This window comes from Gigantopelta aegis, chromosome 1 (assembly GCF_016097555.1).
Source record: "Gigantopelta aegis isolate Gae_Host chromosome 1, Gae_host_genome, whole genome shotgun sequence".
NCBI classification, from domain to species: Eukaryota; Metazoa; Mollusca; class Gastropoda; order Neomphalida; family Peltospiridae; genus Gigantopelta; species Gigantopelta aegis.
In genome coordinates, this window is record NC_054699.1 from 8,477,140 (window position 1) to 8,549,228 (window position 72,089).

The 72,089-nt window shown below is 40.4% G+C and overlaps 2 protein-coding genes across 2 annotated transcripts in view; both read left to right on the forward strand.

The window, feature by feature from the left end:
• Positions 1–5,641, forward strand: part of LOC121370289 (monocarboxylate transporter 5-like) — a 15,754-nt gene extending 10,113 nt beyond the window's left edge. The window contains exons 6-7 of the mRNA XM_041495430.1: positions 3,489–4,402; positions 5,160–5,641. Of these exons, the coding sequence (XP_041351364.1) occupies positions 3,489–4,402; positions 5,160–5,278 (1,033 nt within the window). The 3' untranslated portion in view covers positions 5,279–5,641. The remainder of the gene's footprint in view (positions 1–3,488; positions 4,403–5,159) is intronic.
• A 21,897-nt stretch (positions 5,642–27,538) lies between these two features.
• LOC121370280 (monocarboxylate transporter 12-like) lies at positions 27,539–44,428 on the forward strand. Its single transcript, XM_041495420.1, has 6 exons — positions 27,539–27,716; positions 33,393–33,513; positions 36,445–36,588; positions 38,065–38,211; positions 38,780–40,240; positions 43,986–44,428. The coding sequence occupies exons 2-6, from the start codon at positions 33,393–33,395 to the stop codon at positions 44,135–44,137; spliced, it is 2,025 nt and encodes a 674-aa protein (XP_041351354.1). The 5' UTR covers positions 27,539–27,716; the 3' UTR covers positions 44,138–44,428.
• The last annotated feature ends 27,661 nt before the right edge of the window (positions 44,429–72,089 follow it).

A 72,089-nucleotide genomic window follows, 5' to 3' on the forward strand; every position in this document is an offset into this window, starting at 1 on the left:
TGTGTTATCCTGTCTGTGGGATGGTGCATATAATAGATCCCTTGCTACTATGGAAACAATATAGCGGGTTTTCTCTCTAAGACTACCTGTCAAATAACCAAATGTTTGACATTCAATAGCCGATGATTAATAAATCAATGTGCTCTAGTGGTGTCGTTAAACGAAAGAAACTTTGTTTGTCATATGTAATTCACGAAGTTCTTTTTTAATTACTTGTATTATTATTAATTTTATTAATGTTTTAAAATGACTGATTCCTATATGTTTAAAAAAAATAATGGTGTATTATTTTTCAGAAGTACAATATATTTGATTTCTTTTAGCATTTTTTTGGTGTCCGTTGGCATAGATTATCTTTATATTAAAAAAATATTTGTGCTTTAAACATTTTGTATATTTCTGTCAAATCCTTGTTTGGAATATTATTTTATTCAAATAACTGCACGAAAACACAGTGTCATTAGGGAGCCTTATAAATGAGTTGGAACTTTCTTGCGTGGTGAAAACCAGCTCTCCTATAGAATATCTTGTCTCCACAAGACAGGGTTTTTGAAGTATGATACAATTGGCTAAAAATGTAACATTAGTCACCGTAGAATTTCCGAAACTATCATCCTAAATAACGTACTGTACACTTTGACATTGTGGAATAATCCTACCTATTATAAAATAAATTGACGAATTTAGCTAATATATTTAATCCTGTTTTTCTCAGGTAACATTCGGACGAATTTGGCTAATAAATTGAATCTTGTTTTTCTCAGATATGTTTTAGAATAATTTGGCTAATAATTTAATCTTTATTTTTTTTTCAGATATGTTTTAGACTAGTTTGGCTAATAAATTGAATTCTGTTTTTCTCAGATATGTTTTAGAATAATTTGGCTAATAAATTGAATCTTGTTTTTTTGAGATATGTTTTAGACTAATTTGGCTAATAAATTGAATCTTGTTTTTTTTCAGATCTGTTTTAGACTAATTTGGCTAATAAATGGAATCTTGTTTTTTTTCAGATCTGTTTTAGACTAATTTGGCTAATAAATTGAATCTTGTTTTTTTTCAGATCTGTTTTAAACTAATTTGGCTAATAAATGGAATCTTGTTTTTTCTCAGATATGTTTTAGACTAATTTGGCTAATAAATTGAATTCCATCTTTCTCAGGGATTCTGTCTAATAACCTAAATCTGAGGTATTTTGTTTACACAAATTTAACTAATTTAACTAGTTACTTGAATCCTGTTTTCCTCAGGGATCTATTAGACGAATTTGGCTAATGAACTGAACCATGTTTTCCTCAGGTATCTTTTAGACGAATTTGGCTAATGAACTGTACCATGTTTTCCTCCAGTATCTTTTAGACGAATTTGGCTAATGAACTGTACCATGTTTTCCTCACGTATCTTTTAGACGAATTTGGCTAATGAACTGTACCATGTTTTCCTCAGGTATCTTTTAGACGAATTTGGCTAATGAACTGAACCATGTTTTCCTCAGGTATCTTTTAGACGAATTTGGCTAATGAACTGTACCATGTTTTCCTCACGTATCTTTTAGACGAATTTGGCTAATGAACTGAACCATGTTTTCCTCAGGTATCTTTTAGACGAATTTGGCTAATGAACTGAACCATGTTTTCCTCACGTATCTTTTAGACGAATTTGGCTAATGAACTGAACCATGTTTTCCTCCGGTATCTTTTAGACGAATTTGGCTTGTGAATTGTATCATGTTTTCCTCCGGTATCTTTTAGACGAATTTGCCTAATGAACTGTACCATGTTTTCCTCGGGTATCTTTTAGACGAATTTGCCTAATGAACTGTACCATGTTTTCCTCCGGTATCTTTTAGACGAATTTGGCTAATGAATTGAAACATGTTTTCCTCAGGTATCTTTTAGACGAATTTGGCTAATGAATTTAACCATGTTTTCCTCAGTTATCTTTTAGACGAATTTGGCTAATGAACTGAACCATGTTTTCCTCACGTATCTTTTAGACGAATTTGTCTTGTGAATTGAATCTTGTTTTCTTTCAGATCTGTTTTAAACTAATTTGGCTAATAAATGGAATCTTGTTTTTTCTCAGATATGTTTTAGACTAATTTGGCTAATAAATTGAATTCCATCTTTCTCAGGGATTCTGTCTAATAACCTAAATCTGAGGTATTTTGTTTACACAAATTTAACTAATTTAACTAGTGACTTGAATCCTGTTTTCCTCAGGGATCTATTAGACGAATTTGGCTAATGAACTGAACCATGTTTTCCTCAGGTATCTTTTAGACGAATTTGGCTAATGAACTGTACCATGTTTTCCTCCGGTATCTTTTAGACGAATTTGGCTAATGAACTGTACCATGTTTTCCTCACGTATCTTTTAGACGAATTTGGCTAATGAACTGTACCATGTTTTCCTCAGGTATCTTTTAGACGAATTTGGCTAATGAACTGAACCATGTTTTCCTCAGGTATCTTTTAGACGAATTTGGCTAATGAAATGTACCATGTTTTCCTCACGTATCTTTTAGACGAATTTGTCTTGTGAATTGTATCATGTTTTCCTCCGGTATCTTTTAGACGAATTTGCCTAATGAACTGTACCATGTTTTCCTCACGTATCTTTTAGACGAATTTGGCTAATGAACTGTACCATGTTTTCCTCACGTATCTTTTAGACGAATTTGGCTAATGAACTGAACCATGTTTTCCACAGGTATCTTTTAGACGAATTTGGCTAATGAACTGAACCATGTTTTCCTCACGTATCTTTTAGACGAATTTGGCTAATGAACTGAACCATGTTTTCCTCAGGTATCTTTTAGACGAATTTGTCTTGTGAATTGTATCATGTTTTCCTCCGGTATCTTTTAGACGAATTTGCCTAATGAACTGTACCATGTTTTCCTCAGGTATCTTTTAGACGAATTTGGCTAATGAATTGAAACATGTTTTCCTCAGGTATCTTTTAGACGAATTTGGCTCATGAATTTAACCATGTTTTCCTCAGGTATCTTTTAGACGAATTTGGCTAATGAACTGAACCATGTTTTCCTCACGTATCTTTTAGACGAATTTGTCTTGTGAATTGAATCTTGGGTTTTTTCAGATCTGTTTTAAACTAATTTGGCTAATAAATGGAATCTTGTTTTTTCTCAGATATGTTTTAGACTAATTTGGCTAATAAATTGAATTCCATCTTTCTCAGGGATTCTGTCTAATAACCTAAATCTGAGGTATTTTGTTTACACAAATTTAACTAATTTAACTAGTGACTTGAATCCTGTTTTCCTCAGGGATCTATTAGACGAATTTGGCTAATGAACTGAACCATGTTTTCCTCAGGTATCTTTTAGACGAATTTGTCTTGTGAATTGTATCATGTTTTCCTCAGGTATCTTTTAGACGAATTTGCCTAATGAACTGTACCATGTTTTCCTCAGGTATCTTTTAGACGAATTTGGCTAATGAACTGTACCATGTTTTCCTCAGGTATCTTTTAGACGAATTTGGCTTCAGAGGAACATTCATAATAACGGGAGCTGTGATGCTGAACATCATGGTTTTTGGATTATTCCTGCGTCCATTTAATCTGGCGGACATACGGAGGACGGAGAACGCCAGGAAGAAATCTCTTATCAACGACTACCAAACTGGTGCAGCAGAGTGTATAGAGGATAGTCCTCTGGACACAGAGATAAAAGGAACATCCAAGTCCCCATCCATACAGCGAACCCACTCGCAATCTCCCAAGTCGAAACCTAGATCACCCATGCGTCAAAGCCTGCCAGACTTGCTAATTTATTCCTGTCCCGTTGTGTGGGACGACGACGACGAAGATAATGACGACGATGTCGACGACCAACCTTTTTTTGAAGGATCCAAGAAACCTGCATCAGAATCTGCGCTAAAACAGGCCTCCGGGAACTGTTTGAGCGTCTTCAATTTTGCCTTGTTCAAGAATCCTTTGTTCCTGATCGTGGTAGCGTGTGCAATATTCGGAATACATTCGGCCACCACCATGAACATCTACATCCCTGCCCTGGCAAAGGGGAAGGGCATACCGAAACTGAAAGCAGCCTTGCTGCTGTCTATCGTTGGCGCCACTGGAATTGTCGGCAGACTGTTCGTAGGAGTCATTGCCGATTTGAGCATCGTCAAGCGATCTCTGCTGATGGCATTCGCTCTTGCGGCGTCCGGTGTCTCGGCGCTCTGCGCCCCGTTATATGATGATTTCGAAACGATGATCATTTATTGCGTCGTGTACGGATTCTTTGGCGGGTTGTATTTCAGCCTGCTTCCCATAGTGCTGGTGGATTTTCTTGGCGAAAAACAACTATCGACATCGTTCGGCTTCCTCCAGCTGTTCAGTGGTGCTTCTATGGCAGCGGTTAACCCTATAGCAGGTAAGCTTATTATATACTGCAGAATACTAAATAAGTCTTGATGACGCAAAATACAGCTCTAACGTTTTCTCTCATGGGAGTTTCGTGAATCACATGTAATTGTGATTTAGAATTCGAATTAGATCTTCTGAAAATGTCATGTAGTAGACGACATTGTACCAAGTTAACGAATCGTGGGTTTTGAAAAAGCCACTCACATTCTCGTTATCTCTGGGTGATATCTTCAAATAGTTTGATAAGGAGTGGCAGTCCTCATGCAGACATCGCAAGAAGGATGTAACGGCCTGTAAAATATCTCAAGGGGAATCACTATCCTCCTATAGGCCAGGGTTCTATCCAGGGATTTGACAGGGCAGATGGCTAATCCTATAACGTGAAGGTGATATTGCTAAGCAAACATATTTATATGATTAACAATGCACCTACTAGCTATTCATGGAGGCAGTCTTGACTTTGCCCAGTGGTAAAACGTTCCCTTGATGCGCGGTCGGTTTGGGAACGATCCCCATCAGTGGCTCCATTGGGCTATTTCTCTCTCCAGCCAGTGTACGATGACTGGTACATCAAAGGCCGTGGTATGTGTTATCCTGTCTGTGCTGCTAATCGAAAAGAGTAGCCCATGAAGTGGCGACAGCGGGTTTCCTCTCTCAATATATGTGTGGTCCTTAACCATATGTCTGATGCCATATAACCGTAAATAGAATGTGTTGAGTACGTCGTTAAATAAAACATTTCCTTCCTTTCTTCCTGGTTCCAGGTTGGCTGCATGACCTAGAAGGGAACTATGATGTCCCGTATCAACTGTTTGGAAGTCTCTCCGTCATTGCTGGGGTCATTCTACTGCTGGAGACCTTCATCACGAGACGCAGGTCATAAGAGGCGGAAGATGAAAGAACCGGTGGTGTGGAGGAGTGGGGGCATCATGCATGTTCATTCACTTTTCAACGGGGAATCTTCTCACACCTTTTTCAAGCAGGAGGGAAAACTAAGTAGCTTTGATAGGTGGAGACATTATATGTTAATTCACTGGGGAGTGGGTAGACAATGCGTTATCTTCAACTAATTTGGGTGAAGCGCTTCCAACGCCTATGGAGACAGTAAGGAAACTAAAAGGCCTCGATTACCTATGCAGGCTGTGGAGGAAGACTAAATGGCAGAAGTGGTGTACGGATTGGAACCAAATGCTTCTCCACTTTACAAAAATGATAGCTCAGTGAAATAATAAAATATTAAAACATTTCCTGTTTATTTTCTGTTGAGAGAGAGAGAGAGAGAGAGAGAGAGAGAGAGAGAGAGAGAGAGAGAGAGAGAGAGAGAGAGAGAGAGAGAGAGAGAGAGAGAGAGAGAGAGAGAGAGAGAGATAGAGAGAGAGATTTGACATCCAATAGCCGATGATTAACAAATCAATGTGCTCTAGTGATGTCTTTAAATGAAACAACTAACTTTGATGATTTCAAGTAGGTTGATCTTTATAATACGTAAATCACCCATTTGTTTGAAGATACTTATTATTTTAGTATTAAATGATAGCACTGCAAGTGGTATGCTTCTACTTGTATAACAGGTGGTCAACCTATGTTGATTTTTACAAAGTAGTTGTCAAGGGAAAGTACTTTTCTAAAACCATCAGTCACGTAGCCCTGTCGTTATTATATTGTTTTCACAGAATATATTGAAATGCATACATATGCAAATGGTGGCGTGCAACCTTAAACTACGTCCATTTTGTGTCTGACGTGTCGTTATTTCCACACTTCAGGCGCGGATCCGTCCCCTTTTTTTTCTCCCAAGTTAATAAATAAACAAAATAAAATAAAATAAAAAAAGCTTGTACAAACACCTCTTACCATGTCTTGTGGCTCCCCACTCACCCATTTACCAACCCCTTGACCCGCGCCAGCACTGCTCTTATACAGCCTACTCCACCCAAAAAGCCTCATTGGGCTGTTTCTCGTTCCAGCCAGTGCTCCACAACTGGTGTAACAAAGGCCGTGGTATGTATTATCCTATCTGTGGGATGGTGCATATACATGGTCCCTTGCTGCTAATCAAAACGAGTAGGCCATTAAGTGGCGACAGCAAGTTTCCTCTCTCAATATCTGTGTGGTCCTTAACCATATGCCCAACGCCATATAACCGTAAATACAATGTGTTGAGTGCGTCGTTAAATAAAACATTTCCTTCCTTCCCGCCCTATATCAATATTTAAATGCAACATCTTTCAATAACAAATATCGTAGCTGACACAGAGATGTGTTCACTCCTTTAATTAAAAACATAAAGAGCTATTTTTTTTTTTTAATAAAGAATATGCGTTGTTTCTTCAGACAAGGCACGAAGAATAGCACCCCTGTTAAAAGCAAATATTTTAAAGTTAAGGTTTGTTTTATTTAAAGCCACCACTGATTTATTCATCAATGGCCGTAATTTACGGTTATATGGCGGCGGACATATGGTTAAGGACCACAAAAATATTGAGAGAGGAAACTCGCTGTCGCGTTTTCATGGGCTACTCTTTTTCGATTAGCAGCAAGGGATATTTTATATGCACCATCCCACAGACAGAATATTACATACCACGGCCTTTGTTACACCATTTGTGGAGCACTGGCTGGAACGGGAAATAGCCCAATGGGTCCACCGACGGGGTTCGATCCTAGATCGATCGTGAATCAGGCGAGCGATGTACTACTGAGCTATGTCCCGCCCCCGTGGCTATGGATGTCAATCATATCAATATGACAGTTCTGACATATATTCTTACAGAGAAAACCAGCTACATTTTTTTTTTCATTAGTAGCAAAGTATCTTTTTATATGCATTTTCCCATAAACAGGGGCTGGACGTAGCCCAGTGGTAAAGTGCGGTTGGTCTAGGATCGATCCCCGTCGGTGGGCCCATTGGGCTATTTCTCACTATGATTGGTATATTAAAGGCCGTGGTATGTGCTATCCTGTCTGTGGGATGGTGTATATAAAATATCCCTTGCTACCAATGGAAAAATGTAGCGAGTATACCAAAAGCCGTGGTATGCAATATCCTGCTTGTTGGATGGTACATATAAAAGATACCTTGCTACTATATGTCAAAATTACCAAACGTTTGACATTCAATAGCCAATGTTTAATAAATCAACGCGCTCTAGCGGTGTCGTTAAACAAAACAAACTTTTTGATATACCAGTCGTGGTGCACTTCTTGGGACCGGAAAGCCACCAATCAGAAAATGGATTCACTTTGGTGGTAAATTCGATCCACAGGCAAGCGCTCAACCGGTTGCGCTAGATCGCCCCCCCCCCCCCCCCCCCCCCCCCCTGTAATTTTAATGTCTAATAGAAAACGTACTTTTACGAAGGGCGGGATCTAGTTGGATCTGTAGAGCGCTCGTCTGATGCCTCACTAGGACGCATGCATCCATCAGTACTCGCATACACACACGCAGATACACACGCATGCATGCACATATTCATTCATCATACATCTTTTCCAATGAGCTCCAACTGGCTGCTGTTGGATCCACATGTAATAGTAGAGCTAATTTTAATTAGATTGACATCTTTTCTTTCTTTCTTTTACTTATTTTCGTGTTTATATCCAGTTAAGGTTCAAGCAAGCTGTACTGGGCACACATCTCAGCTACAATGGGTTAGTTGTTAATTGGTTAATGGGAGAGAAGAAAAAAGTAGTTTGTTTTATTTAACGACGCCACTAGAGCACATTGATTTTTTTTATCTTATCATCGGCTATTGAAAGTCAAACATGGTCATTCTGACACGGTTAATTAGAGGAAACCCGCTGTCGCCACATAGGCTACTCTTTTACGACAGGCAGCAAGGGTCTTTTATCTGCGCTTCCCACAGGCAGGATAGCACAAACCATGGCCTTTGTTGAACCAGTTACGGATCACTGGTCGGTGCAAGTGGTTTACACCTACCCATTGAGCCTTGCGGAGCACTCACTCAGGGTTTGGAGTCGGTATCTGGATTAAAAATCCCATGCCTCGACTGTGATCCGAACCCAGTACCTACCAGCCTGTAGACCGATGGCCTAACCACGACGCCACCGAGGCCGGTCTGGGAAAGAAGAGGGTGTAGTAGTCTTACACCTATCCACTGAGTCGTTAAAAATCGCTCTGGTTGGGAGCCGGTTCCGGGCTGCGAACCCTGTACCTACCAGCCTTATGTCCGGTGGCTTAACCATGACACCACCGAGGCCGGGTCTACATTTTTTTTATTATTCAGCTGCTAAGAGGAACTTTTAATCATGTAAACCTCGTGACATGATATTCGTCTCTGTCCGAATTTGGACGTGTAAAGACACGCAGTGTTGCCGTGAGTTTTAAAAATCCTAAACCCCAAGTTGTACAAGTCCTTGAACAAGAGCAGACCACTGTGGTACCTCCAGGGATCCGGGTCCCTGACGGGCGTCGGGTGCAGGAAGTGGATCTCAAAACAGAACTGCTTCACCTTGTCCAGCGCACCGCTCAGAACCATCTCCGGAAAGGACGACCATTCTGATTCGTCCACGTCAATTTTGAGCAAGTCTATGGTCGACTGAAAAGATGAGGACAGTTAAAAAAAAGTCTGAAAAACTATATGTGGGACAGACACAGAAACAAAGACAAACGAACAGGATAGTTTAACGACACCACTAGAGCACATTGCTTAATAATCATCGGTTATTGGATGTCAAACGTTTGGTAATTCTTACATAATCTTAGAGAGAAAACCCGCTACATTTTTCAATTAGTGGCAAGAGATTTACCATCCCACATATAGGATAGCACGTACTGTCTGTAACGACATCCATTGGGCTTTTCTCGTTCCATCCAGTGCAACACAACTGGTATATCAAAGGCTGTAGTATGTGTATATAAAAGACCCCTTGCTACTAATGGACAAATGCACTCGCCTGAGGTGCTCAAGTAGAAGGATCGAATCCCTTCTATTGACTCATGCCTAGGACGAATACAGGAGCCTTATCCAGTGTGTAAATGAGGACCCATCAAAAATACATACATACACAAATAAATAAATAAATAAATAAATAAATAAATAATTAAATAAACAAACAAACAAATAAAATACCCTCAAAAATCAGTTTTATGAAAGTAAATTGATGGCGGCCGTAAATGTTCTACAATGTTCATACTGTGATGGCGGAATTAAAGAAACAGAATAAGTAAATATGTAATACAAACACATTTTGAATGTTAAAACAATATAAATAAAATTAAAATACTGATACTATATGTCTGTCTGTATGTATGTATGCATGCCGGAATGTCTGTCTGTCTGTCCGTCCGTCCATCCATCTATCTGTCCGTCCATCCGTCCATCCATCCATCAATCCATCCATCCGTCTATCCATCCATCCATCCATCCACCCATACATCCACCCATACACCCATCCATCCATCCATCCATCCATCCATCCACCCACCCATACATTCATATACCTATCTATTCATCGGTCCGTCCGTCCATCCGTCCATCCATCCATCCATTCATCCACCCACCCACCCACCCACCCATACATTCATATACCTATCCATTCATCCATCCATCCATCCATCCAACCATCCATCCATCCGTCCATCCGTACATCCATCCATACACCCACCCATCCATCCATCCATCCATCCATCCATCCATTCATCCACCCATACATCCACCCATACACCCATCCATCCATCCATCCACCCACCCATACATTCATATACCTATCTATTCATCGGTCCGTCCATCCGTCCATCCGTCCATCCGTCCATCCATTCATCCACCCACCCACCCACCCACCCATACATTCATATACCTATCCATTCATCCATCCATCCATCCATCCATCCAACCATCCATCCATCCATCCGTCCATCCGTACATCCATCAATCCATCCATCCATCCATCCACCCACCCATCCATCCATCCATCCATCCATCCAACCATCCGTCCATCCATCCATCAATCCATCCATCCATCCAACCACCCACCCACCCACCCACCCACCCACCCATCCATCCATCCACCATCCACCCACCCATACATTCATATACCTACCTATCCATCCATCCATCCACCCACCCACCCACCCACCCACCCATCCATCCATCCATCCATCCATCCATCCATCCATCCATCCACCCACCCACCCATCCATCCATCCATACACCCACCCACCCACCCACCCATACATTCATATACCTACCTATCCATCCATCCATCCACCCATCCATCCATCCATCCACCCATCTAACCATCCATCCATCCACCCACTCACCCATACATTCATATATCTACCTATCCATCCATCCATCCACCCACCCACCCACCCATACATTCATATACCTACCCACCCACCCATCCATCCATCCATCCATATAGGACAACTAACCTAGGATCGAAGGCATGGACTTCACAACCAATACCCCTTGACACGGCATCATCAAAACTCCAGTCGAAGTTAATTCTGAAAGAACAACACGTTCGTAGCGTAGGCTGATTACGTCATCTATCTGATAATCTATAACGATACATGCCATTACTGTACTACTCTGTCTATTGGGTGGTACATACAAAACAAGTTGGTTTTGTTTAACGACACCACTAGAGCATATGGTCATTTTGACACAGTCATAAACAGGAAACCCGCTACTTTTTTTCATTGGGATTGGGAATGGGAAATTGTTCAACGTGCACATTCAGAGAAAGCTGTTGTAGCGCACGCCTGTCCTGGGCACAAGTACCGGCCTCAGCCGGTTCCTCCGTCAGGACAGGAAAGGGTTGGGGTGGGTGAAGGAGGGACCGCCTGCGCTGGCAGGTGCAAGGGAGCACCAACAGTCCAACCGTAGTCGGTAACAGAAGCAAGGGATCTTTTATAAGCAACATCCTACAGGCAGGATAGCACATACCACGGCATTTTATATACCAGTCGTGGTGCACTGCCTGGGACGAGAAATAGTCCAATGGACCCACAGACGGGGATCGATCCTAGGTACATATAAAAGGTCCTTTGCTGCTGATCGGAGAGAGCAGCCCAAGGAGAGACAGTACCGGGTTTCCTCCCTGGTCATGAAAAAGGAACCACGACTCTTACGCAACACTAATTCTGAATCAAATATATTATATATTGGTAGTAAATCTTAAGGCAGAGATGGATTTTACTTGTAGAATGCAGGAAATTGTATTTCAGGACATGTAGTTTTTTAAAATTGTACGGGGGAGCATACCTCTGAAACATCTACTGCAGGTCACTTGTGGTTTATTTATATACCTGGAGAAAAAAGAGAAAAACAATAAATAAAAATACAGTACACGCGTCCACTAGTTTGTTTTGTTTAACGACACCACTAGAGCACATTGATCGGCTATTGGATGTCAAACATTTAGTAATTGTAGTGTATGTGTGTATTAGTGGTTAGTATGTGAAATAAAAAAAAATATCAGCGAACTCGAAAATGATCAGTTTAAATGTATTTAACACACATTTATCACACATAGGACTAGTGGACCGGCTTCGGTGGTGTCGTGGTTAAGCCATCGGACGTAAGGCTGGTAGGTACAAGGCTCGCAGCTCGGTACCGGCTCCCACCCAGATCGAGGTTTAACGACTCAATGTGTAGGTGTAAGACCACTACACCACCTTCTCTCTCACTAACAACTAACCCACTGTCCAGGACAGACAGCCCAGATAGGTGAGGTGTGTGCCCAGGACAGCATGCTTGAACCTTAATTGGATATAAACACGAAAATAAGTTGAAATGAAATGAAATGATTATTGTTGTGTTAGAGCGGGAATCCTCGCCTTTTCGTTATATAGCTATATCTGGCTGAGAGAGCGATCAAAACCGTCCAATTGTCCGTGTGGCTCTCGAACGGCAGAGTACTCGAGCCAGTAAAACTGCTATAGCCACTAACGTTATATTGAAGGAAATGTTTTATTTAACGACGCACTCAACATATTTTATTTGTGGTTAGATGGCGTCGGACATATGGTTAAGTACCACACAGATATTAAGAGAAGAAACCCGCTGTTGCCAATTCATGAGCTACTATTTTCGATTAGCAGCAACGGATCTTTTATATGCACTATCCCATAGACAGGATAGCACATACCACGGCCGTTGATGTACCAGTCGTGGTGCACTGGCTGGAGCGACAAATAGCCCAACGGACCCACTGACGGGGATCGATCCCAAATCAACCGCGCATCAAGCGAGCGCTTTACCATTGGGCTATGTCTCGCCCCATCATTATACAGAAAGATACAGCGTAAATAAGTGTAGCGTGTATCCATCCATCCCTTGTTGCGTCTCAAACATTACTCACGTGTGGTATATCTTCGCCAACCCCACCGTTATACAGAAAGATACAGCGTAAATAAGTGTAGCGTGTATCCATCCATCCCTTGTTGCGTCTCAAACATTACTCACGTGTGGTATATCTTCGCCAACCCCACCGTTATACAGAAACATACAGCGTAAATAAGTGTAGCGTGTATCCATCCATCCCTTGTTGCGTCTCAAACATTACTCACGTGTGGTATATCTTCGCCAACCCCACCGTTATACAGAAACATACAGCGTAAATAAGTGTAGCGTGTATCCATCCATCCCTTGTTGCGTCTCAAACATTACTCACGTGTGGTATATCTTCGCCAACCCCACCGTTATACAGAAACATACAGCGTAAATAAGTGTAGCGTGTATCCATCCATCCCTTGTTGCGTCTCAAACATTACTCACGTGTGGTATATCTTCGCCAACCCCACCGTTATACAGAAACATACAGCGTAAATAAGTGTAGCGTGTATCCATCCATCCCTTGTTGCGTCTCAAACATTACTCACGTGTGGTATATCTTCGCCAACCCCACCGTTATACAGAAACATACAGCGTAAATAAGTGTAGCGTGTATCCATCCATCCCTTGTTGCGTCTCAAACATTACTCACGTGTGGTATATCTTCGCCAACCCCACCGTTATACAGAAACATACAGCGTAAATAAGTGTAGCGTGTATCCATCCATCCCTTGTTGCGTCTCAAACATTACTCACGTGTGGTATATCTTCGCCAACCCCACCGTTATACAGAAACATACAGCGTAAATAAGTGTAGCGTGTATCCATCCATCCCTTGTTGCGTCTCAAACATTACTCACGTGTGGTATATCTTCGCCAACCCCACCGTTATACAGAAACATACAGCGTAAATAAGTGTAGCGTGTATCCATCCATCCCTTGTTGCGTCTCAAACATTACTCACGTGTGGTATATCTTCGCCAACCCCACCGTTATACAGAAACATACAGCGTAAATAAGTGTAGCGTGTATCCATCCATCCCTTGTTGCGTCTCAAACATTACTCACGTGTGGTATATCTTCGCCAACCCCACCGTTATACAGCCCCCTCCTTGAATCCGCCTATGAAAATTTAGCAGTTAGCATGAAAATAGATTCAGAATTATGTGTACGGTCGTTGGGAAATGAAATGTAATATTTACCACGCAAGGACAAACCATCAACAAGAAAGAACAAAAAACATTTTCTATAATAACAAGTTTGTTTGTTTAACAACACCGCCAAATTGATTGTTTAATCATCAGCTATTGGATGTTAGACATTTGGTAATTCTGACACTTAGTCATCAGAGGAAACCGGCTATATTTTTCCTATTGCAGCAAGGGATCTTTTATATACACTTTTCCACAGACAGGTAAGGCCTTTGACGTGTTGTGGTGCACTGGTTGGAACGAGACAAAACCCAGTCAGTTGAATGGATCCACCGAGGTTGATTTTCTATCACTACCTAAACACGATACCGTAGTTGCCGTAATTACCGTTAAAATTTGTAGCATATGGCCCATCAACGCAGACAAAAAAACAACCCCAAACAACACCCCAACAAAACATATGAAAGAAAGAAAGAAATGTTTTATTTAACGACGCACTCAACACATTTTATTTACGGTTATATGGCGTCAGACATATGGTTAAGGACCACACAGATTTTGAGAGGAAACCCGCTGTCGCCACTACATGGGCTACTCTTTCCGATTAGCAGCAAGAGATCTTTTATTTGCGCTTCCCACAAGCAGGATAGCACAAACCATGGCCTTTGTTGAACCAGTTATGGATCACTGGTCGGTGCAAGTGGTTTACACCTACCCATTGAGCCTTGCGGAGCACTCACTCGGGGTTTGGAGTCGGTATCTGGATTAAAAATCCCATGCCTCGACTGGGATCCGAACTCATTACCTACCAGCCTGTAGACGGATGGCCTAACCACGACGCCACCGAGGCCGGTAACAAAACATATGAATAGAAAATTGTATTGAGGCTCATCTAGACTGGATGAGGATAAAAAGAAAATCGAAATACATTACTTTCACTGACAGCATCTAGACTGGATGCGTGCGATGCGTGCGTCTGTAAAACGCATGCGGCTAGCAGCAATGAAATAATCGTATATGGTGTATATGCCCAAAACGCAAGCCGCAGATACACCAGTCTGACCGCACGCACGCGCCGCATCCACTCTATATGAGCCTTAGGTCAGTCACATACCGTCTTGAATTGTATACCCTTAAAGGGACATACCCTAGTTTTTAAACACTAAGACATATGTTTGACTATTTTAGCAGTTTTTGATCACTGAAATCATATTTTTCTTTGATTTTATTGTTTAGATTATCCATTTCCGTACATTCGAAGTGTTTTTGGTCATCCTGGTGGTTTTAATAGCACAAAATGCATTTCTCATATTTTTAAAAACGCACGTGCGTCTGACAAGAAACAGTTAAGGAGTCGACTTTTAGTCCGTTTTTATAGGGTATTTCACCATTTAAGAGTCACAGACTCATGTTTCACTCAATTGTAACTTTATTCAACTGTGTTACGGGTTTGTAGATTAACTAACCTTAGTGTTAATTTTCACGGCTTGAAACTAGGAGTAGTAGGGGGGCCTGTCTGGGGTCATGACCTACTTTCCCGTGATCACGTGACCTTGGTAGGAGACAATGGCCTTTGTGTAGGAAACAATGGCCTTTGTATAGGTGAGTACAGGTGTCTGACCTTGGTAGGAAACAATGGCTTTTGTATAGGAAACAATGGCCTTTGTATAGGTGGGTGCAGGTGTCTGACCTTGGTAGGAAACTATGGCTTTTGTGTAGGAAACAATGACACAATGGTCTTTGTGTAGGAAACAATGAAACAATGGCCTTTGTGTAGGAAACAATGGCCTTTGTATAGGTGGGTGCAGGTGTATGGTCTTGGTAGGAAACAATGACCTTTGTGTAGGAGACAATGACACAATGACCTTTGTATAGGAGACAATGGCCATGGAGGAAACAATGGCCTTTATGTAGGAGACAATGACCTTGGTGCAGGTGTGCGATCGTGGTGTATTCAATTCAATGTATTGCATATTACCAAACAAACTGGTGTCAGCAAACAAATAAAAGCAAAGAAACAACAACAATTAATAATAACAATATGTACAGGCCAGGTGTAAGTCTGACGTTGGTTTTGTCTTCATTGTATAACGTCTACTGTGTTGTTGTATTTTTGTATTCAGAGTGGACATAGACGTGAATGTTTTTTCACAGTTTTTATTCTGGACACCCAAAATAATAGCCGTTAAAATATGTCTCGTGGGGAAGGACTGTAGCTGTCTGCTGACTGTTTGGTCTAAAGTGAGGCTTTCATGTCGCCAGACAAAATGCGTGTGTGATGATTTTCATTCATTTGTATTTATTTAGCACATTGTCGACGTTTTCTTTGTTGTCGTCATTCAGCCATTCATTCATTCGCTTTATAATAGAGGAGTACTTTATCAGACCTCATCATCAGCCCTCATACAAAGGCATTTTATTACGCCTCTCCGAGTGTTTATGAAACCAGGTGAACTGCAAGACATACCGACGCGTGCCCATCTTAAGTAGCAGAATAAATTTGTTATGGTATGCACACTGACCGTCAAAGTTTGTTTGTGTTTAGCGACATCACTAGAGGACATTGGTTTATGAATCATCGGTTATTGGATGAAAAACATAATTTTGACAGTTTTAGAGAGGAAACCCGCTACATTTTTTCCATGAGTAGCAAGGGATCTTTTATATATACAATCTCATACCCCTTATGGGGCCAGTATTTCATAATTAAATACAAACTTTTGCGTGTGTGTGTGTGTGTGCGTGTGCTGGTGTTGACTGAATGAGGTCAAACGCGAAGGTGATAACTAGTGTGTGTGTGTGTGTGAAACACTCCCAGCCCATTGCCATGGAGAAAGAACGCGTGACTGCAACTCAACGCTCCAACCTAACCTATACTCTTTTAACTGCATTTTAAACACGAGTATTTCCCAAGAGTACAAGCCTTTATAGACAACCAGTGTATTATGTCTGGTACATCAAAGGCCGTGGTATGTGCTGTCCTATACACATAACTCTTGCTACTATAAAGTAGCGGCAGAAATATTCAATCACAAATCTAGTTATAGAGTAGAATACACAAAAAAGAAACACAATGGTTGAGAGAGAGAGAGAGAGGGAGATGCCACACGTGATTAATCCATTAGTGTAAGTCGGCGACAAGCGCGCCGCCATGGGTTTAACAAGTAGTACGTGTTGACCAAAGGGAAATAACTGCATTTTTATACAGAGTACTAGTCTTCGTACAGGGCTTTTTAATTACCAAATGGGTAAATACAGTGATCGATCTAGGATCGATCCCCGTCGATGGCCAAATAGGTTATAGCCAACCAGTGCATTATGTCTGGTATATCAAAGGCCGTGGTATGTGCTGTCCTGTACACACAACTCTTGCTACTATAAAGTAGCAGTAGAAATATCCAATCACAAATCTAGTCATAGAGTAAAAAACACAAAAAACAAACGCAATTGTTTGGTTTAAAAATATATTTTTTTCTAAAGTACAATCACTATAGACAACTACATATGCAATGAATACACATTAGGTTACATCGAGAGGCCTTAAGGGCGACATGTGAATAATATGAGTGTTCATTTCTCTTCATCTTCGTGCTCATCATCAGTACCATCATCGTCGGTATCGTCGTCGTCTTGTTCATCCAAATATTCGCCGATCCAGGAACGATACTGATTTAATTTATAACGAATCTGTGGTCTGAGATCTCTGTCTGGATTCACAAACTGAAGAATTGTCCTGGTGTTGGGACCTTTGTCAAAGTAATGCATATAGGTCAGAAAGCGAGAGTACGTGTCTTTAAATAACTTCCATTGCAATGTCTTCATGTTTCGTTCGATGGCATCTTGGGACATGTTTTTATCTTCGTAGCGTTTCCTCTTGCTTTGGAGATAATCATGATTGATGTCGAATTCACGTTCCACCATGAGACGAATGCCTTCGTTTTCCAGATCGGACGACGGCTCTTCATTTCCCTCCTCGCACGTTTTCACGTGTCGCTGCAAGTCACTCCCGTCTTTAAAGACCAGACCACACGTATCGCAAGACTGCATCCTCTTGACCTTTTTCAGATAGGGCTCTACCTCATCATCTTCTTCGTCGTCACTTTCGTAGGCGGGTATGCCTGGTAGTTTTCTCTTGAATGCGTCCCTTTGTTTGATTTGCACGTAGAGCTCTTTTTTCGACGGTGGTTGAAACTCTTCTGAGACATTCGCCGTTACGCTCGTGCTTACATACCATCCGGACGGCCCCGTCTCTAAACCATTAGGTCGAAGGCGCCAGTGTTCGGGCGTGGTCGGTTTCAAGTCCACCAAGAGATGTCCGTAGGGCCTGTGGGTAGCTTCCTCAAACCGATGCATGAAGTGACGAGTGTTTTCCGGATACATCTGCCGTGACAACGTCAGAACTTGCTGCTTGTCGATGGGGTTATTGAACAGCGCTAGATAATGGCAGTTTCTTCTCTGTGTCGGATCCTTGCTGTGATACAGGTTCTGGTTGATGGCGATGACGGATAAGTTTCTGTGATGACTTCCTTCTGTGAACAGGTCGGTGATACGAGAGTCTTTTACAGCTGTAGACATCAGGTCGTCCAACACGATGAGATTTCTGACTCTGGGATCCAAATAACGATCCTTTTCCAAATTCTCGGGTATGCCTCGAACAAATTTCACTCGAGCAACCATTTTTATCGTATCATAGAGGGGTTGCCATCGTTTGTAGAGCCAGATGATGCGCTGAGGAGGCGGCTGCTGCTGTGGTGGTGGTGGTGGTGGTGGTGGTGGCTGCTGTGGTGGTGGTGGTATTGGTGGCGGCTGCTGTGGTGGTGGTGGTGGTGGTGGTGGCTGCTGTAGTGGTGGTGGTGGCTGCTGTGGTGGTGGTGGTGGTGGTGGTGGCTGCTGTGGTGGTGGTGGTAGACCTTTAGCATGTTTTTGTTAAAAATGTCTTAACATGGCGTCTCTGCGCGAGAATGTGAAACCACATTCTGAACATGTGCTCTGCATGACGACTCTAAATGAAATGACGATATCTGACCCACATAGTTCCTTTTATAGTTTATTTAGAAATGCTTCTTCAGTTTCGGGTCTTTCCAGCCCGTACCACTTTGTTGTTGTTGTTGTTTTTGTTTCCGTTTCAGATCGGCCTTGGCTTGCTCTACAACCTGCTGTGTTGGGGACACCATGACGACTTTGGGTGTCGGAGGCTTGTTCTGTTCCTCTTTTTCTTTTTTCCATGTAGGGTCATACAGTTCTTGACATCGATCTACACTGTACATCATCTGACTTTTCCCACCACGTTGCACTGGAAAATGAGTTTGAAGTTTACCATCTGCCTGCAGTTTATAGAAATGGGTCCACTTATCCACGTCGGGTACATATAACTTGTACTGGTCTGACATGTTGCTCCTCTGAAGGTTCTACCTCAAATGACGAGTTTTCCAAAACTATTTTACATATATACCTTATGACGCATAAAGATATGGTACAGGAATGTTTGAATGTGTGTGATACGTATGACCAGTGCCCCTCCTCCCAGGCACAAATCTCATCGTGCGAGCTCCCAAAAAACATCGTTACCAACATATTGCCCTTTACCAGTGTCACTACCATAGGGACACGTCCAGAGACACACTCATGGACGCAGGACATAACTAACAAAAGCTGAGTTGCAGTCATGCGTTCTTTCTCCATAGCAATGGGCTGGGAGTGTTTCACACACACACACACAGGAAAATTCTTCAGTTTGTGAATCCAGACAGAGATCTCAGACCACAGATTCGTTCTAAATTAAATCAGTATCGTTCCTTGATCGGCGAATATTTGGATGAACAAGACGACGACGATACCGACGATGATACTGATAATGAGCACGAAGATGAAGAGAAATGAATACTCATATTATTCACATGTCGCCCTTAAGGCCTCTCGATGTAACCCAATGTGTGTCCATTGCATATGTAGTTGTCTATAGTGATTGTACTTTAGAACAAAACATTTTTAAAACCAAACAATGGCGTTTGTTTTTTGTGTTTTTTACTCTATGACTAGATTTGTGATTGGATATTTCTACCGCTACTTTATAGTAGCAAGAGTTATGTGTACAGGACAGCACATACCACGGCCTTTGATATACCAGACATAATGCACTGGTTGGCTATAAAGGCTTGTACTCTTGGGAAATACTCGTGTTTAAAATGCAGTTAAAAGAGTATAGGTTAGGTTGGAGCGTTGAGTTGCAGTCACGCGTTCTTTCTCCATGGCAATGGGCTGGGAGTGTTTCACACACACACACACACACACACACACACTAGTTACCACCTTCGCGTTTGACCTCATTCAGTCAACACCAGCACACGCACACACACACACACACGCTAAAATTTGTATTTAATTATGAAATACTGGCCCCATAAGGGGTATGAGATTGTATATATAAAAGATCCCTTGCTACTCATGGAAAAAATGTAGCGGGTTTCCTCTCTAAAACTGTCAAAATTATGTTTTTCATCCAATAACCGATGATTCATAAACCAATGTCCTCTAGTGATGTCGCTAAACACAAACAAACTTTGACGGTCAGTGTGCATACCATAACAAATTTATTCTGCTACTTAAGATGGGCACGCGTCGGTATGTCTTGCAGTTCACCTGGTTTCATAAACACTCGGAGAGGCGTAATAAAATGCCTTTGTATGAGGGCTGATGATGAGGTCTGATAAAGTACTCCTCTATTATAAAGCGAATGAATGAATGGCTGAATGACGACAACAAAGAAAACGTCGACAATGTGCTAAATAAATACAAATGAATGAAAATCATCACACACGCATTTTGTCTGGCGACATGAAAGCCTCACTTTAGACCAAACAGTCAGCAAACAGCTACAGTCCTTCCCCACGAGACATATTTTAACGGCTATTATTTTGGGTGTCCAGAATAAAAACTGTGAAAAAACATTCACGTCTATGTCCACTCTGAATACAAAAATACAACAACACAGTAGACGTTATACAATGAAGACAAAACCAACGTCAGACTTACACCTGGCCTGTACATATTGTTATTATTAATTGTTGTTGTTTCTTTGCTTTTATTTGTTTGCTGACACCAGTTTGTTTGGTAATATGCAATACATTGAATTGAATACACCATGATCGCACACCTGCACCAAGGTCATTGTCTCCTACATAAAGGCCATTGTTTCCTTCGATGGCCATTGTCTCCTATACAACGGTCATTGTGCCATTGTTTCCTACACAAAGGTCATTGTTTCCTACCGAGACCATACACCTGCACCCACCTATACAAAGGCCATTGTTTCCTACATAAAGGCCATTGTTTCATTGTTTCCTACACAAAGACCATTGTGTCATTGTTTCCTACACAAAAGCCATTGTTTCCTACCAAGGTCAGACACCTCCACCTATACAAAGGCCATTGTTTCCTATACAAAAGCCATTGTTTCCTACCAAGGTCAGACACCTGCACCCACCTAAACAAAGGCCATTGTTTCCTACACAAAGGCCATTGTTTCCTACACAAAGGTCATTGTCTCCTACCAAGGTCACGTGATCACGGGAAAGTAGGTCATGACCCCAGACAGGCCCCCCTACTACTACTAGGGTCTGTCCCTTTAACTAAACTTAGTGTTAATTTTCACGGGTTGAAACTAGGGTCTGTCCCTTTAACTAAACTTAGTGTTAATTTTCACGGGTTGAAACTAGGGTCTGTCCCTTTAACTAAACTTAGTGTTAATTTTCACGTGTCGAAACTAGGGTCTGTCCCTTTAACTAAACTTAGAGTTAATTTTCACGGGTTGAAACTAGGGTCTGTCCCTTTAACTAAACTTAGTGTTAATTTTCACGGGTTGAAACTAGGGTCTGTCCCTTTAAAAAAAAATGTTTTGCTCTGCGTGAATCTATAACCTAAAACATATTTTATGGAAACCAAAATTCAGTGTTTTGGTCTGTTACGCCAGCGGGTTTCGTGCATCTAAGTAAGCTTGTAAGGGCGGGACGTAGCCCAGTGGTAAAACGCTTGCCTGATGCGCGGTCGGTCTGGGATCGATCCCTGTCGGTGGGCCCATTGGGCTATTTCTCGTTCTAGCCAGTGCACCACAACTGGTATATCAAAGGCCTATCCTGTCTGTGGGATGGTGCATATAAAAGATCCCTTGCTGCTAATCGAAAAGAGTAGCCCATGAAGTGGCGACAGCGGGTTTCCTCTCTATATATCTGTGTGTCTGACGCCATATAACCGTAAATATATTGTATTGAGTGTGTCATTAAATAAAACATTTAAACTAAGTAAGCTTGTATGTCGTATGTACACCACAACTGGACAAAAGCTGTGGTATGTGCCTTCCTGTCTGTGGGAAAGTACATATAAAAGATCCATTGCTGCATTAGAAAAAATGTAGCGGGTTTCCTCTGATGACTACGAGTTAGAATTACCAAATGTTTGACATCCAATAGACGATGATTAATTAATCAATGTGCTCCAGTGGTGTCGTTAAACAAAGCAAACTTTTTATGTCGTATGTGTGTCTCACCTTATTCTGTGTTGGCGGTACTGCTTTTTCACCTTCACGTTTTGATTCATTGATGATTTCTTTGTTCATTATTTTCCGAATCACTTGCGACGTAATGACTGACGTCGACCACGTGTAATACACGAAGCCACACACGAGACACATCAACAGAAGCAACATGACCTGCGCTTTAGACAAGAACGACGGCGCTGCCATGTTGTCGAGGCCACCCTTATATCGGTACAGAATGGACGAACTCAAAACAGCCCTGCGCAAACTTAAATCATATCCGTATTCATAAGTATTTCTAAAAGAAAAAGAAAACAAATAAATAAATAAATAAATACACTGTAAATACATTAAAAAAAAAATTAAATTTAAAAAACCCAAACCTTATAGCAACAAAGTAAAAAAAAAAAACCCAAAATTACCAAAACCCCCCCCCTCCAAAAAAAAACAAAAAACAAAACCCAAACAAAAAAACAAACAACAAAAACAAAAAAAAAAAAAAAAAAAAAAAAAAAAAAAAAACCCAATCAATCAAAAAAAAAAAAAAAGCTCGAGTGGGGAAACTCTATATAAATAAAGATAAAAATATGCCTTGTGACCACGCACTATAGAGATTGCCACCCACCCGACCCAGATATCTATCATAGGGGCCTTCTTTGCACTAAAAATTATACAGCATTTGATACATACCCATAAAAGGTTTCATTTCTCAACTTCGAACAGTCGAATATAAACTGTGTGTATGCGGTTAGAATACAGCTTTACTTGACTTAACCGACTCAGCCGCGCGACTTTAATATCAATAAATACCATTTCACGATACCATCTGTAGCTTCGTCTAGCATTGGACGCCAAATGGTTCCGACTTTACAAGAATAGTGTTTGCATATGAAGACACGTTCTAACGACTGGCGACTCAACTGAAGGTGTGTAACAGCACGATGACACGGAAACTGGTATACGTAACAGGACACATGGGATATTTACTGTTGTCGGTCTTTTCAGAACTGCATGTCTTATCCAATATTTACACATGACGCAAATGAAGATTGATGGGGTAAATTTAGTTTATTTTAAAATTCAGATCAATCCACAGTTAATATAACAACAAGAGCAAATTCCCCTGTTCTGACTGCTATAGTGGCTTCCATCTTGGATTCAAATCATGTTGCAGTTGATTAGATTGGGGCAGTTCCAAATTAATTCCTTGACCCCTATAACATTGTCATAGACATCAGCAGTTTAGTCACACGTGATAAAGTATCCGATATATTGTCAGTTCTGTTTTGGCAGCCATCTGGAATAAGTCTCAAGTGTGCCAATTTTGCATTCTTCAGATCCTCAAACAGTACCTGCAAAAGATGCATAAACATACTCTGTCTCTCTCTATCTGTCTCTCTCTCCTTGCTTTCTCTCCCTCTCTCTATATCATTCTGCCCCTCTACTTCCGCCTCTCTCTCTCTCTCTCTCTCTCTCTCTCTCTCTCTCTCTCTCTCTCTCTCTCTCTCTCTCTCTCTCTCTGTCTGTATTTCAATCACTCTCTTCCTCTACCTCTCTCGTACCTTACTCATGAATATAAGCACAATAACATCTTGTAACATAATGTAATGACACTATCACCACAAAGTGTGATCGGGTAACTTTGGCACAGATACAAATAAGTCACGGTTAGAGAGAGATTAGACCGGTAACATAACCTAATCCGTCTTTACCGGCGAGTTGTGTGGTTCTAGTTTACCTTTGCGAGAGGCCAACCAGGTGTGAATGTGAGAGGACTATTCAGGACAATCGCAGGTAAGGTTTTCGTTTATTAGCATTGTCACCTGAACAGGTAAATTAGTTTTGTTAAAAGTCAAGTTTATTTTGTTTAACGAGATCACAAGAGCACACTGAATTATTGAGTCCTGAGTTTGCTGCCATTTTAAGACGTTTCTGACTAATAAAAATGTTTTAGTGTCTAAAATGACATGCTAAATATAGATTCTTGTTCAGAATATCAGTGTCTGTATATTCAATGTGTCTCTGGTTGTCTTAATTTTTGTAAGTAACCCAAACTGGATTTGGGTTTCCAATAATTGTGTACGTACAAAATATATATATATTAGAAAATATAAATGAAGTTTGACCTAATACAAACACAATGACGATCAGAAGCGCATTTATGCTAAGCAGATAAATATATTTAATATGTAATTATAGACTTTAATAATCGACTGTTGGATGTAAAAAAAACAAAAACATTTTAATTCTGACACATAAGGCCGAATTTACGAAGCCAGTTTTTCTTAAGCGCGTGTTTATTAATTATCAACAAGGAATCTTTTGTATGCAATTTCCCACAGATTGAACAGCACATACCATGGCCTTTGAAATACCAGTCGTTTGGCACTGGTTGGTGATGGGAAATGTTTTACAAAATGGCTCCACCGAGGAGATTCGATCCAAACACCTCAGACGAGATCTCGTTCCCAATTTTGTTCATGAACCAGAAAAGAAATAAACATATATAAGCTAACTGTCAAACTGAGTATGTCGTTCTAGTATTAAAAACCATGTCAGTAAGAACTTATTTAATGGCACGTAGCCTACATTGAAACTACATATCTATCTATCTATCTATCTATCTATCTATATATATACATCGTAATATAACCCTGCGTGTCCGGCCCCAACCTCAATTCTGGAAATTCATACGCAGGTATTAATTTCATTGCAAATACCGAGGTTGTTCGCGAAATGTTTACACGTCATGAACATGCGTATTCGTGACAACCCCCCCCCAATCCCCCTCCAACCCACCCCCCCCCAAAAAAAAAAAACCCACAAAAAACCCCCAAACCCTTAACAACCCCGCAATAACAACAAAAAGACACAAAAACCCAGACAAAATTCACAAAAAACAGCAGCAACAACAAACAAACAAGAAAAACATGCTCCCCTCCTCAGTCATGCCTCTTCCCCCCACCCCTTTCATATTATTTGCTTGTCTGAAATTAAAAGATTCACAGTGTGGTTGCCCCTCACCACCCCCACCGTCCTCTTAGTGTGGGTGCCCTTCAGTATAAAATTCAGGCTATGTCAGTGTACACTACCGTGCCTGATACTCAAGTGTTATCAGATATGTTGTGATATTATCTGTGCTGCCGTTGATAAATCAAGGGTCCTGCCTTGTAAACAAAGCAGGGGTAACCTAGTATGTAGTTCGAGGGTCACGTGTGGTTTGACGTCTAACAACCCTGGCATGTGTGATATGAGTTAAGCAAACATTCGCAATAAATCCTTCTCTCACAATGCAAATGCACTCGTAATATACGGTCATCTGTCGTACGTGGCCAGCGACCACCTAAATCGCTAACCCGTGTTAAGTGGCCACGGTAAAAAATTTGTATATGTTATAAAAAGGTCTACGGTACTTTAACACCACCGACATTCCAACAAGAAGCTACGTTTCGATCAACTAAGTCAAATGAACTAATTGTTGTCCGTTTACACGACAATGGAACCGATGAATTGGCATATAACTCTACAGTAAATATGCTAAATTATGCGTCAAAAGTACCTTCGAGAAATTACTCAACATTTTCTATTTGGACTGAATCCTACGGGACATTTGCAAATTCAATAGCAACAAAACCAACCTTGCACATGCTAGCGTAGGTGACCCCCTCCTCTCACCCCACCCCAAACCCTTTCCTGTACTGGACGAAGGAGCCAGCGCAAGTGCACACCTGCGCCCATGACAGGCGTATACTTGTTCTGAATATGCACGTTGAAAGACCTGACCTGACCTGACTTGACCTGACCTGACCTGACCACCAATAAGAATCTAATATAATCACGGAGATTAGGACGCATTCAGTCTGACATTTCCACATTGTATCAGTTAAAACATTGTGACTGTGGAATGCATCTAATTGCCTCTGGGGAAGCTAAACTTGACATTGGTAAAATCGTCTACAATGACAAGCCATCTACACGAAATAGTAATTAAATGAAAAAATATAACCAATTTGTAAGAGAACAAATTGCAATATGTTAAATTACAATATTCCTGAAGAAGGAAACAAAGAAAGAAATGTTTTATTTAACGACGCACTCAAAACACATTTTCTTTACGATTATATGGCGTCATACATATGGTTAAGGACCACACAGACATTGAGAGAGGAAACCCGCTGTCGCCACTTCATGGGCTACTCTTTTCGATTAGCAGCAAGGGATATTTTATATGCACCATCCCATAAACAGGGTAGTACATACCACGGCCTTTGATATACCAATCGTGGTGCACTGGCTGGAACGAGAAATAGCTCAATGGGCCCTCCGACGGGGATCGATCCCAGATCGACCGCGCATCTAGCGAGCGCTTTACGACTGGGCTACGTCCCGTCCCTTCTGAAGAATGCGACACGTCGAAAGTAAACACCACAGAAAAAAAAAAAAATTAAAAATTAAAAGTACATAAAGAAATTCAACAATCATTTTAAAGACTATAAATATGGTAGCCTTTATTCGGCGGCTACCTGTCTTAAGCAGTCCCTTTTGGCTACACCCTTGTGTGGCCGCTTAGGACATGATCCAATTTAGATGCCCGCTGGCCGCGTTACACAGGTGACCGATAGGCCGGGTTTGACTGTATGTTTAGATATTAAACATTTATCAGTATAGATTTATATATAATTTTAACAGTGAAGATTTAGATTTAGTTGTGAAAATTGACTACCAGTATTCTAGATTTATATGTAATTTTAATTACCTGTATGCATGTATATGCAATGTATTCGTGCTACATACTGACATGGGAAGGAAACCAGGAAGGGATATTGTATTTAACGACGCACTCAAGACGTTTTATGTACGGTTATATGGCGACGGACATAATATTATAGTTAAGGACCACAGAGAAAATGAGAGAAAATATGCCGCTGCCACGCTTTCCGATTAGCACCAAACGATATTTTATAGGCAGTATCCCACCGACAGGAGCGTACATACCACGACCTTTGATATAGGCCTACCAGTCGTGGACTCGAGAAATGGCCCAATAGGCCCACCGACGGGCGTCGATCCTAGACCGACCTACTGATGTGGGATCACGCCAGGCAGTTATCTATGTACTATTGTTTGTCTTAATCTTTCTTTTTCTTTTATGTTTCTGTTGTGTTTGTTTTTTACTGTAGTTTACTATAGCAACCTTGAACACTGGCTGACCAGGCGAGAGAGTCGCTTGACCGTTTTCTGACCGCGAGCATTTTTTCGTTCATGGATGAGAGATCACGACGTGTGTTATGTGGCTGCTGGCCATGCATCAAGTGCTGAACTCATAACAGATGAAAGGTAAAACATAATTATTATTAATAGAGTGTCTCTTTCTATTTCTCTCTGTCGCCTCTCTCTCTCTCTCTCTCTCTCTCTCTCTCTCTCTCTCTCTCTCTCTCTCTCTCTCTCTCTCTGTCACTGTCTCTCTCCCTGCCTCTCTCTTTTTCTCCCCCTCTGTCTCTCTGTCTGTCTGTCTGTCTGTCTGTGTCTATCTCTCTGTATCTCTGTCTTCTTTGTGTATCTTACTGGCTATTTATTTCTCTCTCTCGTTGTCTCTCTTTCTTTCTCCCCCTCTCTCTGTCTGTCTCTCTGTCTGTCTCTCTCGCTGTCTCTCTCTCTCTCTGTCCTTCATGTTCCCATTTTCCTCCGCTTCTGTCTCCCCTCTCTCTCCGTTTTTTTATTTACTGGATATTTATATTTAGGTTATCTTCGCATTGTAAAAGAAATTTTTGTTTGTTTAACGACACCACTAGAACGCATTGATTTATTAATCATCAGCTATTGAATGTTAAACATTAGGTAATTTTGGACATATAGTTTTAGAGAGGAAACCAGCTACATTTTTCCATTAGTAGCAAGGGGGATCCTTTATATGCACCACTCCTGAGACAGGATAGCACATACCACGGCCTTTGGTATACCAGTCGTGGTGCACTGGCTAGGGGCGAGACGTAGCCCAGTGGTAAAGCGCTGGGTTGATGCGCGGTCGGTGTGGGATCGATCCCCGTCGGTGGGCCCATTGGGCTATTTCTCGTTCCAGCCAGCGCACCACGACTGGTATATCAAAGGCCGTGATATGTACTACCATGTCTATGGGATGGTGCATATAAAAGATCCCTTGCTGCTAATCGAAAAAGAGTAGCCCATGAAGTGGCGACAGCGGGTTTCGTCTCTCATTATCTGTGTGGTCCTTAACCATATGTATGACGCCATATAACTGTAAATATAATGTGTTGAGTGTGTCGTTAAATAAAACATTTCTTTCTTTGATGCACTGGCTGGAACGAAAAATAGCCCAATGTGCCCACCGACGAGCGCTGTACTACTGGGCTACGTCCCGCCCAGGGAGGGGGGGGGGGAGAGAGAGAGAGAGAGAGAGAGAGAGAGAGAGAGAGAGAGAGAGAGAGAGAGAGAGAGAGAGAGAGAGAGAGAGAGAGAGAGTGAGTGAGTGAGTGAGTGAGTGAGTGAGACAAGCGATAACATTTAAAGCCAAAAAGGATCTTTCATATCATGTGTTCTCCAACGACCTTTAATATACCAATCGTGGGACAGTGATTGGCAAGGGATAAAACACAAGTCCATTGAGGGAGATCGATCCCGAAACCCAGCGCACCTGAGTCGAGTATTCCACCACCCATCTGCACCCCGCTCCAGACGATCATTGACGCCATTCATTTTCATTTCATCTTATTTTCGTGCTTATATCCAATTAAGGTTTAAGCACGCTATCCTGGGCACGCACACCTCAGCTATATGGGCTGTCTGTCCAGGACAGTGGGTTAGTTGTTGGTGGTTAGTGAGACAGAAGAGGGTGTAGTGGTCTTACACCTACCCATCGAGTCGATAAAACTCGCCCTGGGTGGGAGCCGGTACCGGGTTGCGAACCCAGTACCTACCAGCCTTATGTCCGATGGCTTAACCACGACACCAGCAAGGCAGGTCCATTGACATCACACATGTCTGAATAACAATATAGCGAGTGTGCATTTCTATAGGTGACGATGCAATTATCAGTTTTAATAATACAGCATTTTTCCCGGTGATAATATAAATCATGATGGATATTAAGTAAACTCTGATGTAAGCTAATATCAGTGTACATACGGAACACAAAACAGAACTGCACTGTGTTGAGGAATATAAGACAGGTAATGTTTACACTAGACGGACATTAGAATCACTTCTCCTAAGTAGTGAGCAAACATAGAGTATGGCCCTGAACAAATTAAACTGTTGAAAACTCGGGTGACGATATACCCGGATACACATAACATGACATTGTAACGTCATGCGATACCCGCCTGCCATTTTGTCAGAAATGACCTTCTAAAGAAAACATCATCCACAACTAATCTTCTTTGGCCACCTTTCAAAAGACGGTATCTTTTTCTAAATGTTTTTCTACGTATTTGTCTGTCTGTGTCTCGTATGCCGTGTGTTTTATGTCTGTATATGTATGTGTGTATGTAGGCCTATATGTATATGTGTATGCATATGCATATGCATATGTACTATGTACTATGTATGTATGTATGTATGTATGCGTGCATGCATGCATGTATGCATGTGTGTGTATGTGTGTGTGCATAGGTGTGTGTGTGTGTGTGTGTGTGTGTGTGTGTGTGTGTGTTGTATGACTATCTATATAGTATATGTATGTCGTATTTTACTATTACATATATAGATTTTGAACGCACTGGCGCTGGGGGTAATTAAATCCTTTTTGGCCTCACAAATTGTCTCATGCCGTTGCTGGAACTCGAACCTGTGGCACCGAATCGCCAGCAACTTGCAGATTACCACGATACGTTCTGAACTATCGAGTCATCCTTGTATGTATATGTGTGTGTGTGCGTGTGTGTGTGTGTGTGTGTGTGTTTTGTGTGTGTTTGTGTGTGTTTGTGCGGGTGTGTATGTGTTTGTGTGTGTGTGTGTGTGTGTGTGTGTGTGTGTGTATTCATTTATTTAAGAATTGTCTTGGGTTTTTTTTTTACGTCTCCTAGTTTTGGCTGAAACATTTTGAGTTGGGTCTTGTTATTCACAAAGAAAACAACAATAATAATATGGATAATAAAGAAATTATTACACTCGCGCGTGAGTCGTGCTCATTTTACGAAATTCGTGTCAGGAATCATGTATTACCCTCGCTCTCGCTTGGGCAATACAAAAATCCTGAAACTCGTTTCTTAAAATCAACACGACACACAAGCTCGTATAGTAATATCTATGAACAAACTCCCGTTGCCACGGCTGGACCAATGGGATGACGTTATATTAAAAAAAAAAAAAAAAAAAAAAATCATCCTCAAACTTATGGCCTCAGACCACAATTAATTTCGCTATATGTTTCTATATAGCCTTAGTGGCTATAACATTTTTATTAATATCAGCAGGCCCGTGCAGTTTTGTATGTACCTTTGCCTGCATGGGGGACACATACCCTGAAAAGGACAACCCCTGTTGTCCAGCTCTTTCTCCCAGCATATTGGTTTAAACAGACACACCCTCTAAACCAGGCCGGAGTACACCCATTTTACACAAAAAGCACTACTTTTGCATGGGCCGGAATTACCACAAACAAGTCTCCAATGTCAACAAGTTACACATGTTTACAAACTACATGCTATCCCCTGTCACTTCAGTCAAACAGTTGCCACTTCATAACTGTCTGCCATGAAATAATCACAGTCAAACAGCAGACTACTTGCGCGGTGAAACTTCCGGATTTTGGACAACCAAATGGGAAGATAACTGTAATCTGAGGCCTATCAGTCCATTTTTTCCCCTAAAAACTGGCCCACACTAATGCATTCCAATGATATACATATTAAAGCAATGCTCAGTAAGTATCGGTATGTCACCTTTAAACTGAGAGTATACAGAGGCTGTGTTAAAACACCTACCACAGTGCCTTGCCATGGCCAATTTAGCAATGGAAACTTGAGGGACACCAACTTCAAAATGTAATAACTTTATCAAATTTTGGAATTTCTTCATACAATGAGCAGCTATTTTTTCTTCTACATATGTTCTATCTGCACAGTGTGTCTTGGAAAGATTTTGAAATATTTAAAGGAAAAAAAATCAATCATTAGATTTTACTTCATTTTTAATGAAATATTAAACTTAAATTTAAATTTTTGAAAAACAAAAAAATCTAAAACTGTAAAATTTTGCATTTTAGATATGATAAGTGGAGGCTTAGTAAAGATATGGTGACTGAATTCATGATACATTATTAGAAATGTGTCAGAGGGATGGTGAAAGTCACAAAATAGGGGCCATTTGCAACAAATGTTTACACACTAATTTCAGGGAAAATTAGACATGATAGGCCTCATATTCAATTTTGACCTGCTGTATTTACTTAATCTACTTCATTTACTGTATTAGACATGTAGCCACTTTGTAAAAGGCAAAACAGTCCATATAAATGCTATTAATATGAATATGCCCTACAGATATTACTTAGGTATACACCATAATATGTTTTTTGTTGATGACAACTTTGAAAATGAAGATTTTGTCACAAAATGCTGATATAAATCCTACCAAGAGGTACTTGCACCATATTTTCAGTTTCCAATGATAACTGTTAACAAGTGTAGTCATGTGCCAGTGTCTGGGATACCTCAGTGTAGTATTTCTTGATTGGAAGGATGTTTGTAGTAATGACCACTGAATATGCATTATGGATTATTCTGCCATATGTATTACAAGCCAAATGTTAACCTTTATGGCACATTTTCTGCAATAAACTTGACAAGTATACCAGCATCTGATTACTGAACACAATAAATACATTCAGACAGCATAGAATATTAGCCTATTAGATTTTCTAAGGATAAAAGACCATTTTGAAAAATGACTGAAGTGTGTAATTTACATAAATGTAGTTGAAATGTATTATTAGAGTACTTAATCTTGTTAAAAACTGTATACTATTTATTTAAAGTGTTTAATTACATTTAGTAGTGATATATTCATTATATTTGGATCTTCTGTCCAATTGCAATAATTGAGAAACTCATTAAAATTCAATATGTAAAAAAAATTAAAATCTCAATATTGACTAACAAAATCCAACTTTTGCTCTTTTTTACCAAATTATTAGCTCAAAAACTGGGCAACAACCTGTAGTAACATCAGAGGTCATTTTATGCTATTTTGGAGGATATTGAAATTTAAAAGTTGAAAATTTTAATTTTAATTTTTAATAAATTCAAAAAAAACGTTTTTTAATTTAATAAAATATTTAGAAAATAAATAAATTAGTTTTCATATTCCTTGTGGTATGCACAATCAGTCAGTGTAATTTCACCTCTCTGGTTATAATACTTTCATCAGAATCAAGCATTTAACCGGTGTAATGTGTGAACTATATCAGGCCTCAGACCACAATTAATTTCGCTATATGTTTCTATATAGCCTTAGTGGCTATAACATTTTTATTAATATCAGCAGGCCCGTGCAGTTTTGTATGTACCTTTGCCTGCATGGGGGACACATACCCTGAAAAGGACAACCCCTGTTGTCCAGCTCTTTCTCCCAGCATATTGGTTTAAACAGACACACCCTCTAAACCAGGCCGGAGTACACCCATTTTACACAAAAAGCACTACTTTTGCATGGGCCGGAATTACCACAAACAAGTCTCCAATGTCAACAAGTTACACATGTTTACAAACTACATGCTATCCCCTGTCACTTCAGTCAAACAGTTGCCACTTCATAACTGTCTGCCATGAAATAATCACAGTCAAACAGCAGACTACTTGCGCGGTGAAACTTCCGGATTTTGGACAACCAAATGGGAAGATAACTGTAATCTGAGGCCTTATGTGAGAACGGCTTCGTCAATTCACAGTTTGCGGATGCTTATTTGTTGCTGTTATTCATACCCCGATGAAACGTAAATTAAATAACAGACAATTCTTAAATATTGATCTATATATCTAAATCACATGATTTCAGATGGAACAGTCTCAAAATGACACGGACAAGTCACTGTTGTCGAACGCAGGTGGACACCACAAGAGAACGAGGCACCAGAAGCCTCCTATCGATCGCGGCTGGGCATGGGTCGTCATGTCAGGTAAGCAGACGAGGTGTTTCTGTTAGTCTTGGGTGGGGTGGGATAGGGTGGAGGTGGGAGGGGGTTGAGGGCGTGATCTATCTTAGTCGGTAGAACGCTTCTCTAAGGTGTTTTGAAGGTAGGATCGAAGCCCTGGATCGACCTCAGTCTTGAGGGGTTTTCCCGTCCCAGTGACCGACGACTGGTATATCAAAGGCCGTGGCATGTGCTGTCCTGCTTGTGGGAAAGTGAATATAAAAGATCCCTTTCTTCAAATTCAAGAATATAATGGGTTTCCTTTCTAAGACTATGTCCGAATTACATTTGACATCCAAAAGCAAATGATTAATTAATCAATGTGCTCTAGTTGTGTCTTTTAATAAAAAAAATTTTTTATCATTAGTAGTATTAAAACTGCAGTGGTTAATTCGTCGTTTTTGTTTTCGTGCTGGTAGATGCCGGTTCGTGGCAGACTTCTCGGTACTCGCTCTAAACCAAAGTGAAAGGAAAGGAATATAGATTTTGTTTAACGGCACCTCAGCACATTTGGGCTCTTTTATACAGGGGTTCGTTTCGTCCTGAATAAAACAGCAGGAGTATATGTATAATGAACTAATATGTAGAGACAAAAAGCTGAATAGCGCTCAATTACATATGCTGGAATCATTGGATTTTGTTTCAAAATCATTTCCAATGGACAGTGATCTGGTCAGAAGAAAACGAAGAATGAAAAATGGTCCGTTTTTATTCAAGAATATACGAAGACTAGCATCTGGGCCAGTATTTATAAAGATTTTTAAGTGACTGAGAATTCTTAAATATAAGAACATACTTAGAATGCCCGAGAGTTAGGCCTACTACTAAATATAAGAAAATACTTAGAATGCCCGAGAGTTAGGCCTACTACTAAATATAAGAACATACTTAGAATGCCCGAGAGTTAGGCCTACTACTAAATATAAGAACATACTTAGAACATACTTAGAATGCCCGAGAGTTAGGCCTACTACTAAATATAAGAAAATACTTAGAATGCCCGAGAGTTAGGCCTACTACTAAATATAAGAAAATACTTAGAATGCCCGAGAGTTAAGCCTACTACTAAATATAAGAACATACTTAGAATGCCCGAGAGTTAGGCCTACTACTAAATATAAGAAAATACTTAGAATGCCCGAGAGTTAAGCCTACTACTAAATATAAGCCTAACATATAGAAAATACTTAGAATGCCCGAGAGTTAGGCCTACTACTAAATATAAGAACATACTTAGAATGCCCGAGAGTTAGGCCTACTACTAAATATAAGAACATACTTAGAATGCCCGAGAGTTAAGCCTACTACTAAATATAAGAACATACTTAGAATGCCCGAGAGTTAGGCCTACTACTAAGGCATATTTTTCACCTAGACCCTAGTTTTTAAACACTAAGGCATATTTTTTACCTAGACCCTAGTTTGAACCCGTAAAAATGGACACCAATTTTGGTTACTTTACAAATCTGTAACAAATTTGGATACAGCAGAGTGAAACAAAAGTCTGTGACGTTGAAATACCCCTTAAAATAAGACTAAAACGCGACTCCATCAACGTTGCTTCTCAGACGGGCGTACAATTTTAAAAATATAAAAAAATGCATGTTGTGGTATTAAAAACACCAGGATGACCGGCAACACTTCGATAATCTAAACAATAAAATATAAGTAATGTTTAAGTTTAGTGATCATAAACGGCTCTAATAGAGAAAAATATATGTCTTACACACAGTGTTTAAAAACTAGGGTCTGCCCCTTTAAATGACAGAATGTCTCACAAATTAATCTCAGAGTTAAGAAAAAAACTACGATGTCATCGTAGGTTCAGAATTCTCATCCCAAACAAAATCGCTGCCATAGTAGTGCTTGGAGAATGTCACCCACGAACGTTCAGAAAAAGAAAGAACTATTTGGCTATATTACAGTTCGATGACACGGACAGGTGTCGTCTGCTTATTTTATCACGTGATGTTAAATATACACAGGAGTTCCCCTAACTACGAATGGAATTCCCTCTGAAAATTTTCGCTAAGTATTATTTATGACTAAACTAAAAGTTTGTCTCAGATAAATTTTAAAGGTACTTGTAAGAATATTTCTCCACTCAAGAGATTTTTTAAATCATTTTAAGAATGTTTTGACAATATTCCCTCAAAAATATAAAAATGTTTATATTTTCATTTTTATTTCAACTTATTTTCGAGCTTATATCCAATTAAGGTTCAAGCACGCTGTCCTGGGCACACAGTGGGTTGGATCGGCCTCGGTGGCGTCGTGGCAGGCCATCGGTCTACAGGCTGGTAGGTACTGGGTTCGGATCCCAGTCGAGGCATGGGATTTTTAATCGAGATACCGACTCCAAACCCTGAGTGAGTGCTCCGCAAGGCTCAATGGGTAGGTGTAAACCACTTGCACCGACCAGTGATCCATAACTGGTTCAACAAAGGCCATGGTTTGTGCTATCCTGCCTGTGGGAAGCGCAAATAAAAGATCCCTTGCTGCCTGTCATAAAAAGAGTAGCCTATGTGGCGACAGCGGGTTTCCTCTAAAAACAGTGTCAGACTGACCATATGTTTGACGTCCAATAGCCGATGATAAGATAAAAAATCAATGTGCTCTAGCGGCGTCGTTAAATAAAACAAACTCTACTTTTTACAGTGGGTTGGTTGTTAGTGATTAGTGAGAGAAAAGAGAAGAGAAGAGGATGTAGTTGTCTTACATCTTCCCATTGAGTCATTAAAACTCGCTCTGTGTGGGAGCCGGTACCGGGCTGCGAACCCAGTACTTACCAGCCTTTTATCTGACGGCTTAACCACAGCACCACCGGGGCCGGTAATGTTTATAAATACTGGCCCTGTAGAGAACAATGTTTTGGGGTGTCGATGAACGTATAACTTGTTTTCCTTTTTGCCCCAGTGTGCTTCTGTAACTATTTCATCCTGGTCGGCCTGCTCATCTCAGGAGGAATCTTCTTCGTCGAGTTCCTCCTCTTGTACCAGGGGTCCACCTCAATGACTGCAGTCATATCAGGAGTGCTGTCAGTATCCATCAGCACTGCAGGCGAGTACACGTAGTTCTAGCGTATTAAGGATTAGTTTAAAATGGGGAGGAGGGGTTACTATTACTATCTGTTAAACAGAACATAGTGGCTCACATACTTGACCACTGTCGTTTTTACGTTGCCGAGTGTGTTTAGCCTTTGTAGAAATTAAAAAAAAAAAAAAAACCCACCGCCACCACCACCACCAACAACAACGTTTACCTATCTGTCTTGAAAGAAGAGAGTACCCACTATGACGTGATTCTGCTAAAAAAAAAATCATTTCATCTTATTTTCGTGCTTATATCCAATATGACAATATTCCCAAAAAATTCTAAAAATGTTTATATTTTCATTTTTAGTTCAACTTATTTTCGTGCTTATATCCAATTAAGTTCAAGCCTCAGCTATCTGGGCTGTCTGTCCAGGACAGTGGGTTAGTTGTTAATTGTTAGTGGTTAGTGAGAGAGAAGAGGGTGTAGTGGCCTTGAGTCGTTAAAACTCGCTCTGGGTGGGAGCCGGTACCGGGCTGCGAACCCAGTACCTACCAGCCTTGTGTTCGATGGCTTAGACACGACACCACCGAGGCTAGTCTAAAAACAATAACGTGTTTGCCACCTCGAGGGGTTCTAAAAAGGGAAGCAACTCTCATTAAATCAAACTGTATGGTATGGCATTCAGTTAATGAACATGCCCTAGCTGGAATTTCAGGCGCGTGTGCAGGAAGTTATGGGGGGGGGGGGGGGGGTCCTAGACCGTGGCGAGCCAGGTTTATATGGAGGTTCGAGTCATGCTCCCCCGTAAAATGTATTAAAATAATTAACAAATAAATTTCTTTACCTTCGACGCTCGAAAGTGTCTCACTGCACGCGCGCTTGAATTTGAGAACATGTGATCAGCGTTCATCGTGCTGTGACCCGTGCAGTTTCACCAAGAGTGACATTTACTTACATTTGGTTGGACATACACTAGGGACAAGCGTGGTTGTCGAATATGAACCTAGTGAGCCAAATATTACACTGTAAAAAAACAAGGTTTAGCCTTAGAGGGGGTTCGTCCGAACTCCCCGCCCCCACACCCACCTATCGACTTCGCGCATGTACACATGCATTCTATTTAAAGGGACAGACCCTAGTTTCAGCCCAAGAAAATTAACACTAAGTTTAGTTAATCTACAAACCTGTAACACATTTGGATAAAGTTACAATTGAGTGAAAGTCTGACTTTGAAACGGTGAAATACCCTCTAAAAATAGACTAAAACTTGGCTCCATAACTGTTACTTCTCAGACGCACGTGCGTTTTTAAAAATATAAGAAATGCATCTTGTGATATTAAAAATACCAGTATGACCAAAAGCACTTTGAATGTACGGAAATTGATAATCAAAACCATAAAATCTAAGTAAAGCATGATTTCAGTTATCAAAAACGGCTATAATAGTCAAACATATGTCTTAGTTTTTAAAAATTAGGGTATGTCCCTTTAAATTTTCAGCCTTCGTCTCTCAGAATATTCTGCTGAGTTTCATCCAGGTGCGGACCATCGTCATGTGTGGGGGGCTGGTGGCGTCCACAGGTATCATCCTGGCTTCCTTCGCCAACAGTATAGCCACGACCATCGTGTCCTACAGCATGCTCACAGGTATAGCCACTGTGTGGTGTGGGGTGTGTAGGGGGAGTTATGTGTGTGTTTGTATGTATGTGCATGTGGGGGGGGGATGGGTGGGGGGAGGGCGGGTGTGGGGTCTCTGTGTGTATTTGTGTGTGTATGTGTGGGTTCTCTGTGTGTGAGTCAGTCTCTTTCTCTCTCTCTCTCTCTCTCTCTCTCTCTCTCTCTCTCTCTCTCTCTCTCTCTCACACACACACACATTCTCCCTCTCTTCCATTCTCTCACATTCTCTGTCTCTATCTTATTCTCTGTCTCTCTCTTTCTCTCTCTCTCGTTCTCTCTCTGTCTCTGGTGCCTCTCGGTCTCCCTGTCTCTGTCTCTCTCTGTGTCTCTGTGTCTCTGTGTCTCTGTGTCTCTCTCTCTCTCTCTCTCTCTCTCTCTCTCTCTCTCTCTCTCTCTCTCTCTCTCTCTCTCACACACACACACACACACACACACACCACCACCACCAACACCACCACTAATAATAAACAACGAATGTTTCCAATAACGAATTTTTATCTTTCTTTTTACTCTCTTTTTTTGTTTGTCTTTGTTTCAGGGTTTGGTATCGGGATGGTCCTCATACCGGAGCTGGTTCTTCTCGGTACATACTTCCACAAGCGCAGATCTCTCGCCATGGCCATCGCCATGGTTGGCGTCAATGCCGGCGGCATGACGGTGCCGATGTTCATCACGTTTCTCATAGACGAGTACTCGCTCAGGGGTGCGCTGCTCATATACGGAGGAATTATGCTCAACACGATCGTGGCCGGGGCGCTGCTACGCCCTCTCAAACTCCAGTCGAATGATACGTCTGATACTGAAGACACAGTTGATGATAATCTGATTACGGAAAATGGTTCTAATGTTTACAAAGAGACTGTAGACAAGAAAGAGATTCCTGCGAAAGCACACGACAAGACGTACTCTTTGAAGGATATGGATTCAGACAGGATAGACAAGAACGATATTCCTGCGAATTCCAACGGCAAGACGTACTCTTTGAAGGATATGGATTCAGAGAGGATAGACAAGAAAGATATTTCTGCGAATGCCAATGGCAAGACGTATTCTTTGAAGGATATGGATTCAGAGAGGACAGACAAGAAAGATATTTCTGCGAATGCCAATGGCAAGACGTACTCTTTGAAGGATATGGATTCAGAGAGGATAGACAAGAAAGAGATGCCTGGGAATGCCAACGGCAAGACGTACTCTTTGAAGGATCTGGTTTCAGTAGATTCAGTATGGACTCGTGCAAAAGACGTTAATGAGACTTCGAATCGTGACAAAAGGTCTGGTGATATTTTTGACGCATTGATTCCACCGATGAGACACAGGACGTTTTCAGAGTCTCACAAAACAGCCCCGAAGAGAGGTCTAAATAACAGCATCATTAATCTACAATTCGCAAGTACCCCCAACATTATGTGTGCATCGCTGCCAAGCCTGAATCAGTTTGCTATTGAAAACGAGGAATGTAACCATAATAACTCCACTGACACAGAATCCGCAGTCAAATCTAAATCTCCATTTCAGAGGATTTTCCACATCCTGGATTGTTCTTTGTTTTCTAATCCTTTGTTCATCCTGCTTGTCATCAATGCTCTGTTTGGAATCCTCGTCGGCGCTTTACCCACAGTTTATATTCCTGCGTTGGCGGTGTCCAAAGGTTTGACGAAACAGAAGACGCCGATTCTATTATCGGCGGTAAGCGCTTCTGGGATCGTGAGTCGTCTGCTGATAGGGGTTTTCGCAGACTGGGGATGTATACGGAAACACGTTCTTCTCATCATATGTTTCGTTTTCTCCGGGATTACCTTCTTCCTTGTCACGGTTGTCAGTGACCTGACGTCGCTGTTAGTGTTCTGTGTGTCTTACGGTTTTTTTGGATCCATTTATTTTTCCTTGATGCCTGTGATTATTGTGGATTTTCTTGGATTGGAAAAACTGGCAAAGTGTTACGGATTTATAGAATTCTTCCATGGAGCCTGCCTAGTGGCGTCTCACCCTTTCTTTGGTAAGTGAAGAAGGGCGGGATTTAAGTCAATCGGTCGAGTGCTCGCTTGAAGTGCTTTGCGTCGCAGGATCGAACGACCTCGGTGGATCCATTCAACTGATTGTTTTTTTCTCGTTCCAACCAGTGCATCACAACTGGTCAAAGATCGTGGTATCTGCTGTCCTGTCTATGGGAAAGTGCATATAAATATCTCTTGCTACTAATGGAAAAAGTGTAGTGGGTTTCCTCTCTAAGACTATATGTCAGAATTACCAAATGGTTGACATCCAATAGCCGACGATTAATTAATCAATGTGCTCTTGTGGTGTCGTTAAACAAAACAAACTTTAACTTTAATGGTGGTATTTAATATACTCTTAAAAAAAGTAGGGGAACTCTAATAAGAATTTACAATTGCCAAAATTGTAAGGTATGTTAGCTGTGGAGAATGGTTATATGATAATAGTGAATTGATTGGGCAAACATTACAATCGGTAGTTCAGTATTACAGTAGGTTTTATGACCACCAAAGATCTTGAAGGACGACTGGGGTCAAAAGCGAAATTTGAAAGTTGACGTTTTTTTATCAGTAAATCACAAATTCAAACAATAAAAATGAATAAAAACAAAACAATAACTGTATGATCAACAGATTGGAAAAAAATTGACAGAAATAATGTTCCACAGCGATTAATCGACCATCCTGGAAATTGTTAAACTCGAGAATGACACCACACGGACGTGTACGGGGCAACTGCGTGATGCACGTGCAAACTATGGAATGTGTTTCGGTGTGCTGATACACAGACTTGAACGTTCTTTACTAGGATGTCTGTGGTCAAAACGTATGTTCGGTCTAATAGTTGATATTAACATTAATATTTCAGATTCCCCTACTTTTGTTTTAAAGAGTATATGATAAAATAAAATATAATATTATGTTATAATTAATTTAAGTCAGTACATACACCAGTATTTACTATGCACTGTGTATATGATGACGACTGGTCAATCGTAAATGTTTTCTAAACGTGTTCCATGGGCAGTTTCAAATCGTGAGCATTCGTTTCTAGACGTGTAAGGTTTTCAGTACTATCAGGGGAGATAATCTTCGACATTCTGCTTGCGACGCTGTTCGCTCCTAATTTAAGGAATTGATGCAAATGGCATGAAAGACTACGCCACACGATATCAGTGCCTCCAACAATAACGGTTACACACCACCATTAATTACTCTATGCGGGTTAATACAGTTTTTTTTATTATGTCAGAATATATTCTGTGAAAAATACAACACTGTGGAGAGGGTCATGTGACTTCTAATATTAGGGAGTGCTCTCAACTGACATGTATCGTGTGAAAAATCAACATAGGTCGACCACGACATTTTTCAATTAATGGCTCCTATGCCCGACCACCGCCTCGTGTTGCTGTTATACAAGTGGAACCATACCACTTGCACAGTTGTTATCAGTTTGTACTACACATAACAAGTTACTTCAAACCAATGGGTCACTTAAATACTACAAAGGACAACAAACTTGCAATCATTAAAGAAATATTTCAAAAAGCATATCAGAATTTTGTAGTATATTTTTTAATGAGGAACTATTTCCTAAACCGGACTATATTAAGCTGCTACAGCAAGTAACGACATGACAAATGGTGTGTTGCCAATAGCAACTCGAATAGCTGATTGACAAGAGCAACATTACGATTAAAGTTAACATTAAAGTTGAAAAAAAATTCTATTGTTTAACGACATCACCGGAGCACATCGCTTTTGGATGTGAAACATTTGGTAATTTTAACATACCAATTTAGAGGATAACCGCTACAATTTTTCATTAGAAGGAAGGGATGTTTTATATGCATCATTCCACAGACAGCATAGCACATATCACGGCCTTTGATATACCAGTCGTGGTGCACTGGCTGAAACGAGAAATATCCCAATGGGCCAACCAACGAGGATCGATCCCAGACTGACCATGCATTAGGCGAGCGCTTTACCAGTGGGCCACATCCCGCATTAGGTTGAACATTATATGCAATCGTTTATTATCGTATCGTGTGGCGTGGCCTTAAGGCCCGATTCTCCCTGACGGCCCAACTACGATCCATGGTTCAAATTCGCCTTGAGAGAAAATCAACTGAAGCAAATTTGCAATTCATGTTAAGACGCTGACTGTGCGTGTTTTCAAGTTTCTATGTTGGTGTTTTTTTCGTTTTGTATAAATTTAATATTGAGCGTCTGAAGTTACTAGAACCGACAAGACACTCTAGATGAGCGAACAATTTCACAAAATTATAACCCAATTATTTAAAGAAGAAGAAAAAAGAATAAATAAATGATAAAAATTCGATCCATATAAGACGGAAAAAAAAAAAAAAAAAAAAAAAAAAAAAAAAAAAATCGCCAATTGTTTTGAAAATTCGCAATAGGAAAATCTGGCAAGCGCCGAGTGCTAATCCCGCCTTGCCGAAATCGATAATAATTTGAGAACGACGTATTGGGAAAGTGTTGTGTAAGTTGATGGTACAAAAGCTGTAACAGACAAAATTATTTTACTCTAAAACCTGAGTAAATGTCGTTTAAAGAGTTTGACTGTTGAATTGTAAATATGATGATTTTGATTTACTCGTAGAAAACAAAAGGGAGGAAGGAAAGAATTGTTTTATTTAACGACGCTCTCAACACATTTTATTTACGGTTATATGGCGTCGAACATATGGATAAGGACCAAAAACATATTGAGAGAGAAAACACGCTGTGGCCACATCACGGGCTACTCTTTTCGATTAGCAGCAAGGGATCTTTTATATGCACCATCCCACAGGCAGGATAGTAAATACCACGGCCTTTGTTACACCAGTTGTGGAGCACTGGCTGGAAGGAGAAATAGCTCAGTGGGTCCACCGACGGGGATCGATCCTAGACCGACCGCACAAGGGATCTTTTATATGTACCATCCCACAGACAGGATGACACATATCACGGCCTTTGATATACCAGTCGTGGTACACTGGCTGTAGCGAGAAATAGCCCAATGGATCCACCGACACGGATCGATCCTAGACCGACCGCGCATCAAGCGAAGGCTTTACCACTGGGCTACGTCCCGTTCTAGAAACAAGATGTAATAACAGAGAGTATTTTACAATGTCTAAACCGAACTAGAAGTATTTTACAATGTCTAAACCGAACTAGAAGTATTTTACAATGTCTAAACCGAACTAGAAGATTTAACGATTTAGTTTTTATCTTCGATCAAAATATGTTTGAACTGAATAATTTTGCACGCGAAATCGTTTGTAACACGATCAACAGTCCATCGAAAATCGAGTCAACGGACTAAAGGCTGGTAGGTACTGGGTTCGCCTCCAGGTATCGGCTCCTACCCAGAACGAGTTTAACGACTCAGTCGGTACAGGTAATGTCACTACACCGACTTCAACTGACAGACAGCCCAGATATCAATTAGGGTTCAAGCACGCTGTCCTGGGCACACATATCAGCTATCTGGGCTGTCTGTCCAGGACAGTGGGTTAGTGGTTAATTTGTTAGTGGTTAGCGAGAGAGAAGTCGGTGTAGTGGTCTTACACCTACCCATTGAGTAGTTAAAACTCGCTCTGAGTGGGAGCCGGTACCGAGTTGCGAACCCTGTACCTGACAGCCTTAAGTCCGATGACTTAATCACGACACCACCGAGGCAAGTGAACCGTTTCTGCTAATACTCACATTCGAATGTTGTTTCTATTCCAGGCTTTCTCTGTGATATGACGGGCAACTACGACACGTCGTTTCACTTCCTGGGCGTGGCGTGTTTCGCGGGTGCCTTCTGTTTGTCTCTGGAACCAGTGGCGAGAAGACTACAAGAAAGGAGGCAGACAAAATTAAAACAGTTCAGCAAATAACTAGAGTCCACCATAGCAATGGGCCGGACAATTATTTCCGGGATTCGTAATCATTCAAAAACGTTCGGAAGTGTTCGTGAGATTCCGTCCAGTGCTACTTTAATTAAATGTAACACTAATTTTGCACTGGCTTGCCAAAAGTGAACATTTATACAAAAGAAATAATAAGAAAGCATCAGCAACAATAACCAACTTTTCATGGCAGTTGACATGGAATATATTAAACTTTGTAAATTCAATATGGCTGCTAAGAACAATCACATAATAAAAAAAAGTGTTTGTTTAACGACACCACTAGAACACATTGATTTATTAATCATCGGCTATTGGATGTCAAACACATGGTAATTTTGACACAGTTATAAAGAGGAAGCCCGCTGCATTTTTTCATTACTAGCAAGGTATCTTTTATATGCACCATCCCACAGACAGGATAGCACATACCACAGCCTTTGATATACCAGTCGTGGTGCATAGGCTGGAACAAGACATGCCGGGAATCGATCCCAAACCAACAGTGCATCAAGCGAGCGCTTTACCACTGCGCTACGTCCCGCCCCATATACAATATTATAGTAGCGAAGAACAATGACGTAATCAGGGTTTGTATTAAATAAGCTACACTAGTCCCAAGGTTTGAGTTTATTAACGATTCTTAAAGCAGTACGTTTACGGTATTACAGGTGTGCTTTTTTCTGCTGCACACGAACCCACTTTCAAACATCTGTTCCTAGTCTGTTTGCATTATTTGAAATATATAATAATAAATAAAAAACTACACGCTATCACCAAAACCCGGTTGCCCGCCCACCGGTCTCATATCTTAGTCCCGACCTTACCTAGCCAAAAGGAAGGACGCACTCAACACATTTTATTTACGGTTATATGATGTCAGACATAATAGATTAAGGACCACACAGATATTGAGAGAGGAAACCCGCTGTCGCCACTTCATGGGCTACTCTTTTCGATTAGCAGCAAAGGATCTTTTATCTGCACTATCCCACAGACAGGACAACACATACCACGACCTTTGATAGACCAATCGTGATGCACTGGCTGGATCGAGAAATAGCCCAATGGGCCCACCAACGGGGATCGATCCAAGACCGACCGCGCTTCAAGCGAACGCTTTACCACTGGGCTACCTCTAGCCGAAAGAGCCGACATTAACTCGAGTTTTCGAAGTATGTATTATTCCAGTGTTTTCGAAGTATGTATTATTCCAGTGTTTTAGTGATATGTATTATTCCAGTGTTTTCGAAGTATGTATTATTCCAGTGTTTTCGAAGTATGTATTATTCCAGTGTTTTAGTGATATGTATTATTCCAGTGTTTTCGAAGTATGTATTATTCCAGTGTTTTAGTGATATATAGGTAAAAAAAAGTACATACATATCATTTTATCATTTTGTTTGTTTGTTTAACAACACCACTAGAGCACATTGATTTATTAACCATCGCCTATCTTTTTTTTTTTTTTTTTTGGGGGGGGGGGGGGGTAGGGCAGGTTCCCGAAAACCTAGTGTTTTAGTCCGCTACCGGTCCATCCAGAGGGAACAATAAGTTACATCTGTGGCTTTCTGTCTGTCTGTCTGTCTGTCTGTCAGTCCCACATATAGTTTACCGGACCCCCCCCCCCCCCCCCCCTCCCAAATGCCTCAAGGTATTGAGCTGAAACATTGTATAGCTATATCAATGTTCAGAAACGTCTGTTACCGATCAAGTTTGACTTTCATGGTGATTTACCAATTTATAACAGAGTTATGGTCCTTGAACTTAAGTGATATGAACATTTGTTTTCCGGACTTATTTTTTTTTTCAATGCCTTAATATATTTAGCTGAAATTTTGTAAATAACTAGTACAGATCAGTTTAAATTTCATGGCGATTTACCAAATTTTCATAAAGTGTAAGCCCTTGAATTAGGATATATGAACATTTCTTAGGCATTGCTCTCAGAATCCTTGTTTAAAAAAAATATTTTTGTTTTACCAGTATTCTCTCCATCAGATCCATCCCCACCCCCACCCTCGTCAATTAAATACAATATCTGTTACCATATATCGAAAGTTTAGTATGCTTGACCACAGAAAACGGATAATTAAAACACCATGGCGTGCCGTAGTATTATAACACAATTTCTCTGTCCGTAAACACTTAAATTTTTATTTTGACATATAATTCTTTAACACATAATATACCAAGGCCATAATCCCATGCATCTAATTTAATCTGCCACAGACGGAGGGATACGGACAAATCACATTACAAGCGAGTGTAAATCATCATCGGCCATGTTTCCTGTACTAGAAAATGTTCTTTCTCATTAAAAAGTAAAACCTTAATGCAAATACATGACCCTATTTGTTCGTGCCGAACACATCTACATTAACTGTAGACATTTCACTGGATGTTCGCACGGAGGAAACTATATGCAGTCCAGTACTAACTGAATAACAAACACAGTTCTTTTTATTTGAGAGCAGCAGGATGTAGTTTAGTGGTAGAGCTTGCTTGATATGTGATCAGTCGAAAGATCAATCGTATCCTAAGATACATCGCACCCTACGATCAATTGCATCCTATGATCGCCCTGTATGATCAATCGCCCTCTATAGTCAGTGGTAAAGCTTGCCTGATATGTGATAAGTCGCAAGATCAGTCGTACTCTAAGATACATCGCACCCTATGATAAATCGCACCCTACGATCAATCGCACCCTATGATCAGTCGACATCTCTGGTCAATCGTCCCGTGTGATCAATTGGCCTCTTTGATTCCATCTCCCTCTATGATCAATCGCCCTCTATATTCATTCGCCCTGTATGATAATCTCCCTCTATGATAAATCTCTCTCTGTGATCAATCGCCCTCTATGATCAATCGCTATGTATGATCAATCGCCCTCTATGCTTAATGACCCTCTGTGATCAATACCCCTCCATGACTAATCGCTCTCTATGACCAATCGTCTACTATAATCAATCGCTCTCTATGATCAATCGCTCTCTATGATCAATCACTCTTTATGATCAATCGCTATGTATTATCAGTCTCAATCTATGACTAATGATCCTCTATGATCAATCACTCTTTGTGACCAATTGTTTTCTATGACCAATGACTCTTGTCTGATCAATCGCTATCTATGATCATTCACCCTCTATGATCAGTAACCCAAGGAGGTTCGATCCCCCAACCTAGGCATGTCAGCCAAGCGGTCTACGAACTGACCTAGACCCCGCCCACAGCCTAAGTAACTATAATATTCATATAGCTCATATATTGATCAGACTACACCAGGACAATAGCCTGGATACACTACGGACGTCTGTTTATGGTAATTGAGCTAACCTTAGGCAGATATTGCTTGACAATTGCAAGGCGTATCATTACCGCTGAGGGGAAAGACAGAGGAACAAAAAGACACAACACCATATTGACTGCCAGCTTGAGGCAATTCCTGATGAACCATGATAACGATAATTATCGCTGCCATAGTCTTACTGGGTGAAATATTCAAGGCTGCTTCGTGAAAATATCGTCTGACAATGTGCAGGGACATGGGTTAGTGGGGCTGGGGTGGAAATGACGGGGTTCCGAGGACACCCCCCCCCCCCCCCCCCCCCCACGCCCACCCGCTAAGGCTAAAACTATTTTTTACGGGGAATAATTAGATTATTCATGTAGGTTTCTAAGGAAAATATGTACAAAATCTTGCAAACTGAATGTCAGCAGAAAAAGAACGCTATCAAGGACAGATGAGCTGGACAATGTATCACCAGCAGCCTTCTGACACAGCGTTACGGAATGTTCGCCTAAAAAGAACACACACAATTCAATCAGTCGTCTTATAAAACAAAACAAACAAACAAAAAAAAGAAAAGAAAAAAAAAGAAAGTATACATATAACGATACTCGTACACTCCTATTTCGTACTACACTGCTACACACTCGTTGGGGAGAACACCATTCGTTATTTTTTGTTAACCCATACTAATAATACATATATATGTGATAACAATTTGAAGACAAACGATTGGCTGCTCCAGTGAAGGAAGGAAGGAAATGTTTTATTTAACTTGACATCTGAATCGCAAAATTAGCCATTTTTAAGTGCGAGTGCGAATAATTTTAACATGCTCGTATACCACTAGAGTTTCGAGCATGTCCGTCCCGGGGCCTGTCTCTGGATAGCCAGTGACATGCTCCGGAACAGAACAAAATTAAGGGGATAATTTTGAAATTTACATCCAAAAATTGAATAGTGGGCCTTTAAAATTTTGATGCGCATCTCTAATTAATATAATTATTAAAGAAAATTCTACTCATTAAATTTGGTCGCTAGATTAGATCGGGCGGTCAAAAAGAAATTAGATAGATAGATATAACACGCCTGATTTGGGATGGTGGGTTGAAAATGGACAGAATTTTGAAAATAGCAATTAGTAAAAGAAATTAGTAGGATTAAAATTAGAAAGAAAAAAAGTTACAAGCCAAAAATAATTGAATTGACTGCTCGGCCGAATATTTATATAATTTGAAGCATTTTAGAAGGACAGTCCAAAATAAATAAGAGAAAGAAGAGAGGATCGGACTATTTAATAATATTTAAAAAAAAAGTAATTTCGACATAAAATTTTGAACGAAGGTCTAAAAGTTTAAAGTCCGATCTTATGGTCCGGACCGGGAAGTGGGGGGGGGGGGGGGGGGGGGGGGGGGGTAGTTTGAGGTGGGCGGAATTTGGAATACGAATTTAGTAGTTAGGTCAAAGACCGAAGACCAAAATGTGCTACAAAAATTTAAGTCCAAACAATAAAATTAGATTGCTCGACCGAAAAGGTTTTAAGGTGATTTGAGCAATTTAGACGGGCTGCCAAAATAAACTGCGTCGGACTGTTTACAAAAAACCCCAAACAAAATAAACAAACAAAAAAATTTGAACTGCGGCCAAAAATGTTTAAGTCCAACAAAGCCCTAAAAAGGTACATGTCCTAGGAGAGGTTCCGCAGCGGAACTCATGGCGAGTTGATGGGATAATCGGCTCGGAACTTCGGGAAGAAGTGCGGCAGGTCGATGTAGCACTCTCCCCGAAGTATTGCTGAGTAGTCTTCCGGAAGTATCAGCTTGATAATCCGATGGACGATTGGATTATCCATGTCTGATTTCAGCAAGCCTTGCCGGTACATCCCGTTCCGCTCCGACGTCAGGTAGTAGGTGCGACTTCCCTCGACGTACTGGAACTGGTGTCACCCTCGACCAGTTGGTGTTGGTCTCCAGCTCTTGGTGACGAAGGGGCCTGGCAGCTGAGAGGTCGCAGTGAACTCCCCCTTCACACAGTCGCGGTGCCGTCCAGAAAGCTTGTTGCGTGCGATCTGCCAAGTCGTAGGCTGTGTGTCGGACAAGTCCTGGACCGACACTTTCCTTTTCTTGGCTTCACGCTCTGCAACCGCTGTCGCAACAACTCGTGGAGACGCCGGTGGATTGGTTGGTGCGGACGACACTTTTCCTGTTTCCATCGGCGTTGGTGCTGCAGAGGGAGGGGCCGCCACTGCCGGTTTAGCCGACAGCTGTGGCTCCCCCTTTGCCGCTCCTGGCGTCTGCTGCTTCCGAGTAGTGGGGGGGGGGGGGGGGGGGGGGGGGCGACGCAGAACGGGCCGCCGCCGGCAGTTGAGCTGCCGGTTTTGGCTCCCCCTGAACCGCCCCTGCCGGTCTCGTCTTCTTCTGTCCAACCACCCCCCGTGGCATCATGATAGCAAAATTAACCATTTTCGGACAGAGATAACTTCCTCTTTTGGAGTTTTATAACTTAAAAATTTTCATTTGAGAAGAAGGAAGGAAAGAAATGTTTTATTTAACGAGGCACTCTACACATTTTATTTACGGTTATATGCGTCAGACATATGGTTACGGACCACACAGATATTGAGAGAGGAAACCCGCTGTCGCCACTTCATTGCCTACTCTTTTCGATTTTATATGCACCATCTCATAGACAAGATAGCACATACCACGGCCTTAGATGTACCAGTCGTGGTGCACTGGCTGGAGCGAGAAATAGCGCAATGGGCCCACTGACGGGGATCGATCCCAAACAGACCGCTTTTATCGCTTTGCAAATAAACTGACAAAGTTATTTCATGGATGTCCGATACCATTGAATACATCCATGCCGTTATGAATGGTCAGTAACCAATTTATTATTCAACTAATTCGCACTACTACGCAAAGATGATTTTAATCGTTATACTTACGACTACCGCAATGTTGCTTTGTGGAACGGCTGTAAAGGATTTAAATGTTCATTCAAGGACCATCTGTATGCATATCTGCCAGAAAAGAGGTCACCATTTAGATCCTCAGCTGTTTCTGGACAAAGTTGTGGAGGAGACCAAATTTCTGATGGCTATTTTTGACAGGAGGCTATCTTTTGTACTTCATTTAAAAGAGCTTAAAGGCCCTCAATATTTTAAAAGTTATTGGCAAGATTGAATGGGGAACAGATCGAAAATGCTCCATCTGTATAGATCTCTAGTGTGATCAAAACTTGATTATGGATGCATTGTGTATGGGTCGCAACGCAAGTCTTACCTGCAGATGCTAGATCCTATACAGAACCAGGGACTTAGACTGTCTTGGCGCATTTATAACATCTCCCGTGGAGAGCTTGCAAGTTGATGCACACGAACATAGTTTGGGTGCTAGACGTGCAAAACCTTCTCTGCAGTATGCCATTAAGATTAAATTCAATGCCAAAACATCTTGCACATAATGCTATGTTTGATAATAAATATGTCGAGTTATTTGAATGCCAGCCGAACATTTGGTCTTCGCAGTAAGCAGTTTTTATCAGTTCCCAACATTGATTTAACCGACATTTTGGAAACGCCTTCATATTTGGTTTGCCACCTTGGTGTATCAAACCACCGAAAATTATACTCAATCTTGTGCATCTGAAGAAAGATAGCACAGATGCAATTATTTATAAACAATATGTCATATGGGAATTCTGTGGCTTCTGCTACAGTTTTTCCATCAGACACAATAATTTCTATGAGATTGCCCGATTCAGCATCAATCTTTACGGCTAAAATTTGGGCAACCAGCTCTGGAACAGATTAAAGATTCATTAGCATCGAAATACATTACTTTTATTGACTCCAAGCTCTACAGTTCATGAAATTGGTGTATCCCTTAGTTGGGATGGTGATACGAAAGTGTGTCTTTTTATCCATTGCCATTAAAGATGTTGTTAGGTACCCTGCAGTGATTTTAAATATCATGTTAACCAATATATCTTTCCTCCGACTTGGCAAGGTGATTGAGACGGTGCGGTCGCGAACAAGCTTCATTCTGTCAGGGGCGAGACGTAGCCCAGTGGTAAAGCGATCGCTCGATGCGCGATCGGTCTGGGATCGATCCCTGTCGGTGGGCCCATTGGGCTATTTCTCGTTCCAGCCAGTGCACCACGACTGGCATATCAAAGGCCGTGGTATGTACTACCCTGTCTGCGGGATGGTGCATATAAAAGATCCTTTGCTGCTAATCGAAAAGAGTAGCTCATGAAGTGGCGACAGCGGGTTTCCTCTCTCAATATCTGTGTGGTCCTTAACCATATGTCTGACGCCATATAACCGTAAATAAAATGTGTTGAGCGCGTCGTTAAATAAAACATTTCTTTCTTTCTTCATTCTGTCAAGCCAGTCCTGAAAGTGGCAGTCATCCTACAGGCGGTGCAGGAAGGATGAAGTAGTCTTGAGCCGTGCCCGCATCGGCCATACGCATTTCACGCATTCATTTATTTTAAAAAAAACCTCTTCCTCAGTGTGAACTTTGGAAATGATATATTTGGCAACAGACTCTATACAAAATTAAGAAATATAATTACCTTGATATTTGTATTGTATTGTACTTTTCCACACAGCTCTTTACACTGTGGTTTTACATAACTGTATAAATAATATTTCCACATACATCTACTTACCTTTTATGACGCCCAAATACACGATCATACATTTGTCTAAAACAAAATTTGGACAAGCCGTGACAAATGTCCTCATTTGTTGCGCAACAAATGGATGGCCGTATAGACCACATGTGCAACACAAATGGAACAACTTGCAACATGTTGCAAGATTTAGCTGCATGCTTCATCTTTTGGACAAATGTTGCAGCTTGTCCCCACTGTAACCAATCAGACACTTTAAATGTGCCATTTGACCAAAGTTCTACATCACATGATATCCAAAATGGTAGCATCAACACAAAAGGAGAAAGTATGGTCTCACCACAAATTAGTTAAAGTGATCAAACTTTATGATCAAAACAGATACCTTTATAGCTGGGAAAGGAGATGGGTGGGGCGGTAAAGATCAGGGTTTTGTAAGTGAGTAATTCTTGTTTGTTGGTGTTTTCTATTTTGTTTTAAAAGAAAACAAAATAAACATGTCTGGTTTTAATTAATTGCTATAGTGAAATGTAAAAACATTTCCCCTCTCAACATACATTGCGTCCTGCACATCGTGTATTCATGTTAACTGAGTGGGAATCCTGATACAAGAAATTGTCCATTTAAATAAACTGCTGTTCACAAGTCTACCAAAATTATAATGGTATTTAAAAAAACAAACAAAGGTAAATAAGCTTTGCATGATGATATTTTCCCTCCAATTTCATGTCTGCCCCATTTTTTGTTTTTTAAAATTATAAACAAACGTAAAACACCTGCAACAAATTTTGACAAAAGTCAAAGAATATTGCATCGCGTAGACAGAAAGTTATACAAATGTAAACAAGTGTGGTCATTTGTTCCGGCTTGTCCAACAATGTTTTTGGACAAATGTATGATCGTGTAGACAGGGCTTTAGACTCAAGACTCTAACAGAGTCTGAGACTTTATCGTCCTGGCAACGCCATACAAACTGCATGCGTGTGATGCCATTTGAGATTGACTCTAGACTCTAAAGGTTTTATAAGCACTAGTCTAGAAACTGCCTTTGTTTGTTGTTCCAGCCAGTGCACCACGACTGGTATATCAGGGACTGTGGTGTGTGGCAATAGTATCCTAGCTGTGGCATGGTGCATATAAAAGATCCCTTGCTACTAATTAAAAAATGTAGCAGGTTTCCTCTCTAAGACTATATGTCAGAATAACCAAATGTGCTCTAGTGGTGTCGTGTCGTGTCTGTGACGCATAAAGTAACTACAAGCGAATATGACATTTGAATTATTATTATTATTATTATTATTATTATTATTATTGTTATTATTATTATTATTATTATTATTGTTATTATTTTAAGTATGTAAGACATATAATAATAAATTCGCAGACGTTAAATGCCATTTATCTTACAACTCGTATCTAATACCTGGTAACCGGCCTCGGTGGCGTCGTGGCAGGCCATCGGTCTACAGGCTGGTAGGTACTGGGTTCGGATCCCAGTCGAGACATGGGATTTTTAATCCAGATACCGACTCTAAACCCTGAGTGAGTGCTCCGCAAGGCTCAATGGGTAGGTGTAAACCACTTGCACCGACCAGTGATCCATAACTGGTTCAACAAAGGCCATGGTTTGTGCTGTCCTGCCTGTGGGAAGCGCAAACAAAAGATCCCTTGCTGCTAATCGGAAGAGTAGCCCATGTAGTGGCGACAGCGAGTATCCTCTCTGTGTGGTCCTTAACCATATGTCTGACACCATATAACCGTAAATAAAATGTGTTGAGTGCGTCGTTAAATAAAACATTTCCTTCCTTCCTAATACCTGGTATCTATCGGCAACTCATGACCAACGCCAAGGGTCACTGACATTTTGGGAAATAATAAACACATTATTCCGAAGACGATCTGTGTATTAAATGTGACCTTGTGGATCTTTGGCCGTATGTTGACCTCACACAGGCCATTACAGGGACTACCCTGAATTTGCTTGCAGCATTGTAAGATGTTTTCGAATAATAACATTTTGTAACGACTAGTATTACATATTAAATGTATTTTCTTGTTTAAACTTGTCTAAGACTAGATTTTTGACTAATAAAATTTGGTAACGACTAGTATTACATAGGCTATTAAATATATTTTTTTGTTTAGACTTGTCTAAGACTGGATTGTTTGAAAACGTCAAAACAACCAAATATATATCTTTAAAATTTATTTTATTTTATTTCACAACAATATCCATGCAACGCTAAATTTTGTTTTCTATAACGACACCACTAGAGCACATTGATTTATTATCATCGGCTATTTAGGAGATAAACATCATTTAACGTCAGATTGGAGGTAGTTTATCGTACATTTAACACCGCTAACTGACATTTCAAACGCGTTACGTGAGGTTTTAAATGTAACATTTAGTGGTGTTAAATGCACGATAAACTACATCCAGTCTAACGTAAGATGATGATTTATCTCCTTTCTACCATGGCTAAAAACGTGTTCAGTGTTGGAACTATTTTTAATCCGTGGAGTAAAAAGTAGTGAATTGGCTAGACACGGCCATCTTTGTTGGGTTTGGGTCAGCCGTTAAACGCTAACGCGCTGTTGACAATTAAATCGAACTTCGGACACATTTAATCAATGGTTATAAAGGACAATTCAAGAACAAGAATAAATAAACAGAGTTACAAACTATTTTCTGTCACGGTCAGCTGATGTTTATCTCCTATAATTCGATCGTCTGCTACTGTCATGTACACGCTACATTTAGTTACTGCTGTGTACTAACTTTCTTTCTCTTCTTCGCTTGTTTCGTTGTGTTCCCCGTCGCTGGGTTCCATGTCGTCATCGAACCATTCAGGATTTATTTCTCTTTCTGGATCGAAAATATCCACCAGCGTTCCCATGACAAATGTAGCTGTCATCGTGGATTCTTTGTTGATAAATACCTATTCATATTCCTACGCGAGTAAAGCGGCCTAATTAAATCAGAGGTGGTTATCGTAAATTTAACACCCCTAATTTAAGGTGTGTAGCCAATCAGAATCAAGTATTTTCCAAAGTCATGGTAAAATGGATGTCAAACCTTTGGTAATTCTGACATAAAGTCTTAGACAGAAAACCCGCTATATTTTTCCATTAGTAGCAAGGGATATTTTATATGCACCATCCCACAGAATGGGTAGCACATACCACGGCCTTTGTTATACCAGTCGTGGTGAACTGGCTGCAACAAAGATAACTAGGTCAATGGGACCACCGACGGGGATCGACCCAGGACCGATCAAGTATCCAGCGAACGCTTTATCGCTGGGCTACGTCCCGTCCGGTTTGTATATTCAATGTGTTTCTGCTCGTCGAAATATTTTGTAAGTAGCCCAAAATCGATTTGGTATTCCAATAATTTCATACGTATGAAAAACTATATAAATAGAGAATAATACACGAGCGGCCGTTAGACACCATTTATGTTACAACAAAGTTGTTTTAAAATGTATCTAACGAGCGAAAGCGAATTTTGTACGTTTTCAAACAACGAGTTGTAAGACAAATGGTATGTAACGGACACGAATGTATTAATCTGTTTCTTACATATCCTCAAAATCCAGGTTTTAAAAAAGAAAGAAAGAAGTGTTTTGTTTAACGACGCACTCAACACATTTTATTTACGGTTATATGGCGTCAGACATATGGTTAAGGACCACACAGATTTTGAGAGGAAACCCGCTGTCGCCACTACATGGGCTACTCTTCCGATTAGCAGCAAGGGATCTACTATTTGCGCTTCCCACAGGCAGGATAGCACAAACCATGGCCTTTGTTGAACCAGTTATGGATCACTGGTCGGTGCAAGTGGTTTACACCTACCCATTAAGCCTTGCGAAGCACTCTCTCGGGGTTTGGAGTCGATATCTGGATTAAAAATCCCATGCCTCGACTGGGATCCGAACCCAGTACCTACCAGCCTGTAGACCGATGGCCTGCCACGACGCCACCGAGGCCGGTCTCCAGGTTTTAAGCAAATTTAAACATCTTTTTCGACTAAAAGTTATGTACAGCCCTTGCACTTACGCGTTGGAGACAAATGATTGTCAGGTTAACTATACGTCACAGTGTAATCCATTTCGATCGTGCTGGTTTTTGTTTCATTCGATGTATGACATTGGTGACCTGGTCATCACCTAGGAGCAGCCAGTCGTATGTCTTGAAATTGTTAATACACGTACATGTGTAAACAAGTACGTGTTATCAAAAATAACGATTGATGTTCTCACCAACGGGTGTGTAAGAATAGAAAATAAATTGAAGTTTTTAACACTAGGATGATCAAAAAAAATGTTTTCTTTCTCTATTTTTAAACTATAGGTGGGCATATAGGATGCCAGGGGCTGGCATGCATAAATCTCAGCTGAAAATTCACAAATAACGGTGGATTTCTACAAATAGATTGTATGAGAGCCATCTTGAATATTGACATAAATATTTAAAGGGACACGCCCTAGTTGTTAACCATTACGCCGTTGTTGTTTACTATTAAACCCATTTTTTCATAAATAAAATTGCACTTTACTTACCGTTTATTATTTAGAATATACATTTCCATTCACCTGAAGTGTTTTTTGGTAATCCTGGTAATCCTGGTGTTTGTAATACCACAAAATGCATTTTTCGTATTTCATAAACTGCCACGGGCCTCTGAGAAAAAACCGTTGAGCAGACAAGGTCTAATCTATTTTTAGAGGGGATATTCCCATTTCAATGTCACAGACGTTGGTATACCACGTGACCGTTATCATTTTGGTTCGGTTTGTTTTCTCGTGCACGGTTCGCGCAATCAACATCCGATTTGTTGTCGTTTGCTTGTTCATTTGTGAGATTTTTCTTCACAGTTCGTGAACATTTTCAGTAACAATAAAGTTCAGACAAGTAAGTATCTCAATACAAAACGTTACAAACCCTTAAAACCAATAATTTTGCTAAGTCTTACGATATCTGGAGAGGGGATACAACCAGGACAGAACAGTTGGAACATGTCCAGGAGAGGTGAAAGGAACGCACCCCAAGTCTGTGCGCACTCTGTGAAATTTGTCGTGACGTAGGCATTGTTGTGCTTCGAGCGACATCTACCGGTGACATCAGAATACTAACTTTCAAAATTATTTCAAGCAATTGGGACATGGGGATTCCCATGGTATTTATCGATATAAAACCTGCTTTTTCACTCCATTTGATAAAAACGTGATCTGAGTGTGTTACAGGTTTGTAGATTAACCAAATTATAATTTATTTTCGCTGGATGGAACTAGGGCGTGCGGCTTTAATTTAGCCAGGGGTTTGAAGATTGTGTTGTTACAGCCATCTAATTAACTTCTAATGGTCTTAGTCCGGGGATCAACAATCCCATTGCCCGACGCCCGTACGAAATGGAAGTTTCCTCTCAGGCAAGTAATTATGTTAACTGCATATGCCTCATCACAAGTGACTAATGTAACTCATAAAACTTATTTTCATTTTGTTATGTACAAATCTCGGTAAATCCGTTGAAAAGAGTCACGATCGTTCGAGCAGTGACATAGCTCTAAAGAGAACTAACCCTATACCTAAATGCTGGAACGATCGGAACTTTTGTCAATGCATTAACACACAAAAAACGGAAATTGGCTTGAAACGTTCGATAACTTAGAGTTGTTCCCTTTTTACTATCGACTGAGATCGGCAATTTCCGCCACTAAACGTTTGATTGAACTCGTACAAGTAATCGTTTCGATGATCTTCAAACTTGGAAATAACGTCCAATACGCATGCCTCGTGTGTGCAATCAAAATGTTTAATATTTGCAAACATTTTATATGAGGTGAGATATAGTCTAATTGTCATATTAACATTAAATTAGACGTTAACACGGTTCCAGAATCTGCTCTTTGCAGATGAACGGGGACGTAAAGCAAGTGCTACTAACGTGTTCACTCGAACAAAGCATACATATTATGAAGTGTATTCTTTTAAAAGTTGCAAGGTATTTTTGTTTAGATGTAATAAACCTTGTAGCTTTTTCAGTACTTTGCAAATGTAAATCTACGTTTATGTAAAATGAAAGTCAAAGGTGAAATTTAGATTTTATTAGCCCTACGTTATAATCGTGGCAAGTTAGATTCATTAGCCCTACGCCATAAACGTGACAGTGCGATGCCCTCTAAGCATACATGAATATAGTCATGAATTTTCTTCTGCTTTATTAATATTGTTTTTAACAAATAAAGTATGTTCAATAAATTAAAAATACAAAGCTGCAATCGGCAATCGGATTAACCCCCCCCCCCCCCCCCCCCCCCCCCAATTGTAAGAAGCCACGTGATAATCGTGTTTTGGAGCAGAGAGTGTTAAATAATATACTCATAATAATGACACATGGGCCAAAATGCCTAAAACAAATTGAACCAATCGATGCAGTAAAAGAATTGACACAATAATTATATTTAGATGAACACGTGAATACTACCAAACAAATAACAAAGTTTAAATCAACAAATGGACACTATATAAAACATAAATTTTAAATCAACAAGAAGAGAAGACACAAAAGTACAATAAACAGTGGACACTACTGAACAGACATATAAATTTAGTACTTCCTGGGTAAGTGTTGTAACCTATTGCCAAAATTCTGTATTTGTGCAATTAAACCAATTGCTTTCAAGATTATTACATTATTGAGCACTGCATTAAATTAAGTACAGTAACAGAATTGGTTACCTTAAGAAATATGGGCAAGGGGAAAAATATATGGGGCAAGTGAATATCTGATTGGCACTTGTCATGTGGGAAGTAATTCTTTTTTTAATGTTGAACCCCTGTTAGTTATATACATATAGTAAAATTGTATATTGTATATAGACTCTGAATATGAAATATAACTTCCAGTATATGTATTGTTTTCCAGCTACATCACGCATCAATTTATCTTGATTGGTTCCATATTTATGGCGATTGTTTTTTTCATTTAGTTTGTTAGCTTTGAGGTGGCCATCTTGGATTTGACCTAATTTGAGGTATTTGCCCAGATGAGATTTTTGCAAATTTGTTCATTTTGTATTAATTATCAAACGTGCCAAAACATTTTCTGACAATTTTGTTGAACCTCCATAAAATAAAGCAAAAAAAAGTTTAATGACTCGACTATCGAACATTACTAAAAAATTTCTATTTTCTATAAAAACTGTTCACATAAAGAGTTTGATGAAAACTGGGCACCTTGTCAAAGGTGTCTAGAAAATTAAACTTAGCCTTAATAGTTAATAATAACTCCAATATAAGACATATACTGTTGGTGTGGGTTTTTTTTTTTTTTGGGGGGGGGGGGGGGGGGGGGGGGGGTAACCTAAAAGCCAATAACGTTTGTTTTCTATATTTGGAAATATGAATTTTTTCTTTTCTTCTTTTCTCTCTGTCTATCTGTTTAATTTCTCTTTTATTATATATTTATTCTGTCATTAATTTTGTGCTCCAAATTTGACTGTTTCAATTAACTAGTAATTTTATTGAATGCACTTTATATTTATGTATCTATTGTAAGATAATAATTTCAGGGCCCCAACCCTGACATTATCAATATATAAATATCTGGGGCAATAAATATATTAACGCCCTCCCCCCTCCAAAAAAACCCCAAACAAAACAAAAACAAACAAAAAAATACCCCCAAAACAACCCCTCATAACAATTACTATTTAGAATATTCATTTCCGTACATCCGAAGTGTTTCTGGTTATCCTGGTGTTTTTAATATCACAAAATGCGTGTTTCATGTTTTAAAAATCGCACGTGCTGCTGAGACGAGACGGTTAAATGGAGTCGAGTGCCGAAGTAACCCATGACCTACCACTACCGACAAGGACCGAACCCCGTCGGTGGACAAATTGGGCTATTTCTCGTTGCAGCCAGTGCACCACGACTGGCTTATCAACAGCCGTAGAATGTGCTATCCTGTCTGTGGGAAAGCGCATATAAAATATCCTTTTTTACTAATGGAAAATTGTAGGTGGTTTCCTCCTCTAATACTCTACGTCAAAATGATCATCAGTCGAGCGCTTTACCAGTGCGCTACGTCGCCACCCCGCCAATATGTAGCAATACTTTCTTTTGGTGTTAAATATATTATATTGATCGTTACAATGTTTAGTTGGAGAATACAGATATGATGGAAGACTTGACAGAGACAGTTGTGACCCCCACATAACCTACGATCCAATCAAATAATTCAGTGTACAATTACAATCGTAAATAGCAGATGCATTCATAATAAACATTGATTATTTTGCTAGGGATTATGTAGGACTTTGCATTTAAACATTTACATTACTCGTTTGACTTCTTTGATAGATAACTCCTTTGATAACCCGTTTACGTAAAATCTGGGGTGGGTCTATGCCCAGTGATAAAGCGCTCGTCTGATGCGCGGTCGACCTGGGATCGATCCCCGTCGGTTGGTCCATTGGGCTATTTCTCATTCACGGCTGGTATGTCAAAGGCCGTGGTATGTGCTGTTCTGTCTGTGCGATGGTGCATACAAAAGATCCCTTGCTATTAATGGAAAAATTTAGCGGGTTTCCTCTCTAAGACTATATGTCAAAATTACCAAATGTTTGACATGCAAAAGCCGATGATTAATAAATCAATGTGCTCTAGTGGTGTTGTTAAGCAAAACAAACAAAATTTAATCTAAAATTCAAGGGGTTCGAGGCAGGCTCTTGCGAAATAATTTGAAAACTAGATGTCGATTTTAGCAGATGTTCAATCCCCAAAACCTCTTACGTCAGCACACGCGCTCAGATCTTGATAGGAGAATTAAGCTAACAGAGGCGGATCTAGGGGTGGGGTGGGTGGGTGGGGTAGTTGTAGGGGGTGGGGTCAGTGGCCCGCCTCCCCCTAAAGTTATAATTTTATTATATATTAATTTTCATTTTTTTTACGTACCTCTTCAAACCTCCCCATCGCAACACATTACATAACATAACGTACATTTATTTCCATAGAGACGGGATACACCTAAAGTACATGCAAATACTTGAAACGTATTTCTATGATTATACAAATGTTCGATCATATCCAGAAGAAATAAAAATAAAAATAAAACAATTAAAATTTAAATTAAAAAAAAATGAAACTATTAAAGAAACTGGAACACTGATTGAGAGAGAGCTATTAATTAGTGTGGTGTATCGTTTGTCGTGTCTCGTACTTACAGAGGCGGGAAGTAGCCCAGTGGTACAGCGCTCGCTCGATGTGCGGTCGGTCTGGGATCGATCCCCGTCGGTGGGCCCATTGGGCTATTTCTCGTCACAGCCAGTGCACCACGACTGGTATATCAATGGCCATGGTATGTGCTATCCTATGTGGGATGGTGCATATGAAAGATCCCTTGCTGCTAATCGGAAAGAGTAGCCCATGAAGTGGCGACAGCGAGTTTCCTCTCTCAATATCTGTGTGGGCCGTAACCATATGTCTGACCTTAATTAAAATGTGTTAAGTGCGTCGTTAAATAAAAACATTTCTTTCTCTCTTTCGTACTTACAGGATATTAAACGAGCTTCCATTCCGTATCAAGTTTATGTCCCTAGTGAAATAATTTTCAGTTTTAACGAGCTTTAGCGAGTGACAATGGACATTATTTCATGAGGTACATAAACATGATACGAAATGGTAGCGAGTTTAATATCCTATTTATTAACCATAATCGATCTTAATTTATATCAACTCGTTTGGTTGACGTTCCTGTAAAGTTGTGGTGCGCCCAGTGGCGAATCCAGAAAATCCATTTGAAGGGGGGGGGGGGTTAATGACATGAGGCGGAATGCCAATGAAACATTGGGGGAGGTTTGGAGGGGATCGTAAAAAAATGAAAATTAATATGTAATAAAATTATAACTTTCGCAAAATTTAGGGGGAGGGGCTCCTGGCCCCCCCTAGATCCGCCTCTGGAGCCAATCGATAACGTCGTTGTGTTACGTCCCACTTGGCGTTCTAGTGGGACTATCACTTTGATATGAACCTAGATATTGTTTTAAGCATATGGGTAATAATTACAACACATTTCGTTTTATAGTTAAATTCGTGGATCGAAAGGTAGTATCATATATTCATATTATATGTGTATATTTATTGCATTTTCGTTGTGTTCTTAAATTCGTTGATCGAAAAAGTAACATCATATATATTATCATATTATATGTTTATACGTATTACATTTTCGTCATGTTCTTAAATTCGTTATCTGCACAAGACCACGAATTAAACTAAATGTTTACCACCACGAACAAAATCAATTTTGCATTAGACTCGGAAACAATGTAATTTTTAAACTTATATGCCGTTTATCGGGTGTTTTGTCTTTTTCTTTGACTACTACACGTACATAATTATCGAGAATCTATTGCCATAGATGTATGCGCCGTTTGTCGTGTCGCGTTCTACACACACACACTGTACACTGCAGCACAAGTTAAAGTGTTATTTTGACTTAACATGACACTGTCGCATCTGTACAAAGTGTTTACTGTAATGTAGTCAGCCAATTAGTCAAATGTTGCTTAACTAAGTGGATATCTTGACTGCTTTACCGGGAATCTAATACTGAATGATGGCCGAATGCCGTGTGGTTAGCGCGTTACCGTAACGACACGTGACGCACGTCCATCTATAGAAGGACGACCCGAGATAACCGTACCGCGTCAAAATGGATTGCGGTAATTGATGAGGTTACCACAGGAAGAGTGTTGTCCGTCTAACAATATCAGTCGTGCTTATCTGATCTTGCTTGTTCAGGGCCGAACTGACCAAACAAGGGTGTGAGGGAGGTCTTTTTTTTTCTTCTTTTTTTTTTTTTTGGGGGGGGGGGGTTGACGGTGTGTGTGTGCGCGTGTGTGTGCGTGTGCGTGCGTACGGTCTGTATCACGTCAACATGGATTGCGGTAATTGATGAGATTGCTACATGAAGAATGGCCGTCTAACAATATCAGTTGCTTGGGTGGGTGGGTTAGGGGTCTATTAATCTCGATTGAGATTCAAAACTTCTACTGGCGTCGTTTGAATCTCGACGGCGAGTAAATAAATCAGCACTGGAAATTTTACAGGACGGATTCTGACACTAATATCGAACGTTCGTAAAAATCCAAACACCTGTTGTCGGCAAATATATGTTCCTCCAACATGATCGTTTTTTTACATACCTGACAATGTCAAGATAAGTAAATTTCCAAGCTTTTAATCCTTCTGACGTTCAAAGTGACTCCTGTTTTTTTTTAAATGGCTGAATATCATCCTATAGTCTGTTCATTCATTCATTCATTTCAACTTATTTTCGTGCTTATATCCAATTAAGGTTCAAGCACGCTGTCCTGGGCACACACCTCAGTTATCTTGGCTGTCTGTCCAAAAAGTAAAAATAAAGTTTGTTTTATTTAACGACGCCGCTAGAGCACATTGATTTTTTTATCTTATCATCGGCTATTGGACGTCAAACATATGGTCATTCTGACACTTTTTTTAGAGGAAACCCGCTGTCGCCACATAGGCTACTCTTTTTACGACAGGCAGCAAGGGATCTTTTATTTGCGCTTCCCACAGGCAGGATAGCACAAACCATGACCTTTGTTGAACCAGTTATGGATCACTGGTCGGTGCAAGTGGTTTACACCTACCCATTGAGCCTTGCGGAGCACTCACTCAGGGTTTGGAGTCGGTATCTCGATTAAAAATCCCATGCCTCGACTGGGATCCGAACCCAGTACCTACCATCCTGTAGACCGATGGCCTGCCACGACGCCACCGAGGCCGGTGGCTGTCTGTCCAGGACATTGGGTTAGTTGTTAGTTGGTTAGTTGTTAGTGAGAGAGAAGAGGGTGCAGTAGCCTTACTCCTACCCATTGAGCCTTTAAGAACTTGCTCTGAGTGGGAACCGGTACCGGCCTGCGAACCCTGCACCTACCAGCCTGCAGTCCGATGGCTTAACCACTACGCCACCGAGGCCGGTATAGTCTGTTCTAAAGATTGTTATTATTATTGTGTACATTCCACCTTTATTGGCGGTCCATTTTTTCTAGTGAAATTGTATGTTTTGACTTGCTGATGATGATAACTAGTTTAACGTTCCCATATACCACTAGGGTTTCGAACACGCCCATCCCCGAGTCCGACCTCCAATAAGATCGGTGGCCTGACTCGGGATGGAGGGGGGGGGGGGGGGGGGTGAAAATGGGCAGAATTTTGAAAATAGCAATTAGTAAAAAAGTTAATAGAATAAATAAATAAAAATAAGAAGGTTACAAGCCAAAAATAAAAAGAATTGACTGCTCGGCCGAATATTTATATAATTTGGAGCATTTTAGAAGGACAGTCCAAAATTAAATAAGAGAAAGAAGAGAGGATCGGGCTATTTAATAATATTTAAAAAAAAGAAGTAATTTCGACATAAAATTTTGAACGCAGATCTAAAAGTTTAAAGTCCGATCGATATGTCCACGCGAGTGGCCTCGTTAAGGCCGTTTGGGTGCACAGCTTAAAGGGACGAGATGGGTTGCATCCCGTCAAGAAAACCCCTAGATTGACGGTCGATAGACGTTGAAGGTGTAGTGCTGTGCTGAAATACAGATCTTGAGAAGCCGGATCCGTCCGAACGAGAGAGAGTATCAGACTAGTCCAGTCGTCATGGTTTGGTATAGTGGTGCGGATGGGCCCGACTCCGGAGGATACGAGATGGTATCACTATAAAGCAAGGTAAAGTCTAGAAAAAGAGTAGTAGGGGCCGACCCCGCTTCCTATTTCTTCTTAGAGTGGGGCGGTCAATCTTCCAGTGCTGCTAGGACAGACTCGGACATGTAGAGACTAAACGCGAACAACCGTGGCGTTCTGCAGAATGGCCGTCATACGAGTCACGAAAAAAACCCAAGTCGACAGTCAGACGGAGAAATGACGTGGAGGCAAGGAATCTCGCTAAAAAAGAATCCAACCTGGTGGTGCAGGCTGTCGAAACGAGAAGCGTTCCAGCGTTCCAATGGCCGCATACATCCCAGTACAAAACTTCATTTCGCTGACAAAAACAACGAAATGAAGGACCCCCAAGTCGAGCACACGAAAGCACGTGCAGTGTGCACACGCGAAACAAACACGTCTTACCGCGTGGAGCTCCAGACTGGGAATCTTTTGACTTGCATCTTATATGAGTCAGTCACCGGCCTCGGTGGCGTCGTGGCAGGCCATCGGTCTACAGGCAGGTAGGTACTGGGTTCGGATCCCAGTCGAGGCATGGGATTTTTAATCCAGATACTGACTCCAAACCCTGAGTGAGTGCTCCGCAAGGCTCAATGGGTAGGTGTAAACCACTTGCACCGACCAGTGATCCATAACTGGTTCAACAAAGGCCATGGTTTGTGCTGTCCTGCCTGTGAGAAGCGCAAATAAAAGATCCCTTGCTGCTAATCGGAAGAGTAGCCCATGTAGTGGCGACAGAGGGTTTCCTCTCAAAATCTGTGTGGTCCTTAACCATATATCTGACGCCATATAACCGTAAATAAAATGTGTCGAGTGCGTCGTTAAATAAAACACTTCTTTCTTTCTTATATGAGTCACTTTGCATTAATGCTAAACATTAAATAAATTTATATAAATAACTGGGAAAAAATAAATAAATATATATATATATATATATATAGTCATTTATTAGTAGTTGGACTATCACATAGTGAAAATATATACAATTAAAAGCACACATTTATATTACATTTTTATATATTATACTGTGTGTGTGTGTGTGTGTGTGTGTGTGTGTGTGTGTGTGTGTGTGTGTGTGTGTGCGCGCGCGCATAAATATGAACAAAGCTAAAAATGTGTTTTTCATGGGACAAAGAAATACATATCAGACACCAATAATACAAATAAAAACATTAACATGTATAATACATGTATCAAAATGTAACTGAAACTTAGTTTTTAAAAATACATGGGTTACACCCCACCCCCTACATCTCCCCCCCCCATTGCTATAAATGCATATAGACACCAATAATGCAAATAAAAAATTATTAGCATGTATAATTCAAAATGTAACTGAAACTTAGTTTTTGAAAAATACATCGGTTACACCCAACAGCCTCTGCTACACCACCCCACCCCTACATCTCCCCCCTCTGCTATAAATGCAGATAAACACCAATAATGCAAATACAAAAAGTGTATAATTCAAAATGTAACTGAAACTTAGTACAACCACATAAAAGACTTGCTTGTTTGTAGAGAAATTCAACACAGCCTTGTGAACATGTTTCATAAATCCATAGATAATGTAACATCTGTAAAAATATTAGATAATTTCAAAAACAGGGACAGTACATTAAGGGTTTTATTTTCTACAATAGCCTTTGGGATGGGGATACAAATTCCAGATGTAACAGTTATTATTCATTGGGGGGTCCCAAAATCCATTTTAAGCTACTGGCAAGATATACGTCCGAAAGTATGATTGCAGTGTGTAAGGGTGTGATAGCGGGCGAAAAGTGTGCACGAATGGAAGTTCTGCGAACGTTGTCTGTTAAAGGAATGGATGCCATAGAACAGCTGGTACATGTGATGGGAAATGTTTGACAAAGTGTGCATGTTGCCTTTGTGTTTGTTGTAGTGTGTGTTTCGATAAGTGTGTATGTGTAAATAAATATGTGTCCATATGTGAAAAGATAGGATTGGGTGATTGAAGAAAAATGTAGGGGGTGGGGTGGTGTAGCAGAGGCTGTTGGGTGTAACCCATGTATTTTTCAAAAACTAAGTTTCAGTTACATTTTGCTACATGTATTATACATGTTAATATTTTTATTTGTATTATTGGTGTCTGATAATATCTATTTCTTTGTCCCATGAAAAACACATTTTTAGCTTTGTTCATATTTATGCGCGCGCATAAACGTCACTTTGAACGTCAGAAGGATTAAAAGCTTGGAAATGTACTAATCTTGACATTGTCAGGTATGTAAAAAACAATCATGTTGGAGGAACCATATATTTGCCGACAACAGGTGTTTGGATTTTTACGAACGTTCGATATTAGTGTCAGAATCCGTCCTGTAAAATTTCCAGTGCTGATTTATTTACTCGCCGTCGAGATTCAAACGACGCCAGTAGAAGTTTTGAATCTCAATCGAGATTAGGGGTCTATTTGGTGTCAAAATTAATTTCAATGATTGATGAGGTTACCAGAAGAATAGTGCCCGTTTAACAATATCAGTTGTGGCTATTAAAACATTTGGATGTTGCTTGTTCAGGGCCGAACCGAGCAGACGAGGGCGGGGGGTTATTGGGGATATGTGTGTGTGTGTGTGTGTGGTAATGTTGCTGGGGGGGGGGGGGGGGGGTTAGATCTATATCACGTCAAAATGAATTGCAGTATTTGATGAGGTTGTCAGTGGAAGAATGCCAGTTGTGGTTATTTGATATTGCTTGTTCAGGGCCGAACCGAGCAGACGAGGACGGGGGGGGGGGGGGGGGGAGAGGTTGTTGGGATGGGGGAGGTCTATATCACGTCAAAATAAATTGCACAAATTGATGAGGTTGTCAGTGGAGGAATGTGAGTTGTTGTTCTTTGATGTTGCTTGTTCAGGGCCGAACCGAGCAGACGAAGGTGTATGTGTGTGTGTGTGTGTGGGGGGGGGGGGGGGGGGGGATTGAGGGTGTGGTAAGCAGAGGTTATCATAGGAAGAGTGCCCGTCTATCAATATCAGTTGTGGTTAATTGATGTTGCTTATTCATGGCCGAACTGTTCAGACAAGGGTGGGGGGAGTGGAGGGGGAGGAGTAGGTCTTCATCACGTTAAAATGAATTGCAGTAATTGATGAGGTTGCCAATGGAAGATAGAAAATTTGTTTTGTTTAACGACACCACTAGAGTACATTGATTAATTAATCATCGTCTATTGGATGTCAAACATTTGGTAATTCTGACACGTAGTCATCAGAGGAAACCCGCTACATTTTCCCTAAATCACATACCACGACCTTTGACCAGTTGTTGTTCACTTGTTGGAACGAGAAAAAAAACAATAGTTGAATGTCAGTGAAAGAGTGCCAGTTGTGGTTATTTGATGTTGATTGTTTAAGGGCCGAACCGATCAGACCACGGGGAGGGTGGAGGGGTAGGGGGTAGGGGTAGGTCTTTATCAAATTCGTCAAATTAATTCCAGTAATTGATGAGGTTACCAGCGGAAGAGTGCCCATCTAACAATATCAGTTGTGGTTATTTGTTAATTGTTCCGGAACCGTACAGACAAGGACGAAGGGCCAAGTAGGTCTACGTCACGTAAAAATTAATTCCAGTAACTATTGAGGTTGCCTGTTGGAGAATGTCTAAGCAATGCGGATGATGGTAATTTGATTTTGTCTGTTCAGTCCTGTGATCACACTCAGTTTGCCATAGATGGATAAGCGTTGGTCCATAGGAAGAAGAAATGTAGTCATAATAGCTGTTGATGCATTGTATTGTGGTCAATTAGAGTGCGCCGTGCGGCCAATCTGATTAAAATTAGCTCTACTGGTCTACCACTAGATCTAACAGCATTGCGTGGACTCCCATGTCGAGGTGACATTTCATCTATAAATAACAATTTAAATATCGACCAATTACACTTCGCCTTTTATAGCGTTATTCGAGAGCATACAAATTCTAAAAATATCGGGCGAGACTATTTATGCAATAGGCGAACTTGATGGTCTATTTCAACATTGAAACAAACAGGGGAAAAAGTGCAATAATAAACTCTAGATTGTATACTATTATCCTGTTCAATTATTTAGACCCAAAGTTTTTTGCAAATGTTACGTTTATTTCCTATTCGACATTTGTTTTCTTTGCATTTACATGAAAACAAACCCAAACTCCGACAGGTTTTATATACAAATCATCATATAAAATGCACGAAGTTGACTTAATTCCACTTTTTAAAAATCTCTGTGTCGTTTGAATGCACGTTATTTCTCCTATAAATAACTAAGGTCATTTGCATATCAAAAGCATCATTCTATAGTGCGTTTCAAATTAATGTTCGGTTCTATTGTCCTATCCGCACAAATTGTAGTATGACCTATATTTAAGAAAATATCTGTAAACATGAAGCAGGCGCGGATTCAGGTGGGGAGTTCAAGTGACAAAACCTAAGTTTTAAAAAAAAATATGTATCAAATATTATAATTATATTGTGGAATACACAAGCGCGCGCGCTGAAGGGAGAAACAGACAGACAGAGAGAGAGAGAGAGAGAGAGAGAGAGAGAGAGAGAGAGAGGAGAGAGAGAGAGAGAGAGAGAGAGAGAGAGAGAGACGTCATTATGTAACGACGCACTCAACATATTTTAATCTATGGTTTATATGGTTATAGGGAGAGAGAGAGAGAAGAATATGGTATGCATGCGATTGGTGGAGGTGTGACCCTCTGCACAATCCCAACCCCACTTAAGGCTTCTTTTGTATATGGAGCGGGACGTAGCTCAGAGGTAAAGCGTTCGCTCATGGTAGGTCGATTGATCGATCCCACATGGTGGACCCATTGGGTTGTGTCTAGTTCCAGCTTGTGCACCACAACTGATGTATAAAGGCTGTGGTATGTGTTATCCTGTCTATGGGATGGTGCATATAAAACGTCCCTTATTGCTTATCAAAATTGCTTATCGGAAACAGTGGCCCATGTGGCGGTAGCGACTTTCTTTCTCACTGTCATAATGCTCCTTAACCGTTTTGTCTGACGCCACATAAACGTATATCAAATGCGTTGAGTGTGTCGTTAAATAAACATTTCTCTCGTGTGTATGTGTAGTCTATATGCATTTCTAGTCGATTAGTTTATAGGTTGTTAGGTTGTTTGATAGTGAATGATATGGAAATAAATTGTTTTTGGTGTTAAAGAGTTCATGCATACATTAAAGTAATACTCCTGATGGGTATGGAGAAATAACTTAATCAGTCGACGAACTCATTTCTTCATCACTATCTTCGTTAAGGGGGACTATCACAGGGGGTATTTTATTTCTTATAAAACTATTTTGTTTTCTAAAATCTTCTTCGATCTTTATTACATGTTTAACTGCGTCAGAGAAGTGTGTAGGTGTGACAGAGTTCAATGCATGTGCAAGTTCTCTCCGCACCATGGTCATTTTACCATCATTATGACGAGCTATGTGCCCTTTGACTTGACTCCAGATCAGTTCTATCGGATTGAGTTCAGAATGTCTTGGCGGCAGTCTTAGACACAAGTGCCCATGGCGTTCAGCAATATCATCAGTAACAAATTGCTTTGCACATTTGTTACTTTTCACAAGTTCATAAAGAACTGGCTTTGTCATGTTACTCTCAAAAGGTATATTTTTGTTTCGTAGCCACGACTGAATTTCTTCCTTTTTAGCGTTTAGTACAGGACATCGTGTAATCTCAGTTAATTTGTTGTGGTAGCTTGCGTTATCCATGATGATAACAGAAGGTTCTGGTAGAGAAGGCATAAGTTGTTCTTCAAACCATTTGATGAAATTGTCATGATTCATCTCACCATGATAGTCTCCGTCTGTTTTTTTAGCCTCAAAGATCAATTCACAGCCATCTATCAATCCATATTTATCACAGCCAGCATGACAAATAATAAGTCTTTTTCCCTTCCCAGTCACCGAACAGAGTTTAGGAACTCGATCAGCAGCGTCTGATTTCGGCAGGTGATTGGCGGTACTTGGGCCCGGGTGGATATCTGTCCAGTGATGGGATTTGTGCGGTTGACATTCACCCAGGTCTCATCTTGATACACTGTTAAATACCCCTGTTCTCGTAAACTGGATATTTCATGGAGATAGGACAGTCTCCGGTCTGATATATTGGCGTCCTCAAAAATCACTTTTCCGGTTGTAGACATATGTTGGTATTTAAAATCGAGGTCATGGAGTGTTCTTCGTAAAGTTGATATGGATATGTTGATTCCATATTCCTCCCTTAAAGCCAAGTTAATCTTATGTAATGTAGGTAATTCGCCCTCTCTATAAAATCTGTATACTCGTCGTCTAATAACATCTTTATCAAATAAATCGATGAGTTTTCGGTCGCGTTTTTTAACAGTGATTTCTGTGCTTGGATTCGTAGAGCTTAGATTTTTCACAGTTCTTGTTACTGTTGAAACCGAAACTTTAAGTGCAGCGGCAACTCGATCGACAATTCGATAAGAAGCATACCTAGGTCTACCGCGCTGATATTCATCTTCAAAATAATCGAAAACGTTCTTAATACACAATTTTACATCAACTGAAGTCATTTTCGATTTACCCATATTTTTCCTCAAATAACAATAACAAGAATGTCGACTACTACATTTTCAATGAATTTATATACCCTACCTAACTTGTATTTTACGTGGTTTACACATTGCTACAATAGCACGTGCAGTCATAGATCGAAATAATGATGTTATTGACCAAGCAATGCTATCGTATTTTGAACATTCAGGGCTGTGTCTGCGGGATGAAAAAGTGGTTGAATCCATACGAGTCCGAACAATAGCTCTTTGGTTTTTCGCATTACAAATGTAACACCCCACCCCCAAACCCCAGCCCCTAGCACCACCCTAAATAATATATTATATATATATATATATATATATATATATATATATATATATATATATATATATATATATATATATATACGTATGAGTTCCCAATTTAGAGTCAAATTAAATAACATTTTTATTATTATTTGATGTTGGTGGCCTTTGACATTTTATCCCCCCCCCCCTGGTCTTCTGGGTCCGGCCCTGCATTAAATTTATTTATAAATTTGGAAAGCACATTCCTGCGGTGTGTGAGGTGATTTGTGTTTATTACTTAAGTATATGACGTAATTAATCTGACGTCATGCTGAGTGCGTTATACATTAGCACATTCATGACGTCGTTAGACCTACCCCTATTGAAGAGTATTCCATAAGCAAGCAAAATGGCAGACGG

Excerpts from the sequence above, each read along its gene's own strand:
- LOC121370280 (XM_041495420.1), top strand. The coding sequence starts at position 33,393 with ATGGAACAGTCTCAAAATGACACGGACAAGTCACTGTTGTCGAACGCA. Across the intron at positions 38,212-38,779 it reads GTCCTACAGCATGCTCACAG|GGTTTGGTATCGGGATGGTC; the intron begins GTATAGCCACTG and ends TCTTTGTTTCAG. Across the intron at positions 40,241-43,985 it reads GGCGTCTCACCCTTTCTTTG|GCTTTCTCTGTGATATGACG; the intron begins GTAAGTGAAGAA and ends TTTCTATTCCAG.